This window comes from Talpa occidentalis, unplaced genomic scaffold, assembly GCF_014898055.3.
Source record: "Talpa occidentalis isolate TD23 unplaced genomic scaffold, MPIMG_talOcc4v2.1 talOcc4.16, whole genome shotgun sequence".
NCBI classification, from domain to species: domain Eukaryota; kingdom Metazoa; phylum Chordata; class Mammalia; order Eulipotyphla; family Talpidae; genus Talpa; species Talpa occidentalis.
In genome coordinates, this window is record NW_023601653.1 from 70,045,423 (window position 1) to 70,116,602 (window position 71,180).

The 71,180-nt window shown below is 49.0% G+C and overlaps 1 protein-coding gene and 1 pseudogene across 1 annotated transcript; both read right to left on the reverse strand.

The window, feature by feature from the left end:
* Nucleotides 1-3,942: 3,942 nt before the first annotated feature.
* LOC119247050 (translationally-controlled tumor protein-like) lies at nucleotides 3,943-4,776 on the reverse strand (annotated as a pseudogene).
* A 12,827-nt stretch (nucleotides 4,777-17,603) lies between these two features.
* On the reverse strand, nucleotides 17,604-49,780 carry CD9 (CD9 molecule). Its single transcript, XM_037514504.2, has 8 exons — nucleotides 49,582-49,780; nucleotides 29,011-29,113; nucleotides 22,353-22,450; nucleotides 21,555-21,629; nucleotides 20,144-20,242; nucleotides 19,950-20,039; nucleotides 19,217-19,300; nucleotides 17,604-18,169 (listed from the first exon to the last, which is right to left on the reverse strand). Exons 1-8 carry the CDS (start codon nucleotides 49,645-49,647, stop codon nucleotides 18,104-18,106), a joined length of 681 nt encoding a protein of 226 aa, XP_037370401.1. The 5' UTR covers nucleotides 49,648-49,780; the 3' UTR covers nucleotides 17,604-18,103.
* Between the last annotated feature and the right edge of the window lie 21,400 nt (nucleotides 49,781-71,180).

Consider the following 71,180-nt stretch of genomic DNA (forward strand, 5'->3'; position numbering starts at 1 on the left):
GTGGGCTGCTGGGAACTAGGGGCAGAGTTCAGCAGCCGTGCTTGATGAACACATCCTGCTCTTGCTCTTGCCTTTTTAGCTCTGACTTGTACTTGGATATTGCTGAAAGGAGACACATGGGAGGAGAGATTTCTAGAGACACTTGGAAGAGATAAGTTGGAAGCAAGTCATGGGTGAGAAACACGTAGGGAGATTCTCCTCCTCCACAGCAGAGACGATGACAGCTGCTGTCTTGACCTCATGTTGGAATATGTGGTATATTTTGAATTGAGTCTCTCCTGTTCTAGCCTAACCCGTTTTTTTGGTGGTATCTTTGCCAGAAGTTACCTTAGACTTTTGGGCCTCAGCAGCCAGCAGTCAATAGGCTGGGCATTTGCCCACAAACAGATGGGTAATTTTTTTGAGTTTTACTGGGAAACTGTTTTTTGAAATTCTTTCTTTTCTCTCCCACTGTGCACACCAGCTCTGTTAAAAATTTATCACATCAAGAGTCTGCTTCCTTTGCTTTTATAAGCATGGATAGTTGCCCTATTAGAGTATGCACACTTTAAGAGTTTGAGGTCTTTGGTACCTCTTGGGTTGTGCATACTGACATCCCACCCATTGAACTTGGCTACTGTGTCACATCCCCAGAAATGATGCTGGCATGGAAGCTGCTGCTGCGAATAATGAGGCTAAGGTGTGGGGCTGCCAAGCCGCTGTCAGCGTCGGGTGGTTTTGACACCACAGCAGATAGAGATGGCTCAGCACAGAGAGGTGCTTCTGATCAATGAGGGGATGGAGATGAACTTGGGCTTGGCACAGACATATGTTTTCAGGTGGTGCAGAGAAGTCCTGTTATTTTTTTTAATGAAACACTTATTAAGCTGTTTTAGGTGCTAAGCACTTGTAAGTAGTGATTCATTGCATTCTCACAACACCCCACAGAAGTAGGTACTATTACAACCCATTTTATAGATGAGGAAACTGAGAGGTAGAGTGTGATCACACTGTGCACAAGCCTCACACAAGGAGTCTATGGAAATGCTGGTTTTGAAGGCAACTGCCTCCAAGGCCTGTGTGCTGAGCCACGTCACCATTTGCCTCCTATGTGCAGGAGTCCAGGGAGTGGTTCACAGGCACAAGGCCAACCATGGTGGCTTGTCCACTCAATGGCACTTTTCAGACATTCTCCAATGGGAGGGTGCAGCTGTGCCTTTCTCAGCTACCTCCATCCTACGTTGGCTTGGGACACTTTGGTTCTTTAATTCTTGCTCTTCATTTTTTTTAAAAAAAAAGATTTATTTATTTATGCATACAAGAACTGGGGTACAGGCCAGAGGTGCAGGGGGTGAGAGGATTCACCACAGGCAAAGTGGGGAGCAGAACAGGTGGCATGACTGAAATACACTGCTAAGGGAACAGAGGCTGAGCCAGGAGAGGTCTGCTGCACAATGTAGGTCATATCCCTGGCCGGGGATCTAGCTTGTGTTGCAGGGGCTGCAGACAGCTCCACAGTGCTGCATCTCAATCCCTTGTACCACCAGGGAGGCCCTGGAATTGAAAATTTTGAGGGACATGGCATCATGTGGACTCCCCATGTTCATTGTCTTTAGCAACCTCCAGGGAGGTTGCCTCGGAATTTGGCATGAACTATGCCACCATTTCCAGGTCTCGAATTCCTTCTCTCCAGATGACTGGTTCTGTTCGGTTAGCCACCTCAGTCACTGCATTGTTCTTTGCTTTGTGCTCATAAGCCTACATAGAAATCAGCTTCATCTGGGGCCTCCCTGGTGGTACAACTTATGAAGCTGTCCACAGCCTGTGTAGCACAAGTTCGATCCGTTGGCCAGGGAGCAACCCACATGGCGCAGCAGACCTCTCCTGACTCGCCTGCTGCTCCCCTCAGCAGTGTACTTTGGTCAATCTGCCTGTTCTGTTCCCTGCTCACCCCCACACCTCTGGCCTGTACCCCAGCTCTTGTATGCATAAATAAGTAAATCTTTAAAAAAAAAAATTCAGCTTCATCTAGAACATAAACACTTTCACATTTGGGAGCTCCTCCTGGTTCCAGAGAGCCTGTTTATAATTAGCAAAAATGGCCTGGGACCACAGCCTTCCAGATATTTATTGTAGGAGTCTCTTCACTTCTCCTAAGCAGCTGCCACAGGTTCCAAAATGGCAAAGTGAGGCAAGAGTCTTGGCTCTTGTTGCTACTCATCCTCCTCATTTGCATGTCACATAGATATTCCAACTGCCCGTGGCCTACTGAATGTAGGCCATGATTAACAATTTGCATTTTTTTTCATTTGGGAAACTTACTTTCCAGACACTTGTTTTTCACTGTGTCAAGTGTCCTTCCTCACAAATTCCTCCTGCTCAGTTAACTCCTTTGTGACATCTTGGTTCTCTGCTTAAACATCACTTTCTCAAAGGGTGTTTCCTTTGGTCCCTTCTGGACCTGGGTTCAAATCCTGCCTCCACTGCATATAATAGCAAGTTCTTGAAAAAGTTCCTTGACCAGTTTTTCATTGACAGAGGTGCCTGAAACCACATGGCATGGTGTGAAGGGGTAGAGCACTGGTCCTAGTTCTGTCCCTTCACTGTCCTGGCGCAAATAGCCTTCCTCTCTGTTTTCCGTTTGCAAAATGAGAGCCTCGACAAAACCTTTCTAAGGCACTTCTTTCTTTAAACCCTTAAATTCTATGTATGTGCTTCAGATTTTACCACTGGACATTCCACCCAGCAGGGACTATCTATCCCTAAGGAAATTGATGGTGAGGTTTCACCCCGCAACCCCATATCCATAACAGAGAAGCTGTTTATGTTAATGAAGCAGCCTGCGCTAGAATCTGCCATGCCCATTCAGAAGCTGCTTCAGGAATCATGTTAACTCTGGTTACTTCCCACTGACAAGCTGATAAGACTCACTCCTGATAAGGCCCCACACTTTCTGCGCAAAGCTTATCTCCTTTCAGTTTCTTAGCACTCGTGCAGACCATGGCCTTGATTGAATACCTGTCCTGAAAGTTGGATGTGGTGAGGGGCTATACAGACCTAATAGGATGTAGAAACACACACACACACATGCACACACACACAATTATTTATTTTAAGGAATTGGCTTATGTATATATGGATGTGGGCAAGTCTAAAAGCTGAAGTTTAGGCTGTCAGAATGAATATCCAGGGAAGAACTGATGTGATTCAAGTCTAAAGGATGCCTGCAGCAGAATTCCTTTTTTGCTGAGGCGGGTGTGTGTGTGTGTTAGTCTTTTGTTCCATTCAGACTCAGCTGATTGGGCGAGGTCCAGCCACATTATGGAGGGCAAACTGCTTTACTCAGTGTCCACAGATTTAAATGTCAGTGTCATCTAAAACACCTTCACAGAATAATATTTGACCAAATATCTGGCTATGTGGCCTAGCCAAGTCAACACATAAAATTAACCACCACAAGGGTTTTCTGTGTAATTTTGACAATGTGTGAGAAGGCGTTGCGGCTTCCCACTGACCCACTGATGATGATGAAACAGGCCCAGAGAGGTGGAAAGGTGGGCTCAGGGCCACAGAGCTGTGGTGACATGCAGTCACCACAGAGTATCTTGTGCATACTGGACCTGCGGCTGCTCTCTTGCATTAAACATGTAACCAAATTGTGACAGAACAGAGAGGTATGAGGTCATCAGGTCGTTATTAGAACTAAATTAGTGGTATAACACACTTTCACCAGAAAGGAGGCATCTGGGCAGCTGGCTCAGCCTACCTTTCAATATCTAGGTGGGATTGGCGCATCCCTTCAGTGCCCAGTGTGGAAAGTCTAGTGTCTTCCACAATAATTAATTAATTAATTAAAAATTTTTTGGAGTTTAAATGTATTTTATTTTTGGACAACCTACAAGACACGTTTTTCTTCAAAACAATGCTTCTACTCCAAATAAGTCAAAGTCAAAATAAATGAGCTCAAGATATCAGTCCTATTTGTCTGTTGTATGAATGAAAAGCAGCAGCCAGCTGTGGGTTAACGTTTTCTAAACCACCATCCATAAAGAAAACCACATATGGGGTCACACTGTCCTCATGGTCTTCCAGCAGAGCAACCACACCACCTGGATCCATGTCTTCACCAACAAAGAACTGGTAGTTTTTTTTTTTTTAAGGTTTATTTATTTATGCATACAAGAACTGAGGTACAGGCCAGAGGTGTGGGAGGTGAGAAGATTCACCAGAGATGGAGTGGGGAACAGAACAGGCAGATTGACTGAAATACACTGCTGAGGGGAGCAGCGAGCAAGTTAGGAGAGGTCTGCTGTGCCATGTGGGTAGCTCCCTGGCAGAGGATCGAACCCTGCTGCAGTGGCTGCAGATTGCTTCATAGGTTGCGTCTTAACTCCTTGTGCCACGAGGGAGGCCCAGAACTGGTAGTTTTGAAACTAGCAAGGTGTGCTTTTTTTGTTCTGCAGCTCCTGTCCTCAAAGACGTTACTCTCTCTGTCACTGTTCCTCAAGTTTGCCTTGCATGGATCTCATATCATCTTCGATGTGCTTCTCCTAGGCTTCTCTTGTGAAACTGGTTTCCTGCAAGTGATGGCTTGTGACAATATCAACATCAATGAGTGCTGTGCTCTTGGTACCTTTGCCTTCCTGGCCTTCAGTGGAGGCATTTCCACCAATGAGGAGTCATCAATGTTACAATGTTTTCCTCTGTCCTGCTGATCATGTTCCCCTCCAACTCCAGTTACAGCCCATCCTCCATCTCTCCAATCTTGTTGATGTCAGAGAACATCTCATCATGGCTGATGAGGCTTATGAGGTCTGTGAGAATATTTTAGATGAGGCTGACATTTAAATCTGTGGACACTGAGTAAGGCAGTTTGCCCTCCAATCTAACCTCCTCTGAGCACAAAAAGGAATTCTTTACCTCATCATGGCCGGTGCCAATCATGATGATGGCTTGAGGGAGATGAGGGGTCTGGAGCTCAAAGTGAGTGTGGTGCAGCCAGAGCAGCACTGGGGGGAAAGGAGAGTGGGTAGAAAAAATGAAATAATTTAAAAAATATTAATTTTATTTTGTAATGTTTAATCAACACTCCCCAAGATTCTAAGATTGTCTAAAATCTAAGATAGGGTGGAGTCTGGGGGTGCATTCTCTCTGTCAATGGACCCTGAGTTCCTGCTTCTGCTGAGGCAATGGGTCTGCTCACCGGTGCCATCCTGCTTGTCAATCCAGCAACCTTTTTCCTTTATTTCAAAATCGACCTCCTCCCTGCCCCATTATGAGGCAGCTGCATTGGTGATGGGCTTTACAGATGGTCTGGGGAGGTGGAGGGAATTCACAGAGAAGTGATGATGACAATTTGTCTATCAGACCCTCAGAAATAAAGTCCCTCCATTTTCTTCTGCAGGGCAATTCTGCCTCTGACTCAAAGTCTTCATCTGAGTGTCCTGGGATGGGCAGATGCTGTCTGTGAACTCATCATGAGAGGCCATAGGCCTCCTCCCCACCAGGTGTTTCTGTGAAGGTGACATCCTGTTCCTTCTCCCACAGGAGCTGGGGTGAGGCAGTATTTGAGGCCAACCTGGGGACTGCCCTTCCCAGCATTGGCCAGATGAGAAGGCCACCTCCACCTGTCCCACCTATGACAGGTGAATCTCCATTCTCAGGCCTCAGTTCCCAGAGAACAATGTGGCATCAGCTTACTCCTGCTGGCTCATGTGGGATGCAAGAGATTGAGTTGCCAGAATGGTGCTGATATGCTGATTTTGTGTGACTCAAATTGTTTATCTAGAGAGAGGCCCAGAAAAGGAAGATTTGCCCAGGGCTTTATGCCTTACAGAGGTGGCCCTACTTGGCCGCCTTCCCAGGCACTGTAACAAAGCAGATACTGTCCTGTCCTCCAGGAGTTTATATTCTCATTGGAGGAACTACACTGGGGTGATAGGTGCTATGAAAAGAAAGAAAGCAGGTCAAGATTACATAGATTACAATGAGGACTAGTAGAATGACATTTGAAAAGCAGTGAGAATTATGCCTCAGCCTCCAGGCAGAAGACACAGGAAGTGGAGGCAGGCGCCTACTTGGCCCGATCCAGGGGGCAGCACTGAGGATAGAGTGGGGTCAGGTCAGGCAGAGTTTGCAAAGATGGGCCACTTGCAAAGACTGATTTTCACTCTAAGGACGAAAAAAAGCCACAGAGGATTTGAGCAGAGGAATCCACCAGCTAACATATATATATTTAAAAAAAAATATATATTTATTTATTTTAAAGATTTATTTATTTATTCATACAAGAACTGGGGTACAGAACAGAGGAGTGGGGGTGAGACAGAGTGGGCAGATTGACTGAAATACAGGCAGAACAGGCAGATTGACTGAAATACACTGCTGAAGGGAGCAGTGGGTGAGTAAGGAGAGGTCTGCTGTGCCATGTGGGTTGCTCCCTGGCCAGATGGGGATCAAACTCGTGCTGCAGTGGCTGAAGATTGCTTCATAGGTTGCTTCTTAACCCCTTGCTTCACCAGGGAGGCCCTGACTTATATTTTTATTTATTTATTTTTAAAGATGTATTTATTTATGCATACAAGAAGCCTGCTGGGGATCGAACTTGTGCTGCAGATGCTGCGGATAGCTTCACAGTGCTGTGCTTAAGCCCTTGCACCACCAGGGGAGGCCCTGACTTATATTTTTAAAAGCATGACTTAGATTCATTCATGTTCACTATCATGCAGTATTACACCATATGAAGAAATTGTTTATTTATCTGCTTTCCTGCCATGAACTCTTGGGCTGTTCCAGCTCTTTGCAGTAATAAATAGCACCATTAGGGACATTATTTACACATCTCCTGGTTTGCCCATGCAAGCCTTTCTGTTGGGTAAATAGCTAAGAGAGGAATCATGAAGAGCTGCCAAGTTGCTTTCTAAAATGGTTGTACCTATTCACACTTCTACTAAGCATACACAAGAGAGCTGATGGCTGTGTCTGAAGATATAGCCTCTTCCCACATGGTCTTGTTGGGCTTCATAATGATTACCCACCGAGTGGTATAAAATGGCATCACCTGTGGTCTTCATTTACATTTCCTCATTACTGAGAAAGCTGACATCTCCATTCCCATTTAACTTGACCCACCAGGAACATCTGGCTGGATCCTTGCTCCTCCCTTTAAAGAAATAGGTTCTCAACTTGCATTCTTGGACTTTACACTCCTTTTTTTAAAGTTTTTTTTTTTTTAAGATTTATTAATTTATTTATACAAGAACTGGGGTACAGGCCAGATACACGGGAGGTGAGAGGATTCACCAGAGACAGAGTGGGGAACAGAACAGGCAGACTGAGGAAATACATTGCTGAGGGGAGAAGAGGGCGAGTCAGGAGAGGTCTGCTGCGCCATGTGGGACCCTCGCTGAAGCTGGGATCGAACCGGCGCTGCAGAGGCTGCAGACAGCTTCACAGCGCTGCGCTCAGCCACCTGCACCACCAGGGGAGTCCCATGGACTTCACACTCTTACTTATCTTATGTGCTCCTCTGTGACTTCCTTTGCCATTTTTTTCCTGAACAGCATGACTGCTTCACGTAGTTCTTAAACTTCTCTCTCCACTTCTTAGGTCCTCTCATCCAGTCTCATGACTTTAATATCAGTTTAGTTAACATCTCCTGATTGAATGCTCCTTCCTAGACCCCCCTCCTGAAATTTGTATTTTGAACTTTTTTTTTTTTAAAGATTTATTTATTTCTATATACAAGAACTGGGGTACAGGCCAGAGATGCAGGGGGTGAGAGGATCCACCAGAGACAGAACGGGAAACAGAACAGTAGACTGACTGAAATGCACTGCTGACGGGAGCAGTGGGTGAGACAGGAGCGGTCTGCTGCACCATGTGGGTAGCTCCCTGGCCGGGGATTGAATTTGTGCTGCAGAGGCTGCAGACAGCTTCATAAGTCGTATCTTAACCCCTTGTGCCACCTGGGAGGCCCCGTATATTGAACTTTTGATGGCCATTTCTCTTGGATATCTAACTTGATGTATTTAAAATACAACTCCTGATTCCCTCACCCCAAATAGCCTCCTGAAATCTCCTCATAACAGCCAAAGGCAAGTTCATACTTTCTGCTGCTCAGGTCAAAAACCAGGGAGTCCTTCTTGATTTGATCCCATTAACGAATCCTGTTATTTTTACCTTCAAAATTATAGCCAGGCTCATACCACTTCTCACCGCTTCACTAACCCCTCGACTCTCATTGTCTGAGCCACCATCATCTCTCATGTGGATTAATCCAGTAATGTCTTAACCTGCATCCCTCCCCTGGGTTTCTCTGTAATCTATTGTCCAAACAAAGGGAACTTTTAAACACCAGGAGAGTTAGATCAGGAGACTCCTCTATTCAAACCCACAATGGCCACTCATCTCATAAAGAGTAAAACCCAAAGTCCTAAGAGACCCTCTGCCTCTTCCTTGCTGAACTTCTGTCCTTCATTCTGCTCCTGCTGTTATCTTCTGGGCTATCCTGACACCCGTTGGCCGCCTCCTGTCTTAGGTCTCCACATTGTTCTACTGAAACAGCTTAAATCTTCTTATTTATTTCCTTATTGGCTTTCTCCCCCTAGTACAAAGCTCTTCATAGGCAGGATGTTGTTTGGTTCACTGCTGTATCTCCAGCATCTAGAACAGCACTGGGCACAGTAGACCCTCAGTAACTATTCACTGAATGAATCAATGAGTGGCTTATTGTTATATAAGCTATGTCATCTAAATCAGATAAAGAGGAAGTGACATCATAAGAGGTGAGAGGAAGGGAGAAGTAAGGTCAATAGATTGGAGGGTCTGGGTAGGGTGGGAAAAGCCTAGAGTTAGAGCACTTAGCGGGAAGGAGTCTGAATGACTGGAGGAGAGTAGAGAAGGGAGATACTTTGGGCTAAAGAAGAGTCTCTTTGTTCTACCTGACTGACCACTTCATCTCAGTGGCTTTTGTTGGCTCCTCCTCAGCTTTTTGATCTCTGAGACTCGAGTGCAGTAAAGAAAATTCTAGGGCAGTGTTTTTCAAGTGGAGAGACATAGCCCATTAGTGAGTCATAAAATTAAGTTAGTGCATCTATAAAAATAAAAGCACAGAATAGGAAATAGCAGAGCACAATGCACATGGCAAGTATCACAGCCCAGTGATTTTATTTATGTCTGTGTAGACGTGGGTATTAGTATATGGTGCGTGGGAGTCAAGTGTGGTAGGGCATGGGCGAACAAGGTGGAAAGCCCCTGGTCACGAGAGTGCAGGTCAAAGCACCGAGAGGTTGGGTCTCTGGAACGATTTTATTATGTATCATGAAATCAAGGAGTAATGCTGAAGAGGATGATATTTTGCCAGGACCAAAACTCTTCCAGAAATGCCCAGGAGTCTAGATGATGGCAATGAGGTGGAGTTCTAACATTCTCACCTCAATGTCTGTATGGCACATGGGAGAGGCCAGAGCCCTGGGATTTAATAAAAACAATCCTTTCTGTTGTGTGTCTGTGATGTGCCTGCACTGAGTGGCTGAACAAGTATGGTCCATGGTTTCCTCTCTCAAAGCCGCTTTCTGGTCTCCCCTGCTCCTAAATGCTATTTTTCTTTGTCTGGGACAGATGCGTGGCAGTCCCATGACGTTTATGGTAAAGTCTACCGTTCCTTCCAGTTGCAAAACACTATCTCCATTCTTGAATTCCATGGTTCAGTCTCAGGTAATAGTCAGAGCTTCCAATTATGGCTAGAGTGACCACCACTTTCCTTCTGCCCAGAGGGGCCTGCGGCTGGGGAAGGGGTGTGACAGGCTCTGCTGTCTGCTTGCTCACCTCTGTGCTGCAGTGGTGCCCTATAGCTTGCTAGCACTGAGACTATAATGCCTGCACCAGCAAGGAGGACCCGAATTTCACTATTTTTAGTGCCCTCTTCAATGAAACTATAACTTTACCATAAACGTTAATCAAAGTTCTCTCAGCCCGCATGGCAGAATCCTCACTGCACTGGGCAGCAGACCTACTCCTCATGGAAGTCCATGAAAGTGAAACTACTCAGCACTAGGCAGTGAGAAGCCTCAGGAGTTGTGTGACTGGTTTTTACACAATCCACAGAATTCTGCTCCTGGCATCTCCCTTGAGAATACTATATCAGTTGTATCTTGCTGTCTGTGTAGAAACCTCCATGGTATCGCTCTGCCACATCCTTCACATTTTTAATGACTATTTTTTTTTAAAGATTGTGTCATTGTTATTCCTATTATTTTTTAAAGATTTATTTATTTATTTATACAAGCACTGGGTACAGTCAGAAGCACGGGAGGGTGAGAGAATTCACCAGAGCCAGAGCAGGGAGCAGAGCAGGCAGAAGGACCGAAGTACACTGCTGAGGGGAGCAGCGGGTGGCAGGAGAGGTCTGCGCGCCATGTGGGACGCTCACGGCAGCTGGGGATTGAACTGACTCTGCAGAGGCTGCAGGCAGCTTCGCAGCCCAGCCCTCAACAGCTGCGCCACCAGGGGAGGCCCTTTTAATGACTGTTTTTTAAAGAGCAGTGTTGGGTTCACAGCAAAAGTGAATGGAAAGTACAAAAAGTTCCCAAACACCACCCCTCCCCCACTCGGGTCGCCTCTCACCCCTCCCCAACCTTGGCATTTGTTAGAAGTGAGAACCAGAACCCACCAAGGTTCATCCTTGGTGGTTTTGACAAATATATGGATTTACAGATCATCACTCTTCCAGATCATCCGGAGTAGTTCCCTCTCCCTCCCTCCCTCTACCTGCACCCACTCATCTTTTTACCTTCTCTTCATTTCGCCATTTCCAGAATGGCCTATAGTTGGAGTCACTCAGTAGAGAGCCTCGTCAGACAGGCTTCGTTCCTCCAGGGCTTCTCGGGTGGACAGCTCATTTCTTTTACATACTTTTAATTTTCAGTACCCTGTGACAGGTTTTATCAGCTCCAACGCATACATGAGGAGACCAAGGCCCGAGCCCAGGCTACCTGGAGGCCAGGGCCATTATTGGAACTTCAGTGTGTCTCAGTGTCTCTGTCCTTGCCCCCCCTAGTCACGTGGCCTGTCTATGTGCGTTTGAGCTTTGTGGTCCTGGGCATGTCTCTGTTCTTTGGCCTCAGTTTCCCCATGTGTTAAGAATAGAGAACAATCCACCTGTCTCACCGACGCCTGGAGGTGAGGAGATCGGCAGCCCAGCTTACACTCTGCTATGAGATGGATGGGGAGGGGGCCAACATTGCAGCCCCCTGGGTCCTCACTGCCCTCCTGGGCCAAAGGTCAGCTCAGGCTCCTGCAGCTCTGCAGAGTCTGGAGACTGTGCCTCGGGATAAGATCTGATTCCGCCTTCATTGCCACAGGGGAAACAGATGGTTTGGGGAAATCCAATTGAAAAGGGAAGAAATCAAATTAGCTCTCCCAGGGTCTGCCAGGCAAAGCTCGAGTGAGAACTATTACTTTAGCTGTCCAGGCCTCTCCAAGCTGGCATTGCAGCCGAGGGTGGCTGGGTGGGCTGCAGGAAAGAGGAAAGAACCTAGTTGGGTGGAGTAAGGTCCTGGATGGCTTGGGACCCATGAACTGCAGCTGACCTTGCCATTGACTTCCCATGGTTCAGACTTCTCTGTAACTTTCCTTTCTCATCACCCCACCTCTCTTGGTGTGCGGTGACAATTATTTAAGGAAAATACCACTCACCCCAAATCCCTCAGGGGGTAAAGACCATGGAAGGACTCATCCAGGCTGTCCCAGAAGGTGCTTGAGCTTTATCTGTTATCATGGAAGGTGTCCCAGGAAGTTCCTTCTGACTAATTTTCTGTGCACAGAATGCCAGGGTACATCCTGACCACATACTCTGCACCCTTGGCCACAAGCCCTGGGACCAGGGCAAGTCCTGGCAAGAGATGCCAACGGGGGTGCTTCTTATTGAATAGTGTCAAACTGCCTGTTTAGATCCCTTCTGCTAAGGGAGCTTGAATATGAGTGGCAGAGAGATGTGGAGGAGACTTGGGGGCTGGATAGGGCAGGGGAGGCGGACTGAGGCCATCTGCAGAACTTGGTCTGTGCATAATCCAGGCTTTCATTTCAGAAAGTGCTGCTGAGTTGCTGGATATTCTGCCGACGAACCCTATTACTGTAGGGTTGGAGTACTCTTTTATATCTTGAAGAGCCTAACAATGGCACTGAGTATGAAAACAGTGCCTAACTTCAGAGAGAAAACATTATTTTGAAGTATTTTGGGGTTTCCCCTAGAAACATCCACTATTCTTATTGCTTTAATCTTTGCTAGAGATCCTGCCCCCACCCTTGCCCCCCCCATAAGTCAGCACACTCAGCTGACTCTGAACGGCGCAGCACAGCACACTCTACAGTTAATTTATGCAGCTATGATTTAATGCTGCATCTTTGCCTGTTTGCATGACTGTGAATGACGTCACTGTGCTGTTTGTGTGTTTATGTTTTGATAAATGTATATTTACATTAATAACAGATTTGTGTATATTTTTCGGTGGCAAATAATAAAATAGCCTATTGTCTGTTGAGTGTTTATGCACTCATGACACGCCTAAATTTTTCTTAAATTTTTTTGATTATTTCTAGTTCATGCAGTTTGTGAATTTTTTCAAATGGTTGCCAACTTCCAAAGTATTTATTGGAAAAAAAAGTGTTATAAGTGCATCCATGGGCCCATTTGTTCGAGGGCCAGCTGTATACGGAGGGGGAGGGCAGGGGGAGCAGATATTGTGCTGGTTTCCTAAGCTCCTAGGAGATGAAGGGATGGGGGTTCCTCAGCTTCCATGGGTGCAGGAGTTGGCACAACCTATCTCCAGCTTCTCCTGGAGCCCCTTCACATCCTGGGCCCACTGCTCCCAGGATCCCTCTCTCTCGGACAGCCTTGACTTGAAGGACTTTTGTTTGTCTGGCATTTCCTTTGTCATAAACCCAAGCTGTCCCCTGCGTGTCCCTCCCATCAATCCTCATGGTGGCCTCAGCACACCATCTACCCCCATCTACCCTATAGCCCCCAGATAGTTGAAAACCAAGCTGGTGGTGTCACTGGTGCCCCCACTTCCCGGGTTAGAGTTCCATGGTCCTTCATGCCCCTCTTGGGCCACATGTCTTTACACTGTGCCCTGCTCTAGTTGCTGCCTGCCTTTTTGAGGAGTGGCCCGGATTGGAACATCAACTGCCCGGGGCCTGACTGCTGCATCTGTGGCTTTTTTATCTCCCTCCATCTTGGACACCCACCTCTCTGAAGGAAGCCAAGACAGTCTCACCTCAGAGTTTGGGTTTCTATTAAGTTTGTGCAAAGCTGCATTTCCATGCTTTTTTCCTTCCCCCAAGTGAAATTGTATCTCCAACCTGCATTTACGTCCTGAGTTTTTTCAATCAAAAGATGTTCCAAATAAAATAACAGAAAATAAAATGAAAATAAAACAACAAAAGTTGTTCCAGTACTTTCTTGTTAAATTCCCTCGTATGATATCAATCTTGGGCGGCACCTCTGTGTGAAACAGACAGTAAGAGTTTAGAGGAAGATAGGCTTGTATTCAAATCTGTTTCCAGTCTATCAACTGTATGATCTTGGGGCAAATATTTAACTTCTCTGAACCTCAAGTTCTCCAACTTCAAAATGGAATAAAATACCCAGAACTCACTTAGTCTTTCACTTTCACTATAGAATGGAAAACTAAAACTCATATTCTCAGCCTCCACTCTAGCTAAAAGCACTCATATGGCAGATTGCTGATCAAAGAAGCACAAGTAGAAGTTCCAATCTGCTGGAGAAAGTATTCACATTTTAGATAGAAAGGATAGTTGTCTAGGGCATTTGCCTTCTCCACTTCCCTGCCGGGAATGGAGAGATGGTTGGATGGTTGGAGCTGCAGCAGCTACCTTGTAACCATGGAGGCAAGCCAAGAGAATCACAGAGATGCCATCTCTGACAGTGCCTTGCTACTAAATTAAAGCCTGTGGTTGCCTCCACACTTCTTATATGAAGGAAAAACCCCTATAATTTAACCAAACATGCATTTAACTTATGAGACCAACTTGAAAGTTGTAAGGATCCAGGACTGTGCTAAACACATTAGATGGGTTATTTGATTTCATTGACTTATTATTTATTCCTGTTATGATACATCCTTTGGGTGTCATATTTCATTTTCCAGATCCTGGAAATTTCTTTGAATTATAATTATTTTCCCCAAATTACTGGATAGATGCATCTGAGGATGTGTGATTCTCTACCTCTAAATCACACACAGTGTTGTAAACCAAGGTTATGGCAATATAGAAATATGGAACTAAAAAAATTAATGGGTACTCCAGAGTTTTGTGAAAATATTTTACAATAATCCAAGTTATCATTTAAAACATTGATCAAGTTAGGGCTAAGCAGGGCTCCCTAGCCCACCAGGACATCTTCCCTGGATGGGGTTGTTCATCCAGCTATGAATATGCCTAATTTACCCCTAGTGGGGTAAATCCACTAGGCTTCTCCATCTTATGCTCAAGAAGTTCATGAAATGCCCTAGCCTAACTTGAAACAAAAAATTCCTCTATTCCTGGAGTATTCTGATGAACTAGCTAAACCCCCTGCCCAAGAGAACGATGTCTTGGCTTCATCTTGTACCATCCCAACCCACCCAGCCCATCCATTGCAGAGGACATGGATGTTGAGACCTGGTTCCCTGAAAGGAGAATACAGGAGTTTGTGAATTTTAAAACACTTTCATTTCTTGATAGGCACCGGGTGAAGTCATAACCTTTTACTGTCCAAATCTTTGTAGTCAAATTTGTTTCCTCTGGGCTGCTTTTCCCAGTTGAACCAAGAGTCCGGCATACCCAGCTGCTTATCTTCTCCTCAAGGAGTCTTTCTAGGCCCACAGCTGTTGTTGCCACTGGCAGGGACTGTTGCTTTTTTGTAAACCCCAAACTTCTAAGAGTCTTTGCTCTAAAAGCCCTACGGGTCCTGAGAGCTGTGGACCTTTCTATTAAATGCAGAGCTTCTCTGGGACACTACCTGTCTGCCAAGTTGGGGCAACTGGTTTGAAGCCAGTGAGGACCAGTTGGCTTCTTTCTGGTCTGCCAGCTCTTGACGACGCCTCCTCTTCTGTCCTGGACCCAGTCCACAGCTTGGGGTGGGGGTGGGGTTTGTTCTTACTACCCTTCCCTTGACCTGCCAGCTGTCTGGACAGGGATGGATATGAAACTGGATCAGGTGATTTCTCCAGTGGTCATTGTCGCTGTGGAAGGTAGAAGCTGAGGCCTACCCTCTCCCACCCCGGGCACCTTGGGTTGTAGAGAGGATGGGTCCTTTTGGACAGACAGCACACTGGTGGAGAGCTGCAGCATTCCTTGCCCACGTTCCAGGACCTTCCTGAGGCTGTCAGGTTTTATGAGGCACCAAGGTGTTAATAGTTTGTGTTTGCTTATGCTGGTTCATTGGTCCATTATTTACAGAGCTGAAAGGCAGGGTATAATCCGTGGTCCTCAGGTTACTTAGTAGCATCTGCTAGACTTTGACGGTGCCACTCGTCAGCCACAAAGCAAGGAGTGGAAATTGTGGCAATGGACCTGCTTTTCCTAGAGGGAGCTGGCAGCACCACAGGGTGTGTGTGGTGGGGGTGGTAAAGATATGGGTATGGAGTTCAGGGCTCAGGACCATGAGCTACTAGTCTCATTCAGTCCATGTAAGATGAAGAGCTTAACTATTTCCTCAACTGAAACCATACCGTGTGTCTTGTTTGAAAGAGCAAGGCAACAAGGCCCAAGGAGGCCAATCAGCTGATTTTTTTTAATTGTGGTAAAATAAACATAACCAACAACTTACCATTTTAACCATTTTTTTAAAAACATTAATCCTTTTTTTTAAAGATTTATTTTATTTACACAAGAGCTGGGGTACAGGCCAGAGTCGCAGGAGGGTGAGAGGATTCACCAGAGACAGAGCTGGGAGCAGAACAGGCAGACGCACTGAGGGCACTGCTGAGGGGAGCAGCGGGTGAGACAGGAGAGGTCTGCCTTGCCATGTGGGATTCTCCCTGGCCGGCCAGGAATTGAACCGGCGCTGCAGCGGCTGCGGACAGCTTCACAGCACTGCGCTCAAGCTACTGCGCCACTGGGTAGGCCCCGTTTTAACCATTTTTAATGCTGTGCACCATCACTGCCATCCATTTCCAGAACTTTTCTGTCATCCCAAATGGAAACTCTGTCCTCATTAAGCAATACTCCTTATTTTCCCCTCCCCCAGCCCCTGGTTACCTCTAATCGACTTTTCCTCTATGATTTCACCTATTCTAGGTACCTCAGGTAATGGAATTGTAGTTTTGGTTCCTTTGCGTCTGGCTTATTTTGCTTAGTATAATGTCAAGACTTATTCATGTTATCGTATGTGTTCGTATTTAATTTGTGTATTTTTTTAATTGAAATGATGTTGCATTATACATTTCAGGTGTACATCATTATCAATCAACATGTACAACAGTAAGCTCACCACTAAAAGTCCAGTTATATCTTCACTGTACCACTGACGCTTTTAACTACCTCCTCTCCCCCTTCTCTTTGGGTAACCATGAGTTTGTTCTCTTTGGGTAACCATGAGTTTGTTCTTATAATGTAAGTTTAGAAGGCAAATAATCCAGAAGTAAAAAAGAAGTCTACTGTTTTTGTCTTATTTAACTCATTTGTTTATGTGGAATTCCTTTTTTTTTTTTTCCCAAAGATTTATTTATTTATTTATGCACACAAGAACTGGGGTACAGGCCAGAGGTGCAGGGGGTGAGAGGATTCACCAGAGACAGAGTGGGGAACAGAACAGGCGGATTGACTAAACTACACTGCGGAGGGGAGCAGTAGATGAGACAGGAGAGGTCTGCTGTGCCATGTGGGTCACCTCCCTGGCTGGGGATTGAACTCACGTGGCAGTGGCTGCAGATAGCTTCATAGTGCTGCGCCTTAACCCCTTGTGCCACCAGGGAGGCCCCTGGAATTCCTTTTTAAGACCAAATAAATACTACTCCATTGTAGGTGTATGCTACATTCTGTCTGTCCATCCATCCATGGACGTTTGTGCTGTTTCCACCTTTAGCTCGTTGAGTAGTGCTGAACACTGACTGGTGTCCTGATTTTTTAGAAAAAGGTTTATTTATTTGTGCATATGAGAGCTGGGGTGTAGGCCAGAGGTGGGGGAGGTGAGAGGATTCACCAGAGACAGAGTGGAGAGCAGAACAGGCAGACTGACTGAAATATACTATTGAGGGGAGCAGCGGGCAAGGCAGGAGAGGTCTGCTGCACCATGTGGGTAGCTCCCTGGCCGGGGATTGAACTTGTGCTTCAGTGACTGTAGATTGCTTCATAGTGCTGAGACTTAATCCCTTGTGCCACCAGGGAGGCCCTTGTACTGACTTTATTAACAATTGTGTGGGCAAAATTGTGGAAATAATTTACTAATGATTTCCTCATTAGTAAAGTAGGGAGACCAATTTTTCAACCTACGTCTCATATAAATGCAGCTATAACAAACATCAGTTCAAAGATATTTGAAAATAGCTCAAAAAATAATTAAGGAAACCAAAAAAAAACTTAAGGAAGATAAAACCAAAAACCAAAACCAATATTGTCATATAGTCTTTTATTATGTATCAAATTGTCTTCAACATAAGTTACAACCTGATTAAATTTGATAGATTTTTTTTTAACCTATTTCAAAACAAAAAAAAATTCTCTTTATATACAGTAACTTCTGTCTAGAGCCTAGCAAATATAGTACCTTTCATTGCAGGACTTTTGCTTAATATAATAAGTAAAAACAAACAACCAAAAAAAAAAAAATACATAAACCAAAGCAAACTAAATCCCAAAATATCTCAACTACAAATATCACTATGGAAAAAGCATTTCAAAGACAAACATAAAATAACTTTTTTTTTTTGGTTTAGAAATGCAGAGTGAATACTAAAATTAGTGGCAAAAAACAAAACAAAACAAAAAAAAAAAAACAAAAAAAAAAAACCCAACAAAAAACCCACCCAAAAACAAAAACAAAACAAAATCCCAAACCCGAGAAAATACTAAAACATCTTCAAGGGTACGTTCTCCTGCTCAGGGTTACAAGCTGACTCTAGACCATCTCCCGGCTCCTGCGGATGGCACAGCACAGGATCATACTGAAGATCATGCCAAATATCTGCAAGAAAGGAAGGAAGGTGAGGAACAGCCTGGTGGTGCCGTGGGAGGGCCGAGGGAGGAGAGATAGGAGTCATTCAGGCCAAGACAAAAAACAAGGAGAATGGTGTCCAGTGGCCAAAGGAGTTAAGGGCACTGAAGCAGGAAATGTGGGTCAGACAAGAGGAAGGTTCTCGGACTGATGAGGGGGCTGACAGCCTGCAGCCATTTGCTAACCAAGCTGCAGAGGTTACTTCCCTGGAGAACTCTAGGGTGAAACAAATTTGAGATTTAACGCTCAAGTTCCAAATACTGCAATAGCCCATAGAGGCTACTAGCACTTTTGTGCATGTGTGCGCTTTATAGTTTATAGTAAAAGGAATTGTTAGGTCTCCGAATACTGCTTCAAGTCTTTCTTAGATGCAGGTGGGGAGTGCAAATATCACTAAGAAAAGAAGCAATTCTCTTCTGGGAATAGTTATACGAGGGGCAGAGGAGGGCTGTGACCCCTACAGGCTTCTCATCACTCCCTCATGGGGAAAGACAGGGTGGCCCCAGGGAAGCTATTGGTCCTTGATGATTTTTCAGGGCTGATTATTTGAAGCCTCCCTTCTTCCTTCTGGCTGTCCACCTTTGGGTGCCTTTCACACTGGGTGGGTGGGGGAATGTGAGACAGTTCACATCCAGGTAGCTTTCACTGAACTACTTTCTTGGGGACAAGAAAATCAGGTGCCTGAGGAACACATGTTCTGAAGATGACCCCAGGATAACTTTTAGGTCTGGGTGCTCCACAGCCTCACTACTCCTTACATTTACTCCTGCAACTTAGTGATGAAGAGAACACACGCTGGAAACCCACTGAGTTCAGATTTAGGAGCTCAGACTATAACCCACTTAATCTCTGCCTCTCAACTTTCCCAAGTTTGTAAAGTTAGGGCTCCTGATAGGTCCCACCTCCAGGGTGACAAGGAGTGAATGAGTGGTGGATCTGCAGCACTTATGCAGGGCCTGGCCAGAGCAGGCACCTCTCGACTATGAGGCCCAATCCCTTCCACGTCTAAACACTCACCATCACCACCGCAATCCCGATGCCCACCGCACCGATGATGTGGAATTTGTTGTCGAAGACCTCTTTGATGGCATCAGGGCAAGACTTAGGGGCAAACCAAGACCCAGGTCAGACTAAGCCCCACTCCAGATGCCCCAATTCCCTCCCACATCACCCATTTCACACCGAGACCACTGGTGGTGACAGAGAAAGGGTCGGGGACAGGAGTGTTAAGGTGTCTTGGCTGGTGGATGGAAAGGAGCGTGAAGGTGAGATAGGGGAGGTTGGTCACTAAAATTTGGGCAAGAAATCAGGGAAGGAACAGGGATCAGATCCTACTCTGGGGTCTCTTATTTGGCTGTAGGGTTACTTACTATTATTCTGGAGTTTGGACATTAGCTCTAGTTTGCAATCATCAACTATTTACAAATCTGGAGAGCAGGAGTGCAGGCGCCAGGGCAAGCCTATCCTCAAGGGGCTTGAGGGCTGGGGGAGGCGGAACATGGGGCAGCAGGCAGCTTAGCTGCTGAGTGACCGCAGGGTGCAGCACGAACACTGTTATTGCCGGGGTCTGGCCTTTGTTTTGCTGCTCTTGTGGAAACAGAGGTCCCAGGGCAGGGAAAAAGGGGCATGCCTACTGGTGGAGGGGCTATTTATGAAGCCCGGATGCCTGTCCTGCTGGCACAAGACTTCACCTCCAACCTGACCGGATCTTCCCAGTGTAACAGCACTGCAGTCTTATTCACAGGCTTACCTTTACCGTGAAGCTTTCTAAAACTGACTTTTCGGGGCAGATATCCGAGATAAATTGCTCCACGCCTCCAACCACACCACAGCATTTCAACTGCAGAGAGGAGGGTGGGGTGGGGGTGAGAGAAATGTTAACACAATCGAGATAGAGCTACACGGGGGTGGGTCTGCAGAAGTGCCTGGGCAGACAGGACTCACCGCGTAGTGGATGGCTTTCAGCGTCTCCTTCTTGGCCTCTTCCTTGTTTCTCAGCTTCTCGTAGGCATCCCTGTAAAAGTCCTGGAGTTGCTTGATCACCTAGGATGGACAGACAAGACCGCAGTGGAGATGGCCTTTCATGAACAAATGTCACGTGTCCATCTAACTTAGGCTTGGGAAATGTCACTGGACAGACAGAAGCCACCAGATGAGGATTGCCTCTCCCAGGCCCCGGGCCTCCCACCTCCCCCTCCACTAGGAGCCTCCTGTAGCTGTTCTCCCTTCTTCTCCTGCAACTTTGGTGGGTCCTTCCAGCCCCACCTGGTGTCTGCCCTTCTACCTATGAGCAAGATGGAATCTCCTCAATGCAAAGAATTAAAAAACAACAAAGCAACACAACCTCAAAATTAAAATACATAAATAAAAAACAGCCCCCAAGCTCTATTCCTGACCTGGCTATTTCCTCAGGCTTCCCTCCTTTTTGTTTCCTGATGCAGAGAGGGTATGACTTTTGGCAAATGACTAAGTCTCTGTCCATCACTTTCTGTACATGCCGGCTGGGGATTGTCACACTCCCTACTGCACAGGTGACTGTGAGCATGTGAAAGACACTGCATGCGAAGTCCTTATATACAGTGTTGGGAGAACAGCTTTGCAGGAAATATTAGCTGTCATTACAGAACAGAGGAAATAGTGCTAAAGCACTGTTGTGAAACAGTCCACCCCAGACCACTCCTCAGCAGACCCATCTTTGCCCCGGAAGTTCCCTGCCTCCCACTAACTATCCTCCTGATACACCATCTTTTGTTGAGGGTTTAGGTCAATGTCACCTTTCCTAGGAAAGACTCCCACCCTGGTCCCCTGAAAGCCCATGGGGTTTTTGGCTAGAAATCACTTCTAGGATACTTATCAAATGCATGTCTCTTTCCCGCACTAGAGGGCAAAGTTCTTGTAGTGGGGGCCACAGCTCTCGCATCTCCAGACCCTCGAGAGAGTCTGGCACAGCACTTGGCTGAGGGTGGGACACAGAGATGATGTGAAGGAGCAAGGGTGCCCAGCCATAGAAAGCCAACATTCAGGGGAGAACGGAGGCCGCTGAGGTGCCACACAACACACACACACACACACACACACACACACACACACTCTGACTCTCCTGAGCTTCCATGTGCCAGCCCTGTTCAGTGAACTGGAAGCAATGGTTGGCATTAGGCAGCATGGCAGCACTCACATTCACTGCCCTCCTTGCTCATATCCTGATGGGTATGTGGCAATGTGGTGAAGTAGAGGCAAGTCTGCTGGTTGAAGGCTGACACAAGTGACCAGCCAGGACATCAACCACCAATGCTCAAGCCCCAACTCCAGACCCTCATCATTCCAGGTGCCAAGAGACCTTACGGGAAAAACCTACCTCATCTTTGTGGGAGTATCCCCAGATGGCCGCGGCTATTTCAATGGCAAATATCACCAAGAGGAAGCCGAAGAACTAGAAGGCGAAGAGGGGGTGGAGTGAGAGACAATCCCAGTCAGCCAATCCAAAAAAAAAAAAAAAATCAAAGCGTATTTTGAGGAATAAGGAAGAATGACAACTCTCTGGGGACTGGGCACACAGGCGGAGAAGTTGTTTACAGAACTGTGAGAACTAAGCCAAGGCAAGGAGTGAATAGTGTGGAAGGAGAAGAAAGGGCTGAACAGACCTCAGAGCTGGTATTGCAGAGGTATTAATTATGAAGAGTCAGTCAGTGATAAAATACCATTGCTCACTCACGAGACTCACAGAGATCTGAGGATATAAAGAAGTGAATAGGCTCTGGAGTCTGAGGAAAACTGAAACAAGAAGAGAAGGCAAAGGAAGGTACCTGTGGTAGCTTTTCAGGGGGAAAAAAGCCACTGTGGGCTTCAAAAAAGGAGAAAACAAAGTGTTGGCATTTAGTGGCTGGAGGAAAGTGATAAGATAGACAGGATCCAGAAAGGAAGAGGAGCAAGGCATGACTACCGGGGAGGAGACAAGATGGCTGCCTGGTTAGGAGGCCAGGGCAGGGCCCAGAGCACAGAGACACCAGGAAGGCTGACGATAGCTCGTGCCCTTTGGGTACTCTTTTCACCTCACCCTACCCCATCTGTTGTATGGACGTGGGCCCCTTGAAATCTTGGGGGCACAGATGCCAGGAGTCAGAGTGACTGTGGGGAACACAGAGGGGACACTCACCAATCCCAGCATGCATTGGGACTCCTGTACTGCTCCACAGCAGCCCAGGAACCCCACCAGCATCATGAGGGCACCGGCGCCAATCAGAATGTAAATTCCTGTGGGGAGAGCACAGAGGACGAGACATGGAGACATTAGTGTGGGAGCCCAGATACATCCTACAATTCCTTTACCTACTGTAAGATGCTGTGGATGGGAAGAAGTATCCATCCTTATAAACAGCTTCCACCACCTCTGCTCTGTTATCTCCTTTCTATCAGTCTCTCTTCTAGGGCCCAGGTCCAGCAAGCCTTAATTTATCTTTACCCTCAGTTTTTCTGGAAGATATCCATCACCTCATCATCTAGGTGCATGGGATCCTCCAAAGTCTACTCTGGACATAAACTGGTCCAGTGTGTCCAGCTGTTATTAGCAAGGTGAATCCACGCACGCTACTTAACACAGACCCTCCTGGGCTAATTTCCTGCAACTCTGATACGCCTCCCACTGGCCTCCACCTGCTAGAAGGGGCAGTCAGAGATGCCGTGAGCAGGCCTGGGTGGTGTACTCTCCTAGACATGCATGTTCCGGGGGGAAGCTGTGTTTGATTTTCAGAGGGAAGTCTCCCCACTCTGCTGCCTGGTAGCAGTTAGGCATGGGGATAGGAGTACCCAAGGGCACATACTGGCAAAGGTTCTAGAGCACAGAACACAAGCCTGGGTTTCGGATGAGCCTAGTTTTGGTAGCAGCTCTGCTACTAACTGCTGGGTTAGACACAGTCCCTCTCTGGGTCTCAATTTCCTTATCAGTGAAATGAGAGGTTGGTTGCTTAGGAAATTCCAGAAGACCCCTTACAAAATACTAGAAATCTTATAATTGCAATTCAGTTACTTCAGGTTAGGGGCTGGGGGGGCTCCTCCTTGTGAAAGGGAATGTGGGTGACACGTTTCTAAGCTCTCAAAATTAATGTCTGAGGAGGGAGGGGATGTGTAGGACGCCAGTGACTTCAACAACTCCTGCCTGTGGCCAACTGGATGGGATGGGACCATGAGCACGCTGGCCAAGGCATCCCACACTTGGCCAGGGAACACCCAGAGAGGCTCATGCTGTGGCTGTGTTCCTTAGAAGTCACAGCTGACCTGAGGGGATCTCCTGGACCCGGCTTCCCAACACACAGGCTCCATGGAAAACGGGCAGGGCCCTTGGGAGGGGCCAAGTCCCATGTTGAGAGCACCTGCTTGGCAGCCCAGAATGTGTGGGTTTCAAAGCCAGCTCAGTGACCCTGAGACAGCCACTTCATCTCTGTGTAAGTTTTCTACCTGCAAGGCAGGGATGGCAACCATGCTGATGGCAAGGTCTGTCTGAGGAAGTGACAGAAACTCAATGTGCACAGCAAATGCTGCTACTGCTGGTGCTCAGGACACAGCGGGTCCATGACAGTTCTGAAGAGTCATAGTGACGAAGGGTATACATTGGCTGCTTCCTCCCTTCCACGGACCAGGGAGACTCCCTGGAAGTCGGGGCTGAAAGTAAGTGGGCCTCTGTGAGGTGACCCTACAATGCACAACACCCCAGCACACTGCACTGAGAGCCCTCGGGTGTCACAGTGACTTCACTGTCTCACATCTGTCCCCTCAGTGCGGGGCTAGGTTTGGGAGGCAACAAATCGGGCAGTCTGCCTGCAGCTGAGGCTCACGGGCGGCACGGAGCAGAGCACACACAAGGGAACATTTGTCCCTCTCCCCTTTCCCCCCACATCTGTCGTGATGTCAAATCACGTGGGTTTGTTGGCAAACCCCGAAGTTGCATGAATATGGGTATTGTTCCTGAACACACCCAGCCCAGACTGGGCAAGGAGACAAATGCAGCTTGTCCTCCAGTCAGGTCCCATCCTTCTGGGCAGTGCAACACCGCGGGACCACAGACTCGGGTCGGCAGTGCAGCCCCACACACAGGCGTGTGGGGTGGGGGGCAGTCTCCCTTAGGGCTGAACGGAGGCGGTAAAATGGCCCTGATTTCTCCCCATTTCATCTCCCCAAGACAGCAAAGGCTGAGATCACTGGTCTGAGTTCCAGAGCAGGGGCTGAATAAATAGGGCATATTAAGAGATCAAAAGGATTTACAAGCACATGAAATAGAGTCAAGTGGCGAAGAACAGAAAGACATATTTTCTCAAAGTCCAGATCGCAGTTCATAAACCCTGGCAACGGTGGCAGAAGTCAGAGAGGTGGGTCAGCAGCAAAAATGAGCTACGAAAGGTAAAAGCACTTCCCAGGCAGCCAGGGAACATTCTCCTTAATGGGCCTCTCGGTTAATATTAAATATTCATTCCAGGACTCAGCAGACAAGATTTGAGCACAAAGGATCTTGCTGGCTTTAAATCTTGTTCGGACAGCTGCAGATCCGGGTGTCTCGGCTTCGCTCTCCAGCCAGGGAGGAAGACAAGCATTTCCCTGGCAGCTGCTTATGGGGATTTTAGCAGCAGCCATGAAGCCACGGGTGGGTGGGGGCTCACCTGGACGCAGCCCCCTGGAAGCCACGGAACCACACAGGGCCTGGGCTGCTGCGTGCAAGGGCCATCAAGAGCTTCCCCTTGAAAAGGCCCCTCCCAGCCAACATTCAGACTTGTAAGCCTGAGATGATAAATGACAAAGCATTCCCCTTTATAAAACAAGTGAATGTTAGCTTTCTGTCTGACTCATGGAAAAAGTTATTCGTCACGGAGCCTTCTCTAGGATTACTGTATTAATTTGCTTAAGGGCTGTTTATTCTGCTTTTTTCAGACTGACATTATGGGCTGAGTCCAAAAAAAAAAGTATTTGGTGTAGCAGCAGCATATGCCAGTGAACCTTTTACATGAAAAATGAAGCATTCCTGTTCACCTATTTATCGGGGTGCTGGATCTTGGCTGGGGGGTGGACACATCAGCCTCCTGTCCCTACCCCACCCCCAACTGGCAAATAGCACTGGCCACTCCTGTTTGTGTGAGCAAAATCTGGTCTAACTTCTGGGCCTCCACTTGCTCAGAACAGTTTATTATCTCTAACAACTTAATCAGGGGTTCGAAGGGACCCTAACTCTGCTTGCCAACGCTCTCTTGGTTGCTCTGTGTCCCGTGATAGCTGGTCTTGTGAGTGAGCGACATAGTGGACTCTGCCTGCCAGGGGCGGGGAGGTGTGGGTATGAGCTCTGCCAGTTTCATGGGGAACAGGAGACACAGTGAGGAAACAAGGCAGCTCACTGAGGGAAAAGGCTGTACTTCCTGGAATTCACCAGGGTCAGGGTGACATCTGAAACTCCCAACTGGAGTCCCCAGGTGCCCCATTCAGTGGCTACAGTTCTAAAGGACACTAAGGGGTTAAGAAGGACTGCTGGCGTGGGATTAAGAAAATGAAGTTCCCCAGCTTGTTTGCAGCCTGAGATTGTGGACACCGCTGACAGGCTGAATCTCCCAGGGCTTGAATTGGAGAGAAGGCCCATATAAGGCCGTCAGCTGTTCTGGACTCACTACACGCCATTCTGAATGTTGGAAAGTTTTTTTTCCCCTCTCGAGTCTCTGCCTAACTGGGAATTCCTTCTCTGCCTTGAAAGCTGTGGCCCTACACTGGGTCTTTCAGGTTTTCTGGAGCTTTAGCAGCATGATCAGGCTGATTGGGGGCTGCTCTGCAGAGGGTTAGTACCCTGATGCAGGGGACAGTCACTCCCTGATGTCGACACACAGGCTGGGGCAGAGGTGGGAGGGCTATGGGTCAAAGGCTGGTCTCACAGCCTGGGGGCAAGGAGAATGAAGGCTCTGGGTGACAATTATTTAGTTTCTCCAAGAGCTCAGTGAAGTGCTGGGTCCAGCCAGACCCAAGTGGTCATTTAACTGACTGAAGTTTCCGTGTTGTTTGCATAAGCCTCAATTTCTTGGGTTTCTGCAAACAGAACAAGTTTTCCGAGCTCAGCTCTTTTCCACGAAGGGGGGTTCAGCCACAAAGGGTCCAGTTCCTCTGTTGGAGCTAAGGGGACAGTGGCCACTGGCCCCCAACTAGGGATTGCTGTGTTACTTTGAGTGTGTGTTTATGTCACCCTCCTATCACCTCAGGTAGCACCACTGGTCTTCGGGGGGTCTTGCAATGACCCGGGGGGCCTGAATCCTGCAAGGGGACTCTGACACCTCTAAATGTGCACTCATCACTCCCTGCCACTCTGCACGGCTCTCCCTCGGTCATTTGCTGGCTAGGGTCACCAGCATTGGAGCTGTCTCTCCTAGACTACAATTTGGGTGAAGTCAAAAGGCCAGGAGAGCCTGCAAGCTGCCCTGCCAACGCAGGACGCTCAGTCAGTGGAGACAATTCCTGTTTCTACCTGGAGAGGCCCCCATGACCTCATACAGCTTTCATAGACCTGAGTTCAAATCTTACTCCTGCCTTTTGAGGAGAACAAGCCTGGCTAAGTGATTAAACTTCTCTAGGCCTTCATTTCTTCATCTAGGAGATGGGCATTACTCCATGTACCTTGAAGAGTGACAAGGATTAGATGTATGTATAATAAAATGTGTGGACAGGGCCTCCCCAGTGGCGCAGCGGTTGAGCACTGGGCTGCGAAGCTGCGTGCGGCCTCTGCAGCGCTGGTTCGATCCCCGGCTGCTCTCCGGCCACCAGAGGAGGGTCCCACATGGTGCGCAGACCTCTCCTGCCGCCCGCTGCTCCCCTCAGCAGTGTGCTTTGGTCCCTCTGCCTGCTCTGCTCTGCTCTGGTGAATTCTCTCACCCTCCCGCGCTTCTGACTGTACCCAGTGCTTAAATAAATAAATAAATCTTTAAAAAAAAAAAAAAATGTGTGGACAGGGGTTCAAAAATATGTCTTCCCCCCAGTTCCACCCACTTATCAAGATCCTTCCCTTTGACATCTAAAAATACACTGAATAAGCCCAAGTCCTAGATAACAAAAGATGAAAACTGGGTGGTTAGGACCGGCCAGGCTGGGTGGAGCCAGGAGCCCTTCAGGGAATAATGGCAGACAGCCCGGGGGAGGCCGGGCACTCTTAGGACAACTGCCCAAGACAGATGCCACCTGCTTCCAGATTTCTCTGCCGAGGAGGGGTCACGGGTCTCTGGTGTAACGTGACATGGAGGGCTCGAACCTCCCCTCAGCGCCTGCCCCACTGCTGCAGCCCTACAGGCGGCATTCCAGGCCTGCTGCACACTCACACACACATAAACACTGTTGCTACAACAAGCCAGGGCACTATGGAAACCTGCTCCCTAAAACTGTGTGTGCGTGTGTAGTTTAAAAAAAAAAAAACAAACACACACATACATTGTGCTTTATTCCCCCTCATTTTCTTTCTGACAATAGGGAGACACACCCTAAAAAAACCCCAACCACCAATAAGCAATAAAAGTTAACAAGCTATCCACAGGGCCCTGGTGCCATGTGACTGTTCAGTCCACTCCAATCTGGCCTCTGGGAGGCGGGATGGGCGGGTAGTGCGGCTGACTAGTCACCACGTTCTTCCTGAAGGCCTGGGTGATAACCCACTGCAAGCTGTTTTCTGACTTTGTAAAAATAACTTCTTTGGTGGGAGGGCAGGAAGTGACCACACTTAACTTTGAGTCTGATGACAGTACAACACCATTCTAAAAATAGGGCGATTCTTAACGTTTCTCGAAAATGAAGTTTCCTTATCCCCAAACTAGGTAGACAGAGAGCCACCCACGGAGTGTGTGCTGATTCAGAAATGGGGGGATTGCCTTCGACAGGCCTTGGCGTTTACATGATGAGACAACGGAAAGGGACAGATAGAGCAGGAGCCAAGGAGCCTGAGTGAAGGAGAAACCTGCTAAGTCTACCTTCGTCTAAACCAGCTGGAGAGCTTTGCTGTGAAGCAAAAGCACTTTAGGGACAGGAAACGCCCAAGGTATTACACTAGTATCAGGGCCCAAGGGCTGTGTTTCTTCCAGCCTCTATTCATTGTGATTGTCTTTCCAGGAGGGCGGTCTTTGGGTCTCAGAGTCTCCCTCTGAACAGTGGGGGACCATCATCTCTCCTTTTCCTGGCACTGCGAATCGCCAGGATAAAATGTTTAAATTAAGGGAATGGGGTCTCCCCTGGTGGCGCAGCGGTTGAGCGCTGGGCTGCGAAGCTGCCGTGGCCTCTGCAGCACTGGTTCGATCCCTGGCCACCGGCGAGGGTCCCACATGGCGCGCAGATCTCTCCTGCTGCTCCCCTCAGCAGTTTTCCTGTTCTGTTCCCCGCTCTGGCTCTGGTGAATTCTCTCACCCTCCCATGCTTCTGACTGTACCCAGTGCTTGTATAAAAAACAAAACAAAACAAAAAAAACCCCTCATCTTAAAAAAAAAATAAATAAATTAAGAGAATGCTAAAACCTAAGAAGACATGAAATTGACAGGCCCAAGGATGAGAACAGAGGAACCCTCAAAAGCATCAGCCACTCTGGCAGAGCCAAAGTCACATCAGAGAGTGGTCAAAATGCCAGACTTAGTCAGCATGGAAAAAAAAAAAAAAATCACATCAGTCAAATGCAAATTCTTGGGCACAACTCCACACAAGCATGGCTGTAAAGGGCCATAGCTGACCAGCATGGCCAGGGCAAAAGGCTTCCGAAAGGCTGAGGCCCTGGATTAACACAGAACCTCCACCCTTGAAGGAAGCGCCGCATCTCCCCGCCTCACCTGTGTAGAATTTGGAATGATTATCTTCTTGCTCGAAGATGGTCTTGGTCTGAGAGTCGAATCGCAGCCATAGCCCAATGGCGAGGACCGCAATCCCAGCGAGCTGCAAGACATACAGAATGAGGGCATTAGTCCTGATTGCCACAGAGTTGAAGGGTGAGACTTGCAAAGGACTTTGAGACATCCTCAGTGTCTGTGTCCTGCCATGCACCTGCCAGTTGGGAATAAACCATTATCTACCACAGTGGTGGAACAGATACCTTATGAACAACAGAATACTATGCAGCAGTGAAAATGGATGACTTGTAGCTTCATGCAATCCTGTGAATGCATCTCATGATGCTAAACCAAAGAAGCAAAAGCTACAGAACACATAAAATATGATACCAAACACTTAAAAGGTGATCTAGGGCGCTGGCAGTGTATTAGTTTTAGTTTTTTTTTTAAAAGATTTATTTATTTATTTATTTATTTTTATTTATTTATTTATACAAGCACTGGGTACAGTCAGAAGCGCGGGAGGACGAGAGAATTCACCAGAGCCAGAGTGAGGAGCAGAGCAGGCAGAAGAACCAAAGCACACTGCTGAGGGGAGCAGCGGGTGGCAGGAGAGGTCTATGCGCCATGTGGGACCCTCCTCTGATGGCCGGGAAGCAGCCAGGGATCGAACCGGCGCTGCAGAGGCTGCGGGCAGCTTCACAACCCAGTGCTCAACCGCTGCGCCACCGGGGAGGCCCAGTGATCTAGTTTTTGACTTGGGTGGTGGTGACAGGGATTTTCATTTCATGATTCTTTAAACTGTGTGTCTACCATACAATAAAAAAATGTAAAAGTTGCTCGAAGCACCAATGAAGGCATCTGGGATTCCTCATCAAACCACGCTGCTCAGTAAAGGGACAATCAGAGCATCCCCTAAGTAGTCACCTCTGGTCCTTTTCCCTCTTCACACAGGGGATCCTTATAAGTGGACCAGCCTGCGTCCTTAGAAGTGACCCCAACAAGCATCAGACAAGAAACTTCCAAACCACCTTCCAATCCTATGATTTAACGACAATCCCATTTTACAGGTAGGCAAGCTGAGATGCGGGACCCTTAAGGGCAGTCTTTCCTAATAAGGAACAGAATGGAGTGCCAACTCCTGGCCTGGCACTGATGAACCAGATGCCTCTTGCCAAGCTCCCCTCCCCACCGCTCCATCACCCCCAATGCCAGCTGAGCTCCTCGCTGCTGGTACCAGGGCTCGCTGGGAGGTGACTCACAGGCTGCAGCGCAGGGGCCGGCTGGACGCGCGAGAGGGTGGGCTCTGGGCCAACGCCCAGGCCTCAAGTTTCACTGGTCCACCCTCCTCAACAGAGGCGCCTATGTCAGACCCCTGTTCTTCAGGGAGCCTGGTTCTCTGTCCCAGGAGTCCATGTGTGGACAGGTGTCTCTTTCTTTCCTTCTTTGCTCTTCACTTCCCCATGACTTGGCGTTGGGTTGGGACACACAGTGAGGACAGGGGCTGGCGGCAGTGGAGAAGGATTCCAATTTACAGTAGAGTCAAAACTTTGTCTACATTCACTATGGTGTTTCCAGAGCAAGGGTCTGGATGTCCTGGCTTCGAGTTCTGTTGCTTCAGTTGCCCTACCTGTAAACCAGGAAGGGTGAGCTGCGGCCCCCTTCCTTGGCTTTTAAGTATGGTCCAAGAATAAAGGAGATTATATTACATGTTGAAACCTATTATACATTGGTGGGTTCCTTAGAAGTTATAGATCATATAGAAGGAGCTGCCCAATGGATTTTTGTGAGAATGGCTGTCAGCTCTCAGGTAATCCGCGCAGCATGGCAGCGCGGAGTGATTCAGCGTGGAGTGATTCAATGGCTTTTCAGTCCTTGACTTAAGTAAGGCAATGCCAACCCTCAGTAAGAGCCACACAATGTCAAGGCCCTGGGGCTGGACAATGTAGAAAAGAAAAACTCATGAATGCCAGGTTTGAAGAAGCAGAGACTCTAGAGTTAAAATGAGCCAGAGTTGGGGGTTCAAATGAAGGAGCAATGTTTTCCTTCTACATAACAACAAAAGCCAAGTGAGTGAGGGTCTCCTGGCCTAGTCCAAGGACAGCAGAGCCTGGCTTGTGGGACATAAGTAACAGTGCTTCCCTGCCCGCAGCCTGGACGCCCGATTCAGGAACATGGCTGTTGGGCTGGGGGCACTGGTAGGGTTGATGTGGACATCCCTACACTGGGTGCTGGACTCTAAGGTGGGCAGGCCTAACCCAGATCCCCTGGGGTCTTATCTTTACCCTCTGCCTAATCCATGCAGGCACAATCAGACCTGTAGAGCATGGCAGACTGAGGCCACTGGCTTCCTTTGGGAATTGATAGTGTTAACCTGAAAACCCCAAAGCTGGCAGGTAGTTCTAAGTCTTAATCAGCACTTGGCCACACACCTTCTCCTCGGCCCTGCCTTCATCTCGGAGCTGCTGTTGCTGACAGCACCTGGAACTGAGAGAGGCAGTGTCCTTCACCGTCCTTTCTGCTCTAGATTGTGCTTATCAAAGAATTAACCTCAAGTCATCTTATCTCCCCTGTTGATAAAGTTACTCACCTAACACTTTGCCAGAAAAACTCCTCAACAGGTCTCCATGAGAAAGAATAAAAGCAACCCGTGCCAAAGAATAAGCTATAGAAAAAGGTGGAAAGTGAAACTTTGCACAGAAGCATCTCCTGGGTAGGAGCTGGGTTTCTGTGGGGAGGAGGCCACATTGGGGTAACGACAGGCACCCAATGCTAACTTCTAATGGCCAGGCCTCTCTCTTCTGTAGTTCAAGGATCCTGTGCCTGTTGGTAGAAGTCCTGTCATTTCTCCTACCTGTAGCTACAGGTGGCAAAAGGGACAGTGGGTTAGAGAACTGGAACCAGAGGGGGACCTGCTTTAGGTCTTACCCAGGTCTAAGGACAAGGCTATACACAGGAGAGGCGGAAGGTTCAAGGATCCCAGAGGGTAGGGCGGGGTAAGGGCAGGGCTGGGAGCATTGTGTTCACAAAAATCAGAGGAAGAGGCGTGCTGCCTCTGCTGAGGGAGTTACTGACTTAATTGGCCCGAGGCGATGCTGTGTAAGCCATCGGCTGCCCCATTTTCTGTTCTGCTGCTGAAGACACTGCTGCAGTTGGCTGGGGCCACAGGCCGGGGAGGTGTGTGATGGGCAGCACCTAATCCTGGCTCCCAGGAGACTCCTGTGTTGGTGTGGCATTGAGGGGCTCCACAGCCAGCTGAACAGAGCAGAAATGAAATGGGGACCTGCTACAACCACAGAGACTGTAACCTCTGGAAGCATGGGCTCCAAGCCAATTATTAAGGGACTCCATAAAACAAGAAAACAGGGGCCTGGGAGGCCAAGAAGTGGATGGTTCCATTCCGGGTTCATTAACTGACGCGTGGCAAGGATGTTGGCCACGTACCTGCCATGGCTGCCGTCACCCGTTCTTGCCCATCCAGTCAGGCAACCCGTTTTATATCGGGGTTGCCCTGTAACAACAGGACCCCAGAGGATGGGCTGCAGGCGCTCCACTGAACAATGCCCAGATTGCAGGACTCCTGAAAGAGGGCAGTGACCTGCCTATGATCACCCACCTGTCTCGTGTGGAGAGAAGAAGCCCCGTGGTTCTGCTCCCAGCCTGCTATGCCACCTCACCCCATGTCTAGTTAAAGCCAAAGGGAGGGGTGCTGGTTTTGCTGGGAAAACCTCCTCTATCTCTGGGCCAGAAATGGCCCATGCATTCTAGAGCTCAGGGAGAAAAAGGATAGTTTCTCCCCACTGTTTTTTTTTTTTTTTTTAAATTTCTTCATGCCCATTCATTTTTTTGTAGGAGATGGGTGATGGCCTAACTTGAGGCCATTCTACAAAATACCTGCTCAGTACTTTTCAAAGCATCAAGGTCATGAGCAACGAGCAAAAAGACAGACATGGTCACAGACCAGAGTGATGAAGCAGACAGACACCACGCGTCCTGTGGTGTGGATGGGATCCAGGGCATTGCTGGAACAAGGAGCAAAGCCCAGATCATCCAGTTAGTTCACAGCAATGTACCCACACTGGTGTCTTGGCGAGGGATGTAAGACGGTAACCTAAGACTTTAACAACAGCAGAACCAGAGAGGAGTAGAGATAAATCTCTATGCAATTACGATCTTTGCCATTTTTTATAGATCCAAATCCACTCTAAAATGGAATGTGTTTATATAGAAAAAAAGAGAATGTGGATTCAGAGTCCAAAGCTCCCTGTTTGCATCAAGAACCTGCTCCATGAATCATCCGGTTTCGGGCCTCTGCACTCTGTCTCTGCCACTGTTTCATCTTTGGCCTCCACACCCACACCAGGGTGTCTTTCCGCCCAAAAACCCAACAAAAAGGACCCTTTCTTCCTTCAACTTCACCACCCCTTCTGGGTGTTCTGTGCTTTAACCCCTGCACTGGGTGCTTCCTCACCCCCAAGTCCTCATGGAGTAAGCCACCAGTCCCTCACCCCCCGGACTCTCCCAGTTGGCCTCCTAGCTTATGGGCCACTGCAGACAGCCCAGGTGGGTGGTCGAGAGCTTTTCTGCTTGTGTTGTTCGCTCAGCAGCATGAGCCCACGAAACCTGGCCTCCTCATTTGCTCCTTAGTTGCTTAAAGTTTCCCCAATAAGTGCGTGCACTCCCACCTCTGCCCATGCAGGGCCCCCTCCTGGGACGCCATCCTGGCCACCTGGGCTGCAGCTTCCACATCAGGAGCCCCTTAGTCTCCTCAGGGAAATGCCACCCAGGAGCTCTGCATTTGGCTTCTTTCCTCCTGCATCCAGACCCTCTGCCCTGCCTGATGCGTCTCTGGGTCTCGCTGGAGCACAGGCCCCTTAAGGGCCAGGCTCTGTCTCCAGCAGGTCAGAAGCTGCCCCACCCAGACCTGGACAGAAGAGTCGCTGGCAAATACGTAATCATATTTGCCATCAGGCCCATGAAGGAAAACCTCTGAAACCCACGGAGTTTCCTTCGCCCTCTCCTGGAGCAGCCTCTTGCCCACGCGGCTTTCATCAGATGCATCTTCTAGTGTCTCTCAAGAGTGAGAAACTACAAAGCGCAATGACTTGCCTACTGCAACTGCTAGAAACACCCACCAGGGTAAGAGATGAATGTCAGAGTGAGATTTAAGGGCAGATCCACAGGAATCCTTTTGAAATGAGTTAATGACAAGCCCATGCACTGCGGAGTCACCCCCCAAAGTCCAGCCAGGCAGGCCATTTCAGGATGAGCACACAGGTAAGCCAGGCCCCCGGGCTGATGTTGGCTTCAGGGGACTTGAAACCCCAGCACTGTCCTGAGCTCAGGCACCCAGGGAACAATCTCCTGGTCATCTCCCTCTCAAAGGCACCACTCACTAAAAACACCCACACTAAGATCAGGATTTGAGTGAGTCACACAGTAAATCTTGCTGCAGGGGCAGACTGAGACTCTCACCTGAAAGCACATACCTGGAGTTAAAGGAAACATCTCCATTTCCAAAGAATTGAAAACAAATCAAAGTGAAATGCTGCTCAGGGGCACCTGGCTGCTCTGGACCTGATGCCAAGTTTGCAAAACTGGTTCCAGTTAGAACCTGAGGAGGCATTTCCATAAAGCGGCCCCACGGGTGGAAACACTTGAAGGAAGCTTGCAGAAAGATGAGAGGTGGCGAGAAGGAAAGGGCAGCTGGGTGCCTGAGGAGGTTTCAGAGTATGTGTGAGGAAGTGTGAGTGCATGTGAACGTGAGGAGTGTGTATGTGTGTGTCCGTGTGCGCGCATGCACACATGCATGGGGCCGTACCCCACCCCTCAGGTAGAAAGAACCATGTTCCCCTGTGAGACAAATCCTACTTCAAAGAAAAACCCTCATGACAAACACACTGGATGGTCTGGGCTAGGCCCCCTCTTGCTTCAAGTTCCTCTTTCTTCTGTAATTTGACCTGGGTGGTCCTGGGTTGTTTAAAAGGACAAAATATTCATTTTGCTTTCTCTTCCCAGCTGTCTTGCAGGGAGGGTCCAGAAAGTGGAAAGGGGATTCAGAGCCCAGCCTTCGGAGGCCACGCCTGACACTTTGGGAGGGGGCGGCAGGGGTGAGATGGGGTTGGGAAGAAGGAGGCGCTTTCTTTCCTGCTTGCTGCTGTTCTCTGGAAAAGCTCTCTGGTTACCTCAGTGAGCCTGTGATCAGTGAGATTCGGCAGCATTTTTCAGTAAAATGCAGGTGGCTTAATAGACATCAGGGCGAGTAAGGAGGCCACACAGGCCAGGTCTACACAGACTGGATGTGAGAATCACCAGGGGAATTCCCAACAGGCGCCCATGGGCGCTCCACCCCAGGGGATTCCGAGGATGCCAGGGGATTCTACCGCGCTCCTCTGCAGAGGACGGGGGGGGGCTAGTGGCAGGGCGCGGCCTGGGGGCCTCATTCAGGGCTGCCACCCGGGAGTTGTCTCACTGCCAACACTTTCCTTACCTCCTCTGAACCTTAGCGTTCTCGTTTGTAAACCCGGATAGTGTGAGACCTGTCCCGCTCTGACCAGGCTGAAGGGCGCACAGAGTGAGGCGACGTCTGTGAAACACGCTGGAAACCGCACGCTAGTGCCAGCCAGATGCCGAGGGGACCAGGCGATAACACCAGAATAATAATAACCCCGAGAAAGACACCAGACGACAGTGGGGTGATTCAGGGCCCTCGCAGACGTCAGCTGCGTGTCCTCCTACGATCGGAGGTGGCCGGGCGGGAGCGGGCAATTTAGGACACTGGGGTTCTGTGTTCTGTGAGTCTGTGTGTGCTGTGCGGACACACTTACCTCCTTCACACTCATACGCTGCCTCCCAGAGTTCCGCTAGGGTCAGATGGGACCGCTGAAGGGAGGGAGGGATGTAGGCTGAGGCTGCAGGGAGGCAGCAGCTGAGATGGGTCCTGGGGTCCTCAGTGCTTTGGTGGGCAAATCACCGCACAAAGGAGTTATTAAGGGAGCAGATAACAGGGAGGGGCTCTTACCCTTCTATTTTCTCCTTCAGTATGATCTGTATCAGCTTTCAAGTTGCTTGTTTTAAAATGAACAGATGTGGAACACCTTAAGGCAGAGTTGCCTTGCCACCCAGGAAATCAATGACAGAACAAATACCGAGGATGTGAGTTTCCCCTACCAGCTTCCCTGGGCCCCAAATACCAGACCCGCTTTAAGAAAGCTCCGAAATGCAGATAAGGGCCTCTGTGTTCACACAGGCTTCGACATTTAAAAACAAGTCAGGCCACCCAGACCTGTGGGCTCTGGGCCTCTCCCATCTCTATGGCAACCCTGGCTCACCACCGAATGCCAAGCCTCCGATGGGCCGGTCCTGCCAGCAAGAGCAAACAGGAGCCCAATCCGTGTAGCCTCTTCTAACCACTCCCTGTATCCTCCCCCCCAACTCCATATGAAGACTGCCGTTGTGTGTTTGGAAAGGCACAGCCACTAGGGCGGGATTAGAGGTCTCAGTCCGACCACACAGCAAAACAACAAAAAACAAACTCTGCTCTAATCAGCAGGAAAAATCACCACGACTTGCTTTCATTAAGGCTCACTAGTAAACTATTAGTTCACGTCAGAACTGAAACATCAACAAGGGCAGATTGCTGGCTTTGGTTTCACTAGGTGAGCTGGAAAGCCCCAGAGGTCACAGCGCTGGCGAGGAAGGCCCCCTTGTGAGGGTGATCATCCTGGAGAGAGGTTGGTCAGGCTGCCAGGGCCATCTTGTCCTCTGCTCGTGGGGCTTCTTCTGAGCTCCCCACCCTAGGACAGGGCTTAGATTTACAGAGCTCGTACCTAGAGGACACCGGTAACCTTTTTCTAGGGCAGAGCTTCTCAATGTGTGGTCCCCAGATCAGCTGCAGTAGCAGCCACCTGGAAATTGGCAGACATGCAAATGCCTTAGCCCTATCCAATTAGGAACTCCAGTGTGGAGCAACTAGCAATCAGCCCCTTCTTTGCCCCCATTCCCAAGATTCAGATGCTCCATCTGAGAACCACTGCTCTGCATTTAAGATTTAAGTTGTTTCCTGGGAGGACAGGAAAAAGCTTCCTCTGTTTTTGTTTGTTTGTTTATTGAGGTAATGTTGCTTGACAATGTTGTTTAAGGTATATAGGTTCATATCTTTACAAATGTACGTTATCACACCACACCCACCACCAAATATCCTTTACCACCAAAAATCCTTCACCACCTTGGGGGTTCTGAACCCATGGAACAGCTTTCTAAATGCTAGTACTGAAGAACATGAAGCTATGGAGTGCGGTGGGAGCTTTCTTCTTCATGCGTGTTGTCGAGAGCTCACTGGCTCTTCCCAGTGGGAGCAGAATTTCAGAAATCCATTTTGCACTCCCATCTGGAGACAGTGGGCTCCAGTGCCCTGCCTGGCACTGCCAAATCATGGGGACCGGGGCTAGCGACCATGCTGAGCTGAGCAAGGTGACAGTTAAGGGGGGGATGCCGACAGTAAGAGGGAAGGAAGCAAGAGGTAAGAAAGATGAGATACTGGCTGGACAACTCCACCTTGAACCCACTGAGCCAACAAAGTCACACTCAAAGGTTCAAGTTGGAACTTGCACTGGCTTCCAAATGGGCACCAGCACACAGACTCCGCCCCTGGGAACCTGCTCTCTAGAAGCCATAACCACTTGGTGGGCTTCTAAGGGCTCCCAGCCTCTGCAGCAGGGGACTCCAGGCAAAAGCCTGTCCCCCTGACATCCACAGTATTCTTTATGCATGAGTGGACTCTTTCTCAAACCACTGTAAGTTCTAAAAACCATTTTTTTTTTTTTTTTTTTTTAACGAGTGAATGCAGAGGCTGGTAGTCAGTGACACAGTTTATCGAGCTTTCCCTGTGACTCGTGCCAGGTTTTTCTGTCCACTTTAGCTCCTGCAGAGGCCGGGGAAAGGAAAATAAGGGGCATCACAATAGCAATTAATATCTATGAGTACCCACGTGCTTCCTGCTTGGTTAATGGACACCATCTCATTTAATCCTCTCACCACCCTTATCTTACAGATCAAACAGCCTCTGAGAGTTCAAAAAACTCGCCGAGAAAGACGCAGCTAACAGATCCATGTAGACAACTCAAAGGTACACTTATCCTAAAACACCAGACCCTCTCCCTGCTCAGCTGGTGAGTGCCAAGCAGGGGAAATCTGGGAACCCCTAAGAACTTTATTTTATTTTATTTATACAAGAACCGGAGTACAGGCCAGATGCTCGGGAGGGCGAGAGGATTCACCAGAGACAGAGTGGGGAACAGAACAGGCAGACTGACTAAATACAAGCTGAGGGGAGCAGCGGGTGAGACAGGAGAGGTCTGCTCACCATGTGGGTTGCTCCGAGGCCGGCCGGGATCGAACCGGTGCTGCAAAGGCTGTGGACAGCTTCACAGCGCTGTGTTCAACCACCTGTGCCACCAGGGAGGCCCACCCCTAAGAACTTCTGACACAGCACATGTGGTCTGGACATGTGGAATTTCCCAAAATGCTCTGACTAAAGCTTTACCTGCCTGATAAGGCTCAGTGGATTCAGACTCAGGGCATCCGCCCCAGCCTGGATGAAGGCCAAGAGAGCAGGAGGGCACTGCCCACTAGCTTCTCCTTCCCTCTTCCCTCTGTGGAGGCTGGGAAAGGTGATGTCTCAACCCACCATCACTGGGTCCTGGGAAAATGCACCTTGCTTTCCTCTTCTTTCTGTCCACACAGAAGCTGCGACAGCTTCGGCTCAGTCTTTCTTTGGGACCTGGTGTCAAGAAAGTTCTAGGCAAGAAGAATCCATCCCCTTTGTAGGAGAGGTGCTGGGGCGACCTCTGAGTTTGGAGAGGACTGGTATTCCCTTGGTTCCTATTGTTAAATTCCCAGCGAGGTCCCACAAGTGTGCCTCTGCCGTCTGCTTTTCCTTCCAGGCCATTTCCAGAAAACTGCAAAACTGGTACCTCTCCTCACCCACCTTTCCCAAACCGGTGATATCTCTGGAAAGACAAGTATCTCATTCATCTCTTGAAAGGATGAAGCCTCATGGTATAACTTCAGTTTTGAGTAACTGTGTGATGTGGCTCACACAGCTGAAGCAAGCAGAGGAGCTGAGTGTGATGGTTCAGGACCACCTCAAGCTCTGAATATCCTGAGGGAAGGGAGTAGTAGTAAGAGTAACTATACCCACATCTCCAAAAGCTTCCATCTGAGCTCTTGCTAGGAACTAGGCACCCCAAAAACAGCTTTATGGGAAATACCCTCTCCTGGCAAACCTAAGACTCTAGTTGTATCATTGCTGTCACTGACAGGTAAGGAAAGTGAGTCCATGTCACCAATGTGTGAACTTTACTCCTCAACCTGCATTTCTAACAAGTCACTTTCCCCTCTTGCACCATTACTCAGGCTTCTCAGGGGCTCTATGTATTGTTCTTTTACAGAATCAGGGCCTCAGGGGGCAAGCTGGCAGTAACTATCAAAAACTCAACCCTCCCAGAAAATCCAGGTCCCTGGCAAGACCGACTTCTGCCTCTTGTGTCAATTTAGTGCCCTAAACACCGAGATTATGGTACCTACCTCACCACCCATATAATTTAACATAGAAACCCCCCTCAAAACTGTGGAGAAAGTTCAAAGAAGTGCTTACTTTCCCCACGATTCCTGGGGCTTATTGGTGTTGTTGGTATCCTCAGCACATGCACAGCCTGCCTGTGGGCCCATGGCCTCCCTTTTTTTGGGAATTCTACTGCACTCTGGGTAGAGGGGTGAGGGTGGCTCAACATAAGTGGGTGCCATCTGCTTGCCAGGACTGGCTCTTGGGCAATTGCATTTGAATATTCAAGCCTGGTCACAGGCTGGGGTGGGGCTCACAGGAAACATTGCTGTAAGAGTAGCAGTGAGAGATTTCCCAGGGAGACCAGAAGAATGGGCCAGTTGCCCCACTCTTGGATGTTGTCTTCTGAGTTTAAGACTGCTGGCGGGACTGCCTTGTACCCTCCCAGGTAGTTGTGGTGAGCCCAGGTTGAGGAAAGAGGTTCAGAGAGGTAGCGTAACCAGCTCAGCATCACAGAGCAGGGATGGAGGAAGTCAGTTCTCCCGCCACTAAGGAGGCACTGTGCTGGGGTCAGTTACTGGCTGACCCCAGTAACTGAGGTCAAGAAACAAGAGCCAAGGTTCCCCAACTGCTGTGCCGGACCTCTCACCTGCCCTCTCCCACTGCCAGGACCCTGCCTTCATTTTAGGGCTCTTAAATATTAAAGAGCAAACACTCAAACATTTGCTCTGTCCCACACCTACCCGTCTCGTCCCTGGTGGAAGGGAGAAAGCTTGGTTCTCCCTCGGGGGTGGCAGAGGAAGAAGGGCCTTGCAAACTTTTTCTCAGCACATGTTGGTGGAAATTGGGCAGCTATGTGATCTGAACAAGTTCAAGAGTTGAGAAGGCCTCCCTTCCAAGGACAAAGTCAGCATCATTTCAAAAGCAGGGCCCTTACTGCCTGAGCGAGGAGAAAAATTTCAGCTAATATGATGTGCTGGTGAGAAGTAGTTTGGGGTGAAGGGAATGGGAGCAGGAAGGGCCTCTGGCTAGAGGAACCTCTTTCCAAACAAGCAATCTCATTTCAAATTTCCATCGCCTGGTTGCCAGACCTGTAGCATACACCAGCCCGCCCATAAATCTGTTTTTCTGCTGAAAGCAAGCATTCTGATCTTAACCAAAATCATCTGATGTAGGGGATTGTTTGGGGATGTTTTGCTTTGAATTCCAGAACACCGCCCATTTGTTTTCCATTCTGTCTGCCTCACTCAGACGTATGGCCATTCCACACACACCCTCTTGCTTATACACGGTAGCCATGGGGACCAGCTAGCCCTCATTCCACCAGGGGCAATGGATCCTGAGTGGGGGGAGATGTCTCCCTTACCTCTGCCTTTCAATCTTGGGTGTTGGCAAAGACACACACAGCAAACTCTCAGCTAACCAAGCCTCCTCTCCCATCATGGACATTCTGAACACCATGCCAGCCAAAGGAACAAGAGCCAAGGTTCCCCGCTGCTTTGTCGGACCTTGCACCTGCCTTCTCCCTCTGCCAGGACCCTGCCTTCATTTCTTTTAGGGCCCTTACTTATTAAAAAGCAAACACTCAAACCTTTGCTCTGTCCCACACCTACCGGAAGCACTTGATCTAAATCACTTAATTTTCACAGTAGACACATCAGGTATGTAACATTAACTACCATTTTTGTAGATTAGAAAACCTGTGGGTTTTGGAAGTGAAGGAGGTGTCGCCCAAATTCTTTTTTTTTTAAAGAATTATTCCTTTATTATAAGATTATTATTTATTTTGCGTAGAAGAACTAGGGTGTAGACCAGTGGTGTGGGGAGAAGTGTGGGAAGATTCACTAGAGGCAGAATGGGGAACAGAACAGGCAGACTGACTGAAATACACTGCTGAGGCGAGACAGGAGAAGTTTGCTGTGCCATGTGGGTCAGCTTCCTGGTTGAACTTAGACCATCACGGTGGTAGCACTGAGACTTAACCCCTTGGCCACCAGGGAGGCCCTGTCACCCAAATTCTTGACCCTTCTGTGAAACTGTCCTGTGATCCTTCAGAGTCAGGATTGTTCAATTTTATTCTTTGTTCCTCCTAGTTATATCTGATCTCATTTCAAAAGTGGCATCTTCTTTTTTTTTTTTTTTTAAGATTTATTTATTTTATACAAGGACCAGGGAACAGGCCAGATGTGTGGGAGGGTGAGAGGATTCACCAGAGACAGAGCGGGGAGCAGAACAGGCAGACTGATGAAATACACTACTGAGGGGAGCAGCGGGCGCAACAGGAGAGGTCTGCTGCACCATCTGGGATTCTTGCCAGCTGGCTGGGATCGAACTCACGCTGCAGAGGCTGCGAACAGCTTCACAGCATGGTGCTCAACCACCTGAGCCATCAGTGAGGGCCCCAAAATGGCATCTTCTATTTGTAAAGGTCCCATGAAAACCATGTGTAAGAGCAAAAGGCCCTACCTCCTCTCACCTGACCTGGAGCTGCCCCCTGGCTTGGCAGCGCCACCTGGCCTGGTATCTCTATGAAGGAATGGCCCAACAGACAAGGTCCAGAGCAAAGGCTTGCACTACTCTGTTTGGCCTCCAGCCTAGACCTTCACCCTTGCTGCACTGCCCAGAAAATCAGCGTGCACACAGCACTGTGCTGGGAAACAGATTCTCCAGAGTCACTTGACCCGTATTCTTCGCATGCTGGCCTCGTGACTGCTGCAGATCTGGCAAGCACGGTCACTCGTAGATGCCCACTGGCCACTGGCCTTGTATGGTCCCTAGAGGTATGGTCCCAAGGTAGGACTCGGAGCCTCTGCCCTTCCCCACAGCACTCTCCTGCTGGGAGAAAGAGCCTGGCACCGCCTGCAACAGGAGGATACAGCCAGTTTCCTACACTAATGGCCTGGTCCCAGCACTGGAAGAGAATCTAATTTCCAGTTGAAACGTGTTTTCTAGGTCTCCTAAGGGTTATCAGACTTAGGGAGTCAGGGCTGCTTGGCTGTAGGGGATTGGGGCCAGGGGAAGAAACAGAGTATGGGGATATTTTCTAAGGCTTGCAGAAAGGACATGTTAAAGGGTTTGTGCACAATCCTAACAGATTTAAATCCACAGCCCCACATCATAACATGGGCAGTGTCTGCATCACACTGAGTGAGCAGGGGGAGTCTTTGTGGGAAGGGTTTCCTGATCTGGAGTTGGCATTCTGCCTCAGGAGCAGTGCTGCCAAGGGGTGAGGGTGGCATGGAAGTGAGGCGTGCATACAAACCGATACACAGCAATGCGCACCTAGAAGGAAGGAGGTGATTGCTATTCAAACCTGTAAATGACTATGTCTTAGTCTGATGGGATACAATACCATAGATTGGGTGGCTTATAAACGACAAAATTTTATTTTTCACGGTTCTGAAGGTGAGGATGCCCAAGATCAAGGTGCCAGCAGATTTGTTGTCTGATGAGCACTGGGTTCTGAGAAGCTGGCCTCTCCCTACTATCTTGCATGACAGATGGGGGCTGGGGTCTCTTTTGAGAGGGCACAAATCCCACTTGGAAGGCCTCCAACCTCATGACCTAATTATTTCTCAAAGGCCCCGTGTCTCTAAATACCATGGCTCTGGATTTTAGGGTTTAACATATGAAGTTTGGGGAGATGCAAACATTAGTCTACAGCAAACGATCTTTGGAGAGGCAATGGGCATGATTTTGCTGATATTAAGGCTCAATACATAGATTCCAGCATTTAGCATTCGTTGGATTTAATCAACGGAGGTTTAAAGATAATACAGGTTTAAAGCTAAAATTCTCTAACAAATCTGTTTTCAATTCAATAAAACTGTGTGATTTACTTTATAGTACCCAAGGCCCCCATGGACGATTTACTCCGTGGCCCTCGGTTGTGTCGTTTCTGCACACGGACACAGCTCACACCAGGAGTGTGGAGACACAGGGCTGCCTGAGCGGGGGCCTGGAAGAAGTTGTGTCTTACCAGGCCTGGGAGGTATTCCCTGGGGCCCTGATTTTGAAGAGTGACTTTCTTTACCGAGCCAGCAAGAACCACCATTTCTGTTCTGAAGCACAATGCTTGGCAAGAGGAATGAATAAAAAGGACCATCAGGAGCCAAATTTTGATTTTTCTCTAAAAGTAGTTGCTAAACCTCTCTCACCCAGAGATCTCTCTGCAATCGAATGACCCCAGGCCATCTCCATGTCAGAGGGCATCCCCCCGCCCCCACTACTGAGCCAGACTGTGTACGGACATCTCCTGAGGAGGCCAAGTTCCCAATGACATTTCTCACTTTCCAGGCTCCTCAACAAAGTGAAGCACCCAGATTATGGGAAAACTAACCCAAGAAGCAAAATTTGGCTGGAAGCTCATAAAGTTGGATTCTTCATTGGACTAGAAATACGTACCACTCATTAAATTAAGAGAGTCCAAGCCACTCCTTGGGCGATGATTAAGCTAAGAGTCAGAGCAAAGATGGGTGGGGAGGCCCAGGCTGCCCTTGATCATAACTGGGGGAACTTAGGGTTCTCTAATGCAGTTCTCCCCCATGCAGTTCCCAGGGAGCAGCGAGGCAACTTGGGATTCAGGACAGAGCAAGGGTTGCCTGGAATTCAAGGGAGAAAAAACCCAATACGGATGTTCATAACCTGAGATTCATGGGCCTCCAGGAAAAACCAAAAAAAAAAAAAAAAAAAAAAAAAAGCCACGCTGTTTTTCTAGAGGCAGGTCCCATGATTTCATGGGATTCCCTAAACAGACTAAGATCCACCAGTCAAACATGACAGCATAGAGTATTAAAAATTATTCACAACTCAGGGTTTTTTTTGGAGGTGGGGATCACTAGATGGATGTAATTACTATAAAATTATCTCATTGAGGACAGGACGCCGTGCCCACAGCTGCATGCCATCACTTGATGGAAAATGAAAATGGCCCTGGACCAGCATTACTTTTTCCACTGAATGAAACAGGCAAGGGATCTGCAGTTGGATTTCAAAAACAGAAAGTCAAAAAAATGGATCATTAAGTTAGCCCTTTTGGTCTCCTGAATTCCCTCAGTGGCAAAGGAGAGCTCTGGGTACGTGAGAATACGGGTCCCACAGGCTCTTACCCAGATTTTCAAACCCCAGAACATGAAGTCATTGCTTTTCTGTAAGAGGTAATGACTGTTTCTCTAAGGCTGCAGAGTCCCACTGACCCCGACCTGGGTGAAAGGAGTGCAGAATATCGGCACAGCTTCCACAGGCTTCTCTACTCTCTCCTTCCAACCTGAGGAGGAAACAGGACCTCAGAAACTACGGGAGCCTGTGACCTCAGGTTGCTCACCCTCACGGCCAGACACACCCTGGAAAAAACTGGCCAGGTCTTAGTCTTTAGAAGAAAAGGAGCCTTGGTAAAGTCCAAGGCGTATTATTAAGTTCCCAACTGAGCCACCAACTCCCAAAGCCAGGCCTCCTCATAAAATGGAACCAAAGAGAAAAACAGACAAGTCACACAGGGGACACAGCCCTGTGTGTACAAGGGAAGACTCACATCCAACACAAAAGGTGTGAGAACAGTGATTTGTGAGGCCCGAAGCTGCCCGAGGCTCCCTGAGCAGGACGTTCTGGAGAGGAAGGCCTTCCATGGGGCTGCTTATCAAGCAGTTCCAAATCTGGGACTTAACCAGCAGCCTTTGAGTACAAAGAATAGGGTCTGGCATGGTGCCGTGGGCCACTCCTAAAGAAAGGAGCAGAGAATGTGTGTGGAGAGGAAACCCTCTGGCCCCTTGAATCAGGAGTTGGATCTTTGTTGTTGAAAATCCATAAAGATTTTCTGGGCAGGGAGAAGTCCTGTTCCCTTAGCAGATGCAGGCACCTGGCCTCACCTCTCTCCAAACCTGTCAGCCTCAGTACAAACGCAGCTGGCTGTGCCAGAGCCAAGCTGTCTGGGTGCCAAAGGTGGGAAGCCATTTCACGCAGGCGTCTCAGCCTCCTGCTCAGCCCAAAGGGGAAGTCAAGCTGGGTCTGGGCGAAGGGCAAGCAGGATGTGAGGGGTTTTGCCATCGTTTCCCCCCAAACCCATACTCTGCCCAGACCTGGACTCTTATGTCTCAAGTCTTCTCGACTGGGCGGTTTTCTTTCTAGAAGTGTGCTGCCCTGCAGTCAAATGTGCAGCCATACATGAAATGGAGTCGGAGAACCAGGCTGCAGCCATGCAGCAGCAGAAGGAAGATAGAAGGGAGGGCGGTGTGTGGGTTCTCAGTGTGCCCAGCACATCTCTGATTTAAACTTCTACATGTAGAAATTGCTCCCACCCACCCCACCATTTCAATCTACTCTGAAGGAATGACTAACAACAGCTACAGCTGGAAGGGCTTCTAGTACTGTGGGCACTCTCACTGAACCTCCCAGCAACCTCAGAGGAAATGAGACCCTGGATGGTGCTCTGACCACCAGGCTGTCCTACCACAAATGGCTGAAGGCAATGAAAACTGCTCCAGGAGGGCATCCCCTGGTGGCTCAGTGGTTGAGCACTGATCTGTGAAGCTGCCCGCGTCCCAGGTCGCCAGCGAGGGTCCCACATGGCGCACAGACCTCTCCTGCCACGCCCACTGCTCCCCTCAGCAGTGTATTTTGTTGGTCTGCCTGTTCTGTTCCCCGCCCTGGCTCTGGTGAATTCTCTCACCCTCGTGCACTTCTGATTGTACCCAGTGCTTGTATAAATAAATAAATAAATCTCTAAAAAAACAAAACAAAACAAAAAAAAACATAACTACGCCAGGAGTCGGGCCCCAGAGGTAATGGTCAACGCAAGCTCTGAGCACAAGCTGGGTGACCAGTGCGCTTTGAGTGGATGTGTGAAAATCCTATGTTTGCAGGTGGCAGGGAGGGACGGGTGCCATAGACTGGGTTTTAAGGTGGTTTGCTCTGGCATTGGTTTTATGGGAAACTGAGGTCTACAGCACTAACTCCACCTGCCAAATCACTGCTGGGGACAGGTCTCTGCTCATGTTCCCAAGAAGCCTCCCTTAGGTTCAGGTGACACCATTTCTTAGAAAATAAAGTCATGCTATTTTTTCCATCAGGGAGGGTGAGAGGCAATAAGCAAGGGGCAGAGGGAGGGAGGAACAGGGTCCTCTCAATGCAGGCCTAGGAACTGGGGGCTAGGATTGGTGGTGAGGGACAGAGCGGGCCCTAGTCCTGGCTTTCCACTTGACAGCGCAAAAGTTACTGCAGTGACATCAGATGTCAGGGCTAAGATGTTGGTCCATTTTTTGCAGGGTGGAAGGCAGGAAGTGTGTGAAGGAAATGCAGAAACGACCGAAACAGAACTTGTGAGACAGACTGACTGCTGGTTTGGCTGTGGGCATCAGAGGCCCTACTTGAGGAGCTCAGGCAGTATGGGCTTGGCTGTCACCCAGAGAGTCTGAAAGGGATGAGAGTGGTGGGCCAGGGCAGAGCATCCCAGCACCCCCATCACCCCTGTCACTGAGGTAAGCTGCTTCTCTCTGGATCCCTGCCAGACCATCCCCTGTTCATGAGGCACTAATGGTCACTGGCCTCACAACACCTGCTTTTCATCGGATCCCAAATACCAAGTTTATAAATTCCCAGTCTGGAGAGAACGTAGAGGTGACATCAAAACAATCCAAGTGTTTCCCTTAAATTACAACTTCCCTTACAAAAGAAATTTTTGCGACTTGTTCCCACCGTCTACCATTCCCACCCAACTGGGAGCGGAAGCAGGTTGTGATGGCAAGTTACCAGATCGAAGTCAACGAAACCTGTCTTCAAACTTACTTCCAATACTACTGTGCCACGTGACCCTGGGTAAGTCACTGAACCTCATTGGGGACTAGCTTCCATCAGTAAAATGGAAGCATCCTGCTCTGGCTCTATGATGGGGCGTGGAAAAGGAATTTGCAGGCTGCAAAGCACTGCTCAAGTGGGCCATGATATTCCTTTATTCCATCATTTTCTAGGGATGAGGGCTTCATCCCTATAGTGACCTTAATGCAGATGACTGACCAAGAATTAGTTCAGGAACATGTAGCTACTGCTTGCACCCTTCCCCAGCCCACTACCCACTACTTTCAACTATGTGTTGAAAGAAGTGATGATGGAGCGGGAGGACAACAGGATGAAGAGGTTGCAGTGGTGACTGTGTCTCTGTGATGTGATCCTGGGCAAATCATGGCCCCACCCTGGTTCTCAGCTTCTTCACTGCATATGAGAAGACTTGTCTAGATGAGCTTGAAAGTCATCCCTAATTCCCAACTGGACATTCCCAGAGTGAGCTGTTTGTTTCAGATGACCTAGCTGCTCAGCAGCACCTGGCCAGGCAATAAGGATGGGGGTGGCAGGCTGGAGACAGTAAGAGATGGAGCAGATACTGGCATGGCCCTGGGAATCTGCCATCAGGCCCCTGCAAGTGCCACTGGGCAGAGTGGGGACTGGAGGCACTCAGTGGTACCCCCAGCCCTAAACTCTGATGCCCCCCAGGCAGATGGTCGAGCTCTAACTAACAGACTGGCAAGGGAGAGGCTGTACTAGGGAGGAGAGAGGAAAACTCCCCAAAGGACAAGGGTGGGGTGGGGCTGACGCCTTCCCACATTCTTTTCTAGTGCCAGGGGTTGGTGAGAGGAGCAAGGCAGGGCTGGCTGGCTGGCTGGCGGGCTCACCAGATGGGAGCCCATGGTAGGAATACCCCTAAGGCAGCAAGGGAACACCAATGGGCTACCCTCACAGCGGGTGTGTTGGGTGTGGTCACTCTGGCAAGGGCAGGTCAGTCTCTGCTGGATGGGAAACTGCTTTTCACCACCCAAGGTTCTTGGGGACTCCAGTGGCTGGCTCCAGGGGAGTAAGAACATTTGTTACAATCCTCTCTGTGGAGCGCCCCTTTACTGTTCATCTCTCCTAAATGGACATCTCTCCTTTTCTCTCCAAACTCTTCCCTCTCAGAGGAGCAAATAATGCCTTAAACGGGACCCTGGAAGCAGATCACATAGGTTCCCTATTCTAGTCTCTGGGTGTGCCTTAACCCCCCCAAGGAAGGTGTGTGGGGGGGACATTCCCCTTTCCAGCGCCTCCCTCGGGCTTTCCAGCAGGAGCCCGGCGCGACGAGCCCGGCGTCCGCGCTAGGTGTCCCGGCCAGGTGAGTCTGCGGACGCGCCCAGGCGGGCTGGCTGCGGGGGTGGGGGCGCGGCCCGGCTCGGGGGCGGGGAGCGCGGAACTGGCACCGGATCTGGCGGACGTGGAGAAACCCCGGACTCACCCCACTAGAGGCGCCGACGGGCACCGGGCCCTCCCCTCCCCTCCCCAACTCCGAGTTCTCTCCAGTTCAGATACTCAACGCCCTCGGGGGAATAAAAAAAATCGAGACGAGCTAATCTTTCAGGTAGTTTCGAAGGAGCCTGGACTTTCTCACGGCGGCTCGGAATCACTCGGAGAAAATGGGGGCCCGAAAGTGCCCCCTGGAGGGTGGAAGGCGCCCCTGACCTCACAACCGGGGACCGGTCCTGGGCTCCGCGCTCCTGCCTGTGCAGGGCAAAAGCGCGAGAAACTCTGGGGTGCGCGCCCTCCCCGTGCGGGCAGAGCGCGCAGCCCCCCGCGCGGCCCCGGCCACTTGTGGGACCCCGCCCGGGCCCCCCGCCCTTGAGCTCCCAGAAAAGGCGCGCTCCGTGTCTGCCTTCCCCTCCTGGTCTCGGAGGGACTTGGGGTGGGCGCAGGCAGAACCCCCACCCCGCACCCCCGCGCAGGGAGACGCACCCTCCCGTCTCCACGCGCCAGCTCTTAGGGTCTCCCGCGCCCCCCAACCGGCTAAGCCAGGGAGGGGCCCCCACAACAGAGTGCCCGCCCCGCCCGGCCCGGGCCCCGCGGGGAGCCAGCAGGCGGCCGCAGGGCCTCTCCCGCCGCCCAGAGTCCCCCGGCGCGCGGGGTCCAGCCGGCCCCGCACGGCCGGCCGCGGGCAGGGTCGCCGGGGCGAACAGGTGGCCCCAGGAGAGGAGCGCGCGGCCGTCGCGCTCACTTACCCAGAAGATGAAGTTAAATCCAAAGAGCAGGTATTTGATGCACTTGGTGCCTCCCTTGACCGGCATGGTGTCAGCTAGACGGGTCTAGGCCGGGCGGCTGGGACCGGGGCGCGCGCGCTCGGGACGGGCGGGATCACACTCGGAACCGGGGTGCTGGCGGTGCACTGAGCGTCTCGGGCCGCACTTTTAAAAAACTGCCACTCCTTACGGCGCCCAGCAGGCTGCGGCGCGCATGTGCGCTGGCACGGCCCCCTCCCGCAGAGCCCGCCTCCCCCGGCACCTGCCCCGCCCAGGCCCCGCGCGCCGCGCCCCCCGGCCGGGGTTCCAGGGCAGGCGATCCCCGCTCGGCTGAGATAGGCCCCGGCTCAGCCTCGGCCAATGCCCCCTTCCCGCCACCCTCGCGCTCCCCTCCCCACGGCCCTGGGTGGTTCTAGAACGCCACTCCCTGCTGATCTGCTTTGGATTACGAGGAGGCCTCGCCGTGGGGTTCTCGCCTGTCAAATCCTGAGCCTCCCGCCCGAGCCCACTACTTTGGAATGCCTTTTCGGGGTCGCCGGGGTCAAGTTCCGCTGTCCGAGGCCGGCCGCCTGCACAAGGGGGGCTCTTCTGGCATTGACCTTGATTTGAAGGGAAGCTGCTAGGCTTTATTTTGCCCTGGGGCGGCTCCTTGCAATCCTCGTCTTCTGGAGCACCCCGGGCGGGGAGATGGATGGGGCTTTTGGGGCTTGTGGAAATCCTTCTCAAAAACCCATCAAGGACGGTCCCAGGGCCTAGGCTGGGCCGGGCTGGAGGGCTTTTGGCACGCGCGCTGCAGGTGCCCCGAGAGGGAGGGGGCGTGCAAGAGGCGCTCCCCACACCTTCCTCCTGCCCTTGGCCCCAGCTGATTGCAGCTCCCTCCGCAGGAGTGCCCGAGCGTATTTTCTCCTCCACGCAAAAACGTTCTGTACCTTCCCCGCATTCAGTGGCCTAAGTCGAAACGCCTCATCTTTCATCTGGTTCAGAACACTCTTTCTGTGCTACCTGGCACCCCACCATCGCCATCCCTTGGCCCAGCTCTGCCTCGGTGGTGTGTGCCTGTGGCTGGTGCCCACCCACTCCCACCTTGCAGAGATTCTATGGGACTCAGGCATTCCTTTCCTATTTCTCACCACGGCATGGGGAGATTCCCTCTTCCTGACTTCCCCAACCCCCCTTGTATTTCTTTCTGAGATGAAGTTTCCTTTAGTGTTTTTGTAGTTACAAAACAAAACATACTCAGACAGGAACAACAGAAAAATAGCAACAAGCAAAAAGAACATGACTCAAAATGTCATCCTCCAGAGCAAGCCAGTGTTAGCTCCTTGTAGCTCTTATTTCGCAATGTTATCATTGTTAGACTTGTCTCATTGATCCATTGATTTAGAAGAAATTTCTGTATCTATTTATGTGGGTATTTCATTCGGAGCTGAAAACAAAAATGGATTAGATCCTCTTTCTGCCCTCCAGGAATTCAGAGTGGGGGGGTGGGGATGGGGTTGGGGGAAGCCAGACAATACGATGACATTGCTGTGTAGGGGTCACACAGAGATAGGCTTGAGACTGCAGGGGCTCTATATCGGGGTTGTCCTGTAACATAAGGAGCGGTCCCTGACCCAGATTAGGAAATTGATCTCCTGCAGAGCCACAGGGAAATTGTATTCTCCAGAGACTTTTGGGCAAAGACAGCCTGGGGCCTCTGGGGCCTGGGTTGAAGTGTGTGGGGAGGTGAAGGTGGGCACCTAGCTAGGATGAGGTGAGGCCTCGGGTTCCCAGACCTTGCACACTGAGGCAAGGGCCTGAAGGATTCAAGCAGGGAGCCCTTTAATCATCTGTGTGGTTTCCTTAGGTGGGGGAGGGCGGGAGCGGCAGGCAGTGGGTTCCTTAAGGATAAGAACCATCATTTGTATCTCCAGGCTGGGGCTCAGAACTTTGGGGGATCAGAAGGAAAGTGGAGGTGCTGCCTCTGGCGAGTGCCAGTTAAGCAGTGTGAGGGAAGCAGGAGATGAAAGGTGAGCTGAGGATAGTGGGGAGGGCAGGTAGGAGGCTGTTTAACAGCTCAGGGGGAGAGACAAAGTGAACTAGGGTGGGGCATGGGATAGAGGCTGGAGCGAGGTGAAAGCAGAAGAGGAGGCAAGAGGAGTGGGGAGTGGAGGGACAGATGGGAGGCAGAACAGCAGGAGCCAGCCCATGGAGGACATCATTCATTCACTTCACTCATTCCTCTAATCATGCTTGAGAGCCTATGGGGGACTATATGCTGAGATGAAACTTCTCTCCCACACGGAAGGATCTCCACGTAGGCAGAGAGATCCACATTACCAGACAAGTACAAGCCCGTGGAATCTTTGCTCCTGTGGCACATGTGGCCTGGGGGCAGGTAGGGGCATGGGGCACATTCCTAAGCCGATTGAGTCAGGAGAGGCTTCCCAGAGCTGGAGAAGGGAACCCTGTAGCTGAGAGATAGAAGGTGGGGTCAGCCAAAAAGGCGGGGAGGGAATTCCAGACAGCAGGAAGTCAGTGTGGAAGCACCCAGCAGAAAACCACAGGCAACACCACAGGCAACCCGGGAAGCTGGGAAACTGCCCCAGGGTGAAGAAGGAAGGGCAGGAAGAGTTCCCTAGACTGGAGCCCAAGGCCAAGTGTGGCCACACAGGAATTTTGGTAATGTTTTACCTCAGACCCTCACCCTAATCAAGGGTCCAGGCAGTTGGTTGGGATGGAGCAGCAGGTGAGGCCCTGAGGGGAAGGTGGAGTAACAATGCCCCATTGTGTTGCCCCTGACCAGCCCACCCATCCATCTTGAGAGAATAGGTCTAAAGACCGAAATGTTTTGTGTTTTTTTTTTTTTTAAATGTTCGCCTCCATTAACAAGCACAGGTGGGAAGAGTTTAGTAAATATTTAAACTTTCAACAGAAACTACTTTACAGGGTTATCACGAGTATTGAATGAGCTGATCCACAAGGAGGCCCTCATGCAGTGGCTGCCAAGGAAACCCTGGCCATTGTCTGTGTTACAGTAAGTCCTCAGGTAACATTAGGTTTTTGGAAACTGCTACTCCCAGAGAAACTCCCTGTACAAAAGCGGTACCTCGGTAACCCTGTTTCCTTCCACAGAATCTGGGACTTTTTTGCCTCATCACTCTTATGATGAAAGGAAGTTGAATGAAGTGACATTATTATAGCCCTGCTGTACTACTATTCATGTAACAGAAACAATTAAGAGGCCTCCTGTTAAGAACCACATGACAGTCAAGAGGTCCTTGAAATGTGACTGACAAGACATAGATTCTTTATTTTGGGTGTGTCTTTTCCTCTCTCCAGGACTCAATCTCCTCATCTCTACCAGAAATATTTGGGATTATACACTGAAGCTCCCTCTGTCCTCACAGTCTGTGGTGCAATAAGTCTGGGTTAAAGAGTGTTTGTCATAGGCATTTAGTTCTACAGGCAGCCAGGAAAGGAAGATGGAAAAAATATGGTTTGCCTTAACTGGAAGGGGAAAATTTGGGTAAGCCCCTGAGTCACACATCACATGGGGGCAGTGAGATCTTCCAGGCTTTGTGGCGTTGGATGGGAAAACTTTTCCTCCCTTCCTTGGGGGCATCCTGTTTCTGGAATATCCCCCCCTCCCCCAATATTCCGTTTTGGCTCTTGTGCCCCCCCTGGTGGTAAGATTTCAACACACAGCTCATGACCGGCCACACCCATCTTCCAGGGAGTGCTCCTCCCTCCCACTAGGAGATGCAAGAGGACAACACCCCCTTTCACACACGACCAAGGCCCTCCCAGCCACCACACCAATGGCCATTTTGGGACTTAAAAAAAATAGTTTCCTTGATGCTGCAGCAGCATTTGACCAGGCTGTGCCATCTTGGTTAACTTCCTTCACTTCTAGAAATTGCTGCTCCTCTTACTGAGCGCAAATGCTACCACTTCATGAAGTTTTCTTTCGAGTATTCCAGTCTTTACTTCCATGGATTACTTTGTTTGAATCTCTCTCATGCATGAAACCTGTTCCCTAATGTGCACCCATTTAGCTGGAGAGTTCCTCCCCCAAATGCCTATATTTGACTTATTTCTGTGTTCTCATTAACATCCAGGCCCTTGCTAGGCTGGGTGTTATGTGCAAACGTGTGTGAAAACTTCAAGGAAGTGGGTTTTCCCCAGGCTTCAGTCCTCAGCCCTCTCGGCCACCCCACCACCCTTCCCAAACTCAGGTCACGGTATGACGCCCTGTCAGGCCTTTCCACTTTGATGCCCCCCCTCCCCCTAAATCAGTGACAGTGCTACCTTCCACAGCAGGAGGGATTTGCTTGTGAGATTAAGTTAAGGATCTTGAGAGAGAGGTTTTCCTGGGTTATATTATATCGGTGAGTGCAGTGTGGTCACAAGGATCCTTATTAAAAAAGGGAGGGCAGAGCCTGAGAAGAGCGTGGCTAGATGCAGAGGTGGGTGTGATGTGGGGCCACATGCCAAGGAATGCAGGCAACATCTAGAAACCCAAAGGACAAGAAAACAGATTCTCCCCTATAGCTGCCAGGAGAAGCAAATGTAGCCCTGCCCATGCATTTTTAGACTTCTGGCCTTTATTTCTATTTTTCATCAGCACACAGCAAGTTTATTGAGGAAAAGAGTAAAAGGAAAGAGACGTCTGCACAGACACAGACGAGAGCTGCCGACTTCTGACCTTTAAAACTGTAAAGTAATATGTGTTATTTTAAGCCACTGTATTTGTGGTAATTTGTCATGGAAGCGTAAGAAACTGAATATAGTTACCTCAAAGTAAACATCAAGACAAGAATTCCTGCGCTTCAAGGGCCTCCCTAGACCTGAAACCAACTTCTCATTAGCCCACCCCTTCCTCACTAGCCATCACCTGAACCTCAACCTGGGATTCCTTTCCCTGGTCTCACATCTGCTCGTGAATGTGGTTCTTACTTTCTATTATCTCCTGTGTGTTGCAGGCAGGCACCACCAAGGCTGTACGGTTTAAAGATAAGGAAGTAAGCGTAGGGCAGGAGAGTGTGTTTAGTAGCAAAGGAAGATCATACTGACTCCGGGCTCATTTTCAGCCTTGTGCCCTCCCCACCCCCTGTCCTCACCCATGATAGGGCCACATCCTGGAAAGTTTCCTTCACACACACACACCTGCCCCCCACCCACCGCCCATCATTCACTTGTCTGGTCTACACACATCATTGGACTGATTATCTTGTGATGTCATTAGGCTTGGCTGCTCTATTCTCAGTAACTTTTTTTTTTTTTTAAGATTTATTTATTTATGTATACAAGCACTGGGTACAGTCAGAAGTGCAGGAGGGTGAGAGAATTCACCAGAGCAGGGAGCAGAACAGACAGACTGACAAAATATACTTCTGAGGGGAGCAGCGGGCAGCAGGAGAGGTCTGCGTGCCATGTGGGAACCTCACCCGGTGGCCGGGGATCAAACGGGCGCTGCAGAGGCTGCGGGCAGCTTCACAACCCAGCGCTCAACCGCTGCGCCACCGGGGAGGCCCACTAATTAACTTTTTTTAAAAAAAGATTTCTTTATTTTTATACAAGAACCAGGGTACAGGCCAGAGGCGCGGGAGGGTGAGAGGATTCACCAGAGACAGAGCGGGGAACAGAACAGGCAGACTGACTGAAATACACTGCTGAGGGGAGCAGCGGGCGCGACAGGAGAGGTCTGCTGCATCATGTGGGACCCTCGCTGGCCGGCCGGGATCAAACCGACGCTGTAGAGGCTGCGGACTGCTTCACAGCGTGGCACTCAACTGCCTGCGCCACCAGGGGAGGCCCCAATTAACTTTTTTTTAAATTACTGAGGCATAGTGGAAATATTAGTTTCAGGTGTATAACCTAATGATCCAACATCTGTTCATATTGCAAAATGACCACCGCAATAAGTCTGGTAACTCCATCACTGGAACACACACATTGTCAACATGGAGCCCACCTGTGTGTGGTGCAGCATTTAGGAAGATCACATGGAGAGGTGGAGAGAACTTACAGCTCACAGGATAGAGAACATTCTTTCCTCCACTTCCGTTCTTGTGCCAGTCACTCCTGCCCAGCCCAGACCCTGCCAGCCTCCTGGCCATCGCACCCTGCCCCTGCCTGTGGTGCACGCTGCCTGTGTCTATGTGCAGCAATGTAGCTCTCACCTGGCTGTTTGGCTTGTCTCCTCCACCTCCACTCCCCCAGCTCAGCAAAATAGATCTTAAGTCTCAGGCTCCATCCTCTTTAGAAGTTTGGGGGCTAGGAGGAGTTATAAGTAGCTAATATTTACTATCCTTTTGTCATACTCTTAAAGTCTTGCTTTGCTCTTTTCTGTTCATTTTTCCTGCTTAAAACCCTTCTGAGTTGCCTTCCATAGCACTTCTCACCTTTGAACAGAGTGGGGAATTTTCCTCGTATGAGTATTGTGCACAATCTGCCTCCTCCCGCTTAGAATGTCTGCTGTGCTAGAGCAGAGAGTGTTGGCCCTTGTTCTCAGTTGCATCCCCAGAACCTTGAACATGCCTGACACATTTATAGAATATAGAATATTCTGTAAAAATATATAGAATGTGTGACAGGCTCAGCAATGGTGACAGGGTAAGATTATTATTACTATTTTTAAAGATTTATTTATTTATACAAGCACTGGGTACAGTCAGAAGCACGGGAGGGTGAGAGAATTCACCAGAGCCAGAGGGGGGAGCAGAGCAGGCAGAAGGACCGAAGTACACTACTGAGGGGAGCAGCGGGCGGCAGGAGGGCAGGAGAGGTCTGCGCACCATGTGGGACCCTCCTCCGATGGCCGGGGAGCAGCTGGGGATCGAACCGGCACTGCAGAGGCCGCGGGCAGCTTCGCAACCCAGTGCTCAACCGCTACGCCACGGGGGAGGCCCAGGGTAAGATTATTTTTAAGTAGCTGAAGGTAAAGCACCAAGATTTTTTATTGTTTAAACAGTCTTTAATTTGTTATAGGAAGTTAATGAAAGCAGCTTTAGAACACTAAGTTTGGTGTTACACGGGTACTACTGATAAAGTTAACTTAAATATTTTTATAGTAAGTCCTTTAAGCACATAAAAATTTTGTTTAAGATACCTCTATTAGATCCTTAACACTTTTGTCTTATTATTTAATACCATTACATTTTAAAGATAACCATTTTATTTGAATCCTCCAGGACCTTTAATATGACTTTTTAATATATTTTTTAAGTACATGTCAATTTACTTATATTTAGAGTTACTACATTTTAGTTTGTAATCTTTAGATTGTAAGACATTGTAATAGTTATTATATACCATCATCTCTTTAAACTAGATAACTTATACAGAAATGCATGTTTTAATTTAAAATTTTTGTTTTAGGCAAGCCCTAGATAGATTGATAAGAGCAAGAAAAATCAAGCAATATCATATATTTTTTGTGTTTGTAAGTTTTAGTATAGCTGAGCAGCTCATCCACATGGCTATAGCTGTAACCTTGAATTTTTGTTAGGTCAAGGAAAAAAAAATTGGGTGTTTACCTGGGGAACAAAAAGCACTCTTTTTTTAAGGAGAAATATAAGTGGATTAGTTTTTCTGTAAAGGAACTTTAGTTAATTACCGTGTTTGTTGAATACAAGTTTTACCTTTTAAGAAAACATATTTAAACATAAAGTGTTAATGTTATAGGGCAGCCCCAATACAAATCGGGGTGCCTGACTGTGGGTCCTCACCCGCGCACTTAAAAGGACTTATCAATGCTCTACTGCAGGCACACGTGAAGGTTAATAAAAGGTTTACTTACAAGGGAAGGGGAAATGAGGAAATGTACAGCTCAGGGAGAAAAGTGGGAGACAAAGTTTTAAATGCGTCCTACCCGATCCACCAATCTGGCCGCAAACCAGGAGTCATGAAGCCAGGAGGCAAACGAGAGAGCGAGCCCCAAGGCCCACGTGTCTGGTTTTATACCAAACCTGGCTGCTTAACTCTACCCTCAGGTCCCAGCCACCTTCCCTTTGCTGGTGACGGGATTTGTCTTTCCCAATGTCCTGATGGCTTTGGTCTGGAGTGGGGGTGGGGTCCACAAAGCCTGTATGGGATTAGCTCAGGACATCCTTCCCCCCTAACATTAACACCCAATCTTAAAACCTTAAGACATGCATGTTTTAAATTAAACCATTAAATTTGAACTAGTTTACCAAATTTAGATCATGATCAAAATTTGGGATTTTGTATAGGCGCCATTTATAGTTAATCCTCCGGAGGTAAAAGACAAAGATAAACACAGAGATCTCTTGATTTTTATTTAAAATTTTGGCCATGTGTTAATTTTAAGTAGTTATTTATCTTTAAAGATTAATTTTTATCTATTTATGTACCCAAGAACTAAGGTGTAAGCCAGATGTGCGGGGGTGAAAAGACCAACCAGAGAGTAGGGAGTAGAACAGACGGATCCACTGAAACATGCTGTTGAGGGGAGATGCTGGCTGAGACAGGAGAGGTCTGCTGCATCATGTGGGCCAACTCCCTGCCAGGATCTAACCCTTGCTGTAGTGGCCTGAGATAGCCTGACAGCCCTGAGACTTTAACCACTGCGTCACCAGGGAGGCCCCATATATCAAGATTTTTTTAATGAGATAGAAGTTAAAATCCTTACACAGAATAAGTGTATAATTTTAACCATTGCTTAAGACCAGGGGCCCAAGGTCACCAAAATTTTAAAGACAGGCAGTTTGAGATACGAAAATATTTTAGAGTTTGTATTTTTCAGAAATGATCCTTTGGCTTTACATTGTTTTTGCTTTATTTTATTGAGACCAAACATTTTTAAGACAATGGAACACTTTTTATGGACCATGCATAGGGAAAACAGAAGAGAGGTTAAGATCTTATTTTGTAGTTTATCTGTTTTTAGATTTTTAGAAATGTAATGTTCAGGATTTAGCTCAAAAAGCTGCAGTTTTACTTTTTAGTTTTTATCAGGTCAACAAATTTCAATAAGAAACTCTTTACAGGTCCAATAAGCAAGTCAGGAGTTTTTACTTAACCAATAAGCATTTTGTAGGAAAACACAGGGAAATAGAATTTTTTTTTTTAACCTATAGAACAAACTAGAACAGTATCTCAAGGTGGACAAAAGCAGAGTCCAGTTTCCCACAGCAAGAAGGCAGCAGAGACCTGTCAATGATCCCAACACTGGAGCAAAATGTCCAGGCAGCTGCTTGCTGAGACCAGGGGCAGCCCTCCACTAGCCCGCTGCAGTGGGTTGGTCTTGTTTTGATAAGAAACTTACAGTCCCTTGAAGTCATATTATACCCATTTTTATAACATTTAACAATTTCTTTTGTGAATGAATTTTGATTACCGTTTTTGGAAATACCTTTTTTAAATTCCTTAAAAACAGTAAATCGCAAACCCTAGTGTCAGGGACCCTGGCCTCCTTTTCAAATATCTAACTGGAAAGTCTTGAAGCACTTTTCCCTCTGATTATTATTTTTTTAAGATTTATTTATTTATGAATACAAGAGCTGGGGTACAGGCTAGAGATACAAGGGATGAGAGGATTCACCAGAGACAAGAGTGGGAAACAGAACAGAAGGACTGACTTAAATACACTGCTGAGGGGAGCAGCGGGTGAGACAGGAGAAGTCTGCTGCACCATGTGGGTTTCTCCCTGGCTCTCCGGGGATTGAACTCGTGCTGCAGAGGTTGTGGATTGCTTCATAGTGCGGTGCTTAACCCCTTGCGCCACCAGGGAGGACCCTTCTGATTATTTTTGTGAAACTTTTTTATGAGTGGCTCAAAATTTGTTGGAGGCCGTAGTCCCGCTTTTGGGTCTCAGCGGAACCCACGCTACGGTGGCTGTGCAGGAGGGAGAAGAGGTCCAGCACTGGCTGAGTTATGGCCTCGCTCTTTTGGACTCATAAAAACTTCCTCATCTAGTGACTGAACAGCTGAATTACATAAATTTTATAATTTAAGATGAAAGACAGGCATCATCTCTAAGTTTCTCTGTAAGTTATTTTATAAATTTTTTAAAACTTAAATTTTTAGATTCCTTTTTGAGGAAGCCCAGCGAACTATGGGTTTTAAATACTGTTAAGAATTTAATGAGCTCATTATCAGATACACTGTATCCCTGGGTTGGAAGCTTCTCAGTTGTTTTTTGTATTTGATCTGAGGGGGTGTGGGATTACCCATGTTTCTAAGAGAGAAAGGAAAGATTTAACCGAAAACTTTACAGAGTTGGGCTCTGTGGGCCTTTTACTGAGCTGATGATCGTCACAGACGCTGGGTCTGTGGGCCTATTACTAGGCTGATTATCGTCACAGCGTCTGGGTCTGTGGGCCTTTTAACTAGGCTGATTTGGGAGAAAAAGAGGATAGGAAAGACAACTGAAAATACCTTCTTACTGCTTTGCCACAGACTCTGGGTCTGTGAAGTCTTTTGGCCAGACTTGAGAGGACATCCAATTCCCTTCTCTGGGCTTGAGAAGCAGGGTGTGGGGCCCCTGTTCGGGCACCATTTGTTGTGTTGGGCAACACCACACTGACAGAGATACTGGAGTTGTGGAGCAGGCTGCTGCTGAAGAGCAAGATCCTGGCCTTTTATTGATTCACACATCGGTTGTAAGGGGGAGGAACAAAAGGAAAGGGGAAGGAGATTAAGGGAAAGGAGATTAAAGAAAGGGGAAGAATGTAGAAGATCAGGAAGTCTGCCCTCCAGGCACTTCTTATCTGCTTAATGACTCAGTATTGTCATTGAGACCAAGCCCTAATTCCCCCCACCCTGGTTTTAATCTTATCAACATGGCATTCCACTGATCTGCTTCTGGGGTCCCTTGTCATACAGTGGTCCTCCGCACCCCCACCCCCCAGGTTCCCAGTCATACTTCGTGATGCATAGCCTTCCCAGGGTGATCCAGCTTTGTGCTCTTGTTTGATTTGAAGGGCACCTTGCAGGCTTGGGCTCCTGTACCTAAATGACCAGGCCATTTTGACCTTGCTTAGGATTTGGAACTATAGGTGACAAAATGGTGGCCGAACAGGCCGCTTAGGAGTAGCAGACCCACATGACAAGCTCATGTCCTGACTTGAAGATCATCGTAAAGACCCTTTGGTCCTCACCTAAACTGTCAACTTTATCCTCTCTGGGGAGGCTGCAGACACAGCAACATCGCTTTCCATAGAGCCCACGCTTGGCCCAGCCTCCTCTCTTCTCCACCATCTTCAAGGCCGCCTACGAGGCCATTATGGCGAGATCATGATGATGAGGCTTGTCATCCCAGTCTACTCTGATCCTCCCCACCAGCGCTACAGTGGCCATTTCTTTCTGAATCACCCACTAGATTCTTATCAGATGTTGGCCTAGATGGCAACTTCACATTTCATGCATCTTTAAATAGAATCTTCCCAATCAGATTATCAGGTTCTGTGGTAACCACAGAAGGTACTCTTCAATTAATGAAGAGTAAATAAATAAAAGAGTACTTTTCAATTAATGAAGAGTAAATAAATAAAAGAGTAAATAAATCCTAAGGACTCTTGGATGGGCACATATGTTGTGCCAGATGCTGTTCTAACCGCTATAGTAGATTTGTTTCATCTGCAAGCCAGCCTATGAGGTCATCTCCATTATAAACTGGGGAAACAGAGGCACAAGGAGGTTAATTAATTTGCTAGGAAGCAGCAGAGCCCAGATTTGAACACGAGTGTTTCGGTGCTTGGACCCCAGGTGCTAAACTGCCTTCCTCCAAAGTAAGCAGATGTGATCACATTGGCACATCTTTCTGTTTTTTTGCCTTTTGGTTGTTGAGGTGGGTGAAGAGGCTGCAGGTGACACCTCAGGGGGAGGGGTGCATTCTTAAAGGTGCCTTCTAGCAAGCTGACTCCCTGAGTCTGTGTGGCCAACCCCAGGTGTTAAGTTTGGTCCTGCCTTTGCTATGGTCAGTCCTTCGGTACCTCCTTCTCCACAGCTGGGGAAGCAGGGTCACTGCATTTTTTCACCGCGGGGGTGGGGTGGGGATGGCTACTGACTTCCTTTCTGTGAGGGTGGTTGTAGATTCAGGAGGAGGACAGAGGTTAAACACAGGCCTCTCCTACTGGGCAGTGTGCATGTGTAAGACCTGGGACCTTAGTGTGCAGCTACAGTCACTGCGGCAGGTGGAATATAATTAGGATAAACCAGAGGTAGAAGCTGTCACCAGTGTCCACCTGGGACCTGTAGGTAGGGATAGAGAAGGGATAACACAGCCTTAGATGCATTGCCCGTGGGGAGACGAACTTGGACCCTGTTGTGTGGCACAGGAAGCCCCTGATAAACTGGCCTCTGCTGATACCGTCACCCATTTCCTCCTGGCACCTTCTATGCTCTAACAGGTTTGCACCATTTTTCTTTTGTTCCTTTTTTTTTTTTTTAACCCCTCTCTTTGTTTGTTTTTTTTAAAAGATTTATTTATTTATTTATACAAGCACTGGGTATAGTCAGAAGCATGGGACGGTGAGAGGATTCACCAGAGCCAGAGTAGGCAACAAAACAGGCAGACTGACGAAATACATTGCTGCGGGGAGCAGTGGGTGCGGCTGGGGATCGAACCGGCGCTGCAGAGGCTGCAGGCAGCTCAACCGCTGCGCCACCAGGGGAGGCCCTCTCTTTCTTTTTTTTTTTTTAAACTTTTTTTTTTTTTAAATATTTATTTATTTATTTATACAAGCGCTGGGTACAGTCAGAGGCGTGGGAGGGTGAGAGAATTCATCAGAGCCAGAACAGAGAGCAGAACAGGCAGAGTGATGAAGTACACTGCTGAGGGGAGCAGAGGGTGGCAGGAGAGGTCTGTGCGCCATGTGGGACCCTTGTCTGGCGGCCTGCGGCCGGGAACGAACCGGCGCTGCAGAGGCTGTGGGCAGCTTCGCAAGCCAGCGCTCAACCGCTGAGCCACTGGGGAGGCCCTCTCTCTTTCTCTTTCTTTATAACCTTATTTGGAATAATTTTAAGTTCATGGAAAGTTACAAAGACAGTAAATACAGCCTCCCTGTGATGTTAGCATCTTACATAACCAACATATATTTGTCAAAATGGAGAAACTAACGTTGGTGCAGTTCTAGTCACCATACGGCTCATTTTTCTACTAATGTACTAATGCCCTTTTCCTGTTCGAGAGACCCCACCTTGATTGAGCACTTTGCATTCCTGTTAACTCTCTGAACTCTCTGGCTTCGTTTCTGTCTCTGCCTTTGACCCTGTTTTTCTCTTTGTCTACAGCTACATTCCTGTTCCCAGTAAACTCCTATTTGTTCTGCAGCAGCCCCTCCTTCGGGTCAGGGACAATGTGGGGAACCTGGTAGGAATGGGGTTTTGGGGTCTGGCTGTTAGCCATATTAAGTGGGGAGAATTGCCACTCCTGTTCACCCTCATTTACTTCTCATTTGATTTTTAATGTAGCCTCTTTATGCAAACACAAATAAATACTCTGTGTTATTGTTCAATCTCCTCTACCAGCCTCTCCAGTCCTGGGGTGACTTTCCTAGGACAGTGCAGGCGGCTGTGAGCAAAACTAGAACCAGAACTCAGGTCCCCCCACTTCCGGTCTCATTGGCTTCCTCTGACCTTCAAGCTCTACCCATCTGCACTTTCTTCTCTTGTCCAATCTGGATGTCCTTTGGTGTAATACACAGTGCACTGGGTGGTTGGTGGGTTTCCTGTGGTTTCTTACCATCCTGCACATTGAGTGTGTCATCTGGGCTTGGAGGCTTTGCCCAGGCTGCTCCTGGCCAGGTGGTCCCTGGTGTCTTCCATCCACCTCTGCCAAGCAAGAAGCCCTCCAGAATGTCAGCCCCCTGGCTTCTTGACTCTGTCTACCACCCCGGCCACCCCATCTGTCCCCGGGTGCTGCTGTGTGGGTGTTTTCTCTCATTTACCACCTGCAGGCAACCTTTGGGAGCTCACTTTCCATGAAGCATTAGATTTGTGTTTTCCTCTTACTATAACTTTTCTGTGGGTTGAAATGATATAAACTAAAGATATAAAAGATATGAAAGAATAGAAAACTAAACTAAAGATATAACTAAAGATATAAAAGAAAACTAAAGATATAAAAGAATAGAAAGGGGAAAAAGCCCTTTAGGAAACTGTTACAAAGTAAGAGAGAGTCAGGCCTCAGATCTACCAAGGATAACACGAGGGCCTTGTTTGGGTCCTGATTCAAACAAATGAATTATTTAAGGCAAGTCTTTCAGGAAGTTAGGGAAATATAATATGAATGAAGGATTAGATGATATTAAGGAAATATGTCAACTTTTTAGGGGTGATGATGCATTGTGGTCTATTTTTAAAAAAAACCTAAGAGATCTGTACTGAAGTTTTTAATGGCTAGAATGATGCCTGGGATTTGCTTTAAAATCTTTAGCCCTGAGCCTCTCTGGTGGTGCAAGGGGTTAAGCACAGCACTCTGAAGCTATCCACAACCTCTGCAGCAAGAGTTTGATCCCCGGCCAGCCAGGGAGCTACCCACATTGTGCAGACCTCTCCTGTCTCTCCCACTGCTCTGCTCAGCAGCGTATTTCAGTTAATCTGCCTATCCCGTTCCCCACGCTGTCTCTGGTGAATCTTCTCACCACCCCCCACACCTCTGGCCTACACCCCAGTTCTTGTATGCATAAATTAATAAATATTAAAAAATACTTTTAGCCATTTTCCAAAAAGTGGAAAGATAAAGGGAACTAGAATGGCAGATGGTAGTAACTGTTGATGCCTAGTGACAGGTTTGTGGGATTCATAGTACTGTTCTCTCACCTTTTGTGTATTTAAACACTTCCATGATGACAAGAAGAATTCCATCTAGTCTTGTCCTCATCAGTCTAGCCCTTTCCCAGTAACCAATACTGGTTTTTGTGTGTCCTTCTCTTTTTTTTTTTTTTAAAAAGATTTATTTATTTATTTATTTATTTATTTATTTATTTATTTATTTATTTATTTATTTATACAAGCACTGGGTAGTCAGAAGCGCGGGAGGGTGAGAGAATTCACCAGAGACAGAGCGGGGAACAGAACAGGCAGAGTGACGAAGTACACTGCTGAGGGGAGCAGCGGGCGTGGCAGGAGAGGTCTGTGCGCCATGTGGGACCCTCGTCTGGTGGCCGGGGATTGAACCAGCGCTGCAGAGGCTGCTGGCAGCTTCACAGCCCAGCGCTCAACCACTGTGCCACCAGGGGAGGCCCTGTGTGTCCTTCTTTATGTAAATATTAATCTACACTGTTACTCCTCCTTCCTCCCCACTTTTTTTTTTTTTTTTTTTGCACTTTGCTACCAACGCACTTGCTTCCTCCCTTCTTTATAATATGTCGGGGGTAGAGTAATGTACCCCCCCATCCAATATGCATATCCTAACCCCTGGAATCTGTGGATATATTACTTTATGTGGCAAAAGGGACTCTGCAGAGGTGATTGACTTTAAGTAAGGACTTTGAGATGGGCAGATTGTCCTGAATTATTCAGGGGACCCAGGCTCATCACATGGATGTTTAAAATCAGAGACTTTCTGTTGTGGCCAGAGAGAGAGGTGAACAGACAAACATGACAAAGCTGCAGGCAGGGAGGCTCAAGCCAAGAAACGAGGCCAGCCTCTAGAAGCTGGAAAGGGCTAGGAAATGAATGCTCCCCCAGAGCTCCCTGGAAAGGATTGCAGCCTGCTAACACTTTGGTTTTTGTCCAGCGAGACCCAGGGCCAGCTGTCTGCCCTACCAAGATGTAGCGTGACATACACGTGTGTTTCAATGTGTGCTAGGCTGTCCCAGCAGCTGTAGGATCTCCCCTCCCCTGCACCGCATTCTCTTTTGGAGATCTTTCCACTTTGGGACAGAGATGGCAGGAGTGCCTCTGACGCGTTCCCTCAACACTAGCTCCTTACTAGGCCCATGGGCTCTGGAGGGCAGCAGATCTGGGCTGGGGGCCCGGCTCTGCTGTGTACTGGGTCTGTGATTTTGGGCAAGTTAGGTCACCTCTCTGAGCCTGTCTTTTCATCTTCAAAAAAGGAATAAGAGCACCTGCCTCATAGGGTTGCTCTGAGGGTAAATCCTATAATGCAAACAGGACAATGAACACCTAGTAAGCACTCAAAAAAGTACAGCTGTCAATATTAACTTCACAGAGCCTCCCTGGTGGCGCAGTGGGTTGAGTGCAGCACTGTGAGTCTGTCCACAGCCTCTGCGGCGTGGGTTCGATTCCCAGCCGGTTGGGGAGATACCCACATGGCGCGGCAGACCTCTCCTGTCTCGCCTGCTGCTCCCCTCAGCAGTGTTTTCGGTTCATCTGCCTGTTCTGCTTCCCGCTCTGTCTCTGGTGAATCCACTCACCCCTCTGTACCTCTGGCCTGTACCCCAGTTCTTGTATGCATAAATAAATAAATCTTTACAAAAAATATTAACTTTACAGGGAGTGGTGTGGTAAGCTGCATCGCAGGGCTGTGAAACTGTGCCCCTAGAACATCTACTGTGTTCTAAAGCAATGTTGCTTCGATAAAATGCAAATGAAAACCAATAATGTTATAGTTATGATAACTGGGCACTTTCTCTGCCTGAGTTCTCTGATTTCCACCCTCTGCCTTCTCTTTTAATTCCTTATAGACCTCCAAGGCGACATATTAGTTAGCCCTTATTTCTGCAGCAAACGCTCTTTCTCCACTTGCCTTTTTTCTCTTGTGAGGGAACCCCATTTCCCTAGACAGTGGCCCTGCTCAGCTACCTTGGTGGGGTGTCGGAGGACTCCAAGCCCCCTGAACTACCCATCTGTTATCAGACAGCTTCTGAGGGTGAACGGTCACGACAGCTTTCTGAAGAGTTCAGAGTTGAGAGTTCCTCTTTTCCATGCCAAGGGCGTTGTCAAGGGCACAGTTGGGCCTGGGTAGGTTCCCATGTTGTTCCTATAAGGATAGCCTTTCAGAGTGATGGGGTCCCTCTCAATGACCCCAACAGTTGGCGCACCTGGCCTGAGACTAATCACTCTGTTATTGGGTCATTCTGACTTTTAAGAAGGTTTTTTCCCTCCTTGTAACCCTGTCCATTTTCTGAACTCCTGGGCCACAGGGAATGAGGCCACTTCCCTTTCCAAATGGCAACCCTTCTGCCTTTCAGATGAGTTTGGGGAGGAAGGAGGAGTACAGACTTGGGGGACAGAGACATGGCATCCAGTTGTGGCTCTGCCCCATCCTTGCTGGGCGGCTCTGGGATGATGTGAGTCTTTTTGGTTTTCATAATCCGTAAAAGTGGAATGCAAGTCCCAACCTTTCAGGACTGTTGTGGAACCACATGGAGCGTCCTCTGAACCCAGCCACACTTTCTGGGGCCCCTAGCTGCTCCTTGGGGAGGAGGCTAGGAGGGCCCCCTTTCCGCTCTCTGCTACTCTGGGAGTGCAGGGTCAGACCACCCACAGCGGCCCAGCTTCCTGGGGGTGGCCTTAAGCCCCCTGGGATAATGTTGGAAATCTTTCTCTTGCTTTGCTTTCAGTTCCAACTTCAGGCCTTCTTTCTGCTTTGGCTTCCGGGCTGGGGCACCCTCTCTCCTCTTTGAGGGGAGTGTCATCCTCCCTCACGGTGGAAGAGACAGAGGCGTGGCTAACCCCTCCCACCTCTCTGGCCTCACCATCGTGCTGGAATGCTTCTCTCCCCACCACACAGACCCACAGATGCTAGTGCTTTTGCTCTGCGTAGAAACACCGCCTATTTTTAGCTCTGGCCCTGGTCCATCACACTGCACCCCTCGCTGTATGAAATTGTCCAGATCTGCAAGTTGTTTTCCCAAATCCTAGGGCCTCAGGCGTGTACTCTGGTCCCAACACTTACATGGGCTCTGCTCACACTGCTCCCCACCACAACCGCTTTGCTTGTACACATCTGTTTCCACCACAAATACTCTCCAAAACGTCTTCCCAACCCCCAACCCATGTCCTGGACCCACCCCGTCCTTCCTTCCAGCAGAAAGGAACAGTCCCAGGAAAGCCAAAAGCTGCAGGGGCACGGGAAAGGGGGAGGGAAACATTCTTCCCTGGTTCGCCAGTGAGGCTGGCTGGGGACACACACGTGCACACACACACCACACAAACACACACAGGGTCCTGCCTTCCATGCAGTGGGGGTGGCTGTGGCTGGATCAGTCTGCTTTCCAAAGTAAAAATGGTTAACCCAGAGATGACTGTTCTCTCCCTGTCAATTTAAATTTAAGATGAACAAACAAACAAACCACCCCTTTGGTAAAGTCTTACCTCAAGACTGACTGGAAACCAGGCCTCTGCTTGGAGCCATGCAGCGTCCCCAGTTCTGGTGGAGTCCCCCGTGTCTCCTGAGGCGGGCATCCGTCAAAATACCCACTGTCAATCCAGCTCCTGCTGAGAGCGGCTCCACTGTGAGCGTAGACTGGAAGCTCCTAAAGGTGTGGGGCGTTTTGTTCTCATTTGTCACTTCCTCAGGGTGAAGGCCAAATTCAGGGCCCGTGACAATATCCATCCCACGGGCACACTGGACTCCCTGACACCCCCCTCAACACAAACACCCTGGGCTTTTAGGGGTGTCTTGGAATCCACAGGCTCTGTCCCCTTGGCCTGGAGCCCTCTCCTTCTTTGAGACATCAGATCCAAAGTACTCTATCTGATGTCTTCTCGACGTTACCTAGGACACAGCCCAGGCCACGCTAGCCCTGTTCCCAGCTTTGCTCTTCCATCACCCTGGTCACCACCTGACATGATGCAGGTTGATTTTTTTTTTTGGTCTTTTGTCTGTCTCCTTCCACTTTGAATGTAAAGTTCTTGGGAGCAATAGCTGCCCCCTTTGCTTGTGCTGTTGTTGTTTGTGCCTCCAGCATTAATCCTCTGCCCTTTCTGCTTCCACATCCATGGATTCAACCAAACTCTGCTGGAAAAAATGTACCATGTAGCAGGCTTATGACAGTGTATGGTTTGTGTACAGACTCTGTATCTTGTCTGCTTAAACAATTTAACACAATCACTACTTACATGGCGCTTACATTGTATTAGGTGTTATAAGTAATCTAGAGATGGCTTAAAGCACAGGGAAGATGGTGTGGTACATGCGAATATGACGCCATTTATATAAGGGGCTTGAACATCATGGTTATTGGTGCCCTCAGGGGTCCTGGAACAATTGCCTGAGGATGCCAAGAGATAACCCTACTAATCTGTTAAACAGGAGAAACAAGCACTCCTGTGTGTGTGTGTGTGTGTGTGTGTGTGTGTGTGTGTGTGTGTGTGTGAGGGTGACTTGAAGTGCAGGCCTCTTAGCCGGGACAGCTGGGCCTGCATGAGTGGGCTTTGTCAAGGGCCTCCTCCTGAGGGCTGCGGGGCCACCTGCTTGCCCAGCAGACACAACATGAGGAGGGCTGGTAATAGGGCTCCCCAGAAAGCCCTGGCCAGAAGTGAGGGTCCCTGGCTCAGCAGCCAGCCATTCCTGCCCGTCCCTTCCTGTCTAGTGAGTCAGCTGGGCTGGGGAAGTGCGCCAGGGAAGTGGCCCCTGTCAGGACAGGGGGTGAGGGGTCAACAAAACAAGAGCTCACTCATGTACCCTCCCACTCTGTCCATCAAAATCATCTTTTCTGTACCCCCTATCTCGGTCTTGGTCAGTGCTGATCTGTTGTGGCCCCCCCCCCCAATCAAATGTTAAGGTCTTAACCTCCAGTACCTAGGGATGTGACTGTTTTGGGGAGTAGGGTCATTGCAGATGCAACTAGTCAAGTTAAAGCACCTCCTGATCCACTCTGAATTGTGTCCTTTAACAAGAAGGCCATCCCACGTGGGTGGATCTGGCAGGTGTCAAGCTCAGTGCAGTAAGTCAGACACAAAAGGGCAAATACTGTATGATCCCATTTAGGAGGCCCCTAGAGTGACCAGATGCAGAGAGACAGCAAGAATAGGTGGTCCCCCAGGGCAGGGGGACAAGAACAGATACGGCTGCTCTGTAGGTGGCCGTGGGAGCTCAGGTGATCGATGCTTTTAGTATGGGAGCTCATGAAGGCTGCGTGAAGGAGAAGAAAGGCCTTGAAGGATGAGTAGGAGTTTGATGTATGAAGAAAGGAGGGTGGGGAATGGGGAAAGCATAATACTAGCAGACAGAATAGCATCTGCAAGATGGGAAGTTGTGAAAAGGTTGTGTAAGTCTGGAGTGCCTGGGACTTGGGCGTGGGGACCCGTGGAAGGTGGCTCAAGGGAACTGAGGTCGTAGGCAGAGTGTGGGCAGGACATTGGGTTTCTTGTGCTCAAGGTCTCTGGTTTGCTCCTAAGAGCAAGGGTAGTGAATCTAGGTCTCAGGGGGGTGTGCTGGTTGTTTTCTGTTCACCCCTCACTCCATTCTCTGCCCTCCTCTGACCTCCACAGCCTGCTTCCGCCAGGCTCCTCCGCCTTCTGGCTGGAGGGCAGGAGAGGCAGAGAAGGTGGGGGTACTCTTCCCTGCATGTCCGTGTCACATTCCAGGCAGTAAAGTGCTCTTTGACTCTCATAGGCTCTATGCTTCTTGAAGGCAGTGACCATGGTGTCCCTTCGTGGCCACAGCCCCTGCCAGGTGCCTCCTCCTGTGGCTTAGGACACTTGGCTCTGCTGTCATGGCGTCCTTTTTACCCCACTGGAGTGATGCTTCTGCTGCTCCCCTTGCTTCTCCATCCATTGTCAGGTCACTTATGGTCCCTGCATTGAGCTTCCTTAGGAGACCTCTGTGGGTGTTCCCTGTATTTCTTTGAAAGTCTGCTTGATGGCAGGGGTATGGCCTAACCAGCAGTTGGTGGGGAAAATAGCCCTGGTGATGGCGTGGCCTGGAGTGGGAGCCATGAGGCGGGATGCTGGGTAAGACTCGGTCTCAAGAGCAGGTGAGGGAGGGGATGGCCTCAGCACTGATAGGGGTCAGAGCTGAGAGGTGTTTTTGAATGACAGCTGTCAAATTTTGGTGAGTTTGGGGCAAATGGGGAGATGGACAGACAGGAGAGGTGTGAGGAAGGTAAAGTACCCTGCCTGAAGGACAGAAAATCTCATTTGCAGTTGCTGTGAGATCTGATGTTTTTGAACCCAAATTCTGGCCTGTGGAATTCCTACTTTACCTTTCCTATTTGAAAACCCTTGGGTCCCCTTTGAGCTTGTGGTTTCCATATTAACAAACTGCATTGACTATCCAAGAAGAGGGGGTTCAGAGAATCAGGAGCCCCAGAATCAAGACAAGGCAGATGACAGTCCAGCTCATTTTTACACAAAGCCAGCCCATGTAACACCTATTCGTTAACACCTTGGGTAAAACCTGGCTGCAAATTCCCTTTAAGAACTTCTCCCTTTAAGAACTTCCCCAAACCCTGGTGGTGTGGGGTAGCTGATGGAGCGCCACAAATCAGCCTGATTGGCCACAGAGCCACATTCTCTCTTCAACGCCACGGTGATGAGTTTGGGGAGAGCCACGAGACTTAGCTAAGGTTTCTGGGAGACTGGCTTCTCCCAATGACCTTGAATGGAAGCATGAAAGTTGTAACCACTGTCTCCAATCTGTGAAGAAACGTGGCCCAAGAAGATACCAGCTCAGGGAGGAGATTCCAGCTGAGCTGAGAAATGGAGAGAAGCCGGGTCTT

Bases quoted from the DNA above. Each gene is read 5' to 3' on its own strand.
- CD9 (XM_037514504.2), bottom strand. From the start codon at position 49,647: ATGCCGGTCAAGGGAGGCACCAAGTGCATCAAATACCTGCTCTTTGGA. The intron at 22,451-29,010 runs GTGAGGCGGGGA...CTCTCCCCACAG, and splicing joins TCATTCCAAATTCTACACAG to GAATTTACATTCTGATTGGC. The intron at 19,301-19,949 runs GTAAGCCTGTGA...TTTGCCCCTAAG, and splicing joins TAGAAAGCTTCACGGTAAAG to TCTTGCCCTGATGCCATCAA.